The 72,089-nt window shown below is 41.8% G+C and overlaps 1 protein-coding gene across 2 annotated transcripts; it reads right to left on the reverse strand.

Annotated features, from left to right (window-relative positions):
• Positions 1 to 18,621: 18,621 nt before the first annotated feature.
• Positions 18,622 to 60,031, reverse strand: LOC141106387 (uncharacterized). 2 transcript variants are annotated; one of them, XM_073597132.1, is made up of 8 exons: positions 59,831 to 60,031; positions 59,013 to 59,036; positions 58,278 to 58,394; positions 54,596 to 54,703; positions 47,684 to 47,740; positions 33,079 to 33,219; positions 29,048 to 29,173; positions 18,622 to 25,411 (listed from the first exon to the last, which is right to left on the reverse strand). In XM_073597132.1, exons 3-8 carry the CDS (start codon positions 58,353 to 58,355, stop codon positions 25,268 to 25,270), a joined length of 654 nt encoding a protein of 217 aa, XP_073453233.1. In that variant the 5' UTR covers positions 58,356 to 58,394; positions 59,013 to 59,036; positions 59,831 to 60,031; the 3' UTR covers positions 18,622 to 25,267. The 2 variants fall into 2 exon arrangements, with proteins under 2 accessions (XP_073453233.1, XP_073453232.1); XM_073597131.1 differs by lacking the exon at positions 59,013 to 59,036 and having other exon boundaries at positions 59,831 to 60,028.
• Positions 60,032 to 72,089: the final 12,058 nt, after the last annotated feature.

Genomic DNA, 72,089 nt, shown 5'->3' on the forward strand with positions numbered 1-72,089 from the left:
TGTCGTCAATGTACCTGACCCAGAGGACCAACTCTGGCCTCTGGCAGGCATAGACGACATCCTCCTCCCACTGCGCCATAAAAAGGTTGGCCAGACTGGGGGCAAACTTAGCCCCCATGGCCACACCCTTTTGTTGTACATAAAACTGGTCCTGAAACCAGAAGTAATTGTGGCCGGTGGCGAACCGTAAGAGCTGCATAATAAAATTACGCTGCAATATTGGCAAAGTGTGGTTTCTGGATAAATATTTTTCCACCGCACTGAATCCAAGCAAGTGTGGTATGCACGTATATAGCGCAGCCACCTCGGCTGTTACCAAATACGTTCCCTCTTCAAGTTTGACCCTTTACAGACGTTGAATAACATCTCTAGTATCCTTGAGGTAAGAAGGAATGGATTGAACCAATGGTTGAAGAAAAAAATCAACATATCTCCCTATCCTGGAAGTGACCGAGTCAATCCCGCTGACAATAGGTCTGCCAGGGGGATTGACTGGGTCCTTGTGGACCTTAGGGAGATAATATATTGCGGGAATCCGTGGCACGAGAGGCACTAAATAGTTCTTCTCTTTTTTGTTGAGAATCCCCAAAGCATAACCTTCATTAACCAGTTCAACTAAGGCCTGTTTATATTTCTGGGTAGGATTAAAGTTTATAGGGGTATAAGTGTCACGATCTTGAAGGATCTTTGACATTTCTCCAATGTAGTCCTTTTTGTTAAGAACTACAATACCCCCACCTTTGTCTGAGGGTCTTATGATGAGATCTTTCCTATCACAAAGTTCTTTTAGCCCTATTTTAATTTGTGGATCAATATAAGTCTTTCTATTGGGTTTGGGGAGCTGGTCTAGATCTTGTAAGACCAGGTTCTTAAAAACCTGAAGAGACGGGGCTAGATTTCCAGGAGGATTGAATAATGAGGGATTGGCTAGTCCCGAATGTGTATATTCATTATTCCTGGAAATATTATTGGTTGTAGGAGAGACAGAAGGTTGGCTCAAAAAGTGTCTCTGTATGCTTAGTTTTCTGGTGAATTTCAACACATCAATAAATGTACAGAATTTGTTTAAGGGTCTAGGAGGTACGAATTTGAGTCCTTTGTCTAAAGCCGTTTTTTCGGCTTCAGTCAAATGGACAGTACTGAGATTGAAAATCCCCACTCCTCTCAAACTCTTTTTCTTTTTGCTTCTAGCCTTCCACCCCCCTCTGGTCCCTCTTTTCCTTCTTGGTAGTTGGAATGATGCTCTGAAAACCCGATGCATGTTCAAAGTTTAAATCTCTTTGGTTGTAATTGTATGGTGACCTGTTGTAAACGTCTTCCTCTCTATCATATTGAGGGTAAGATTCATGGTATGTATCTGATCTGATATCTGTAAAGGTAAATAACAATTTTGGGTATGTATCGGGGTCTCATAGGGGTAGTCACGACTATATGATCTAGGTCCTTGGTTACCTCCCCACTGTTGCCCTCTATATGGCGTAAACCCAGAGGTTTACCCAGAGATAAAATGCGTGACCAAATTTACAGCATGCAACTTTGCCTGGACTCCATGCAACAGGAAATGAAGAACATGATTGATGTTTTGGGCAGAATATAATAACATTTTTCCTAAAAACATCAATCATGTTCTTCATTTCCTTGTGAAGTTTGTTTTCTCTTGAAAATGTTTTATAATTTTTTTGGTGCTACCCAAATTTACATTACGATGCACACGGTGTGTCATCATGTGCTATCTTCCATCATGGGTTATCAATGTACTTGTTTTGTGTTTGCAACCCCTTCATCCTCCAAATTATTTTGTGGTGATAGGAACAAAAAGGGATTTCTCACACAAAACACGTACATTGCTCACCCATGATGGGAGATAGCACATGTTGACTTGACCCTTTTGTAATGCTCAATTTTGAGCATATTCAAAATGAACGATTTCCAAGGGTGACATCACATGCACCATTCTTTAAATGTTGAACTTTGTAAGTTCTTTAATGTTTTAGTATGTTTTTTAAAACACTGTTGTGAAAGTAAATATTTTTATCAAGGTCTATTTTTGCAAAAATATGCCTTTAATAACGTTAAAAAAAATATATATTTTTACACCAAAAAAATATAAAAAAAAAAAATGCACCTTTCAATGTGCACACAGTAAAAAGTTTTTACTAATACAATGTGTGTGGCTGATTATTTCAGAAATTTTTTTTTATATTTTTTTGGGTGGTTACAGTGACAAAGGGCCTGATTAACTAAAGGTAAATGCACTTGCCACTACTACAAGTGCACTAGGAGACAGACAAAACTAAATGCAAACAAGAATAAAAACAAGATATTTTTGATCATTTTTTTTTATTGTATTTTTTGGTAAAATTAAAGCTGTTGCTGAATAGCAATGGCCCCCCGACCATTAAAATAATTAACATAACGCTCACGCACTTGACTTGCGGTTCGGGGGGCCAAGCCAATACGGCCAATTTGTAGGCCTGTCATTGTTGTATCTTGTTCCAGTCCGGCCTCAGGCCCAACAGAAGAAATATATGTAGCTGAATGTCTCCTTAAAAAGTTATGTAGGATGCAGCAAGCTTGTATGATGTAATTTAGTTTATAGTCCGCCAGATTAATTAGCTGAAAGGAACAAATGAAACCGGCTAGCCAGAATCCCAAAGGCATTCTCCACAACTCTTCTTGCTCTGGCCAGCCGTTAATTAAATACCCTCCTCTCAGGGGTGAGTGTCCTTTGGGGGAACGGCCTCATCAAGTGCTCACCGAGAGCAAACGCTTCATCAGCGATAAAAACTGAGGGGAGTCCATCAACATTCTGGTCATCAGGAGGCAATACCAGGCCACCAGTCTGGAGACGCTGGCACAGCTCGGTCTGTGCAAAGACTCCTCCATCAGACATCCAGCCGTTCTTCCCCACATCCACAAACAGAAAGTCCAAATGTACCGAGACCACCGCCATCAAAACTACACTATGGAACCCCTTGTAGTTATAGAAATAAGACCCCGAATGCAGTGGTGGCACAATCCGGACATGCTTCCCGTCAATCGCCACGACACAGTTGGGAAAGTCCCAACGGTCAGCGAACTGGGAGGCCACAGTCTGCCATTCCTGTGTACTGGAAGGAAACTGTGGAGTGAAAAAATAAAAAAACATTAAGATAAGGACTTTTAAACATAACTTGTATATCAGATTACACAAAAACATTAGTGAACAACAGCAGTCAAACATTATTAATATGTGTGTTTGTAATTTAAAAAAAACATAAGGCCCACTTATAAGATTAATCACCCCCTCTGATGGCCCATTGATCCATTTGAATGTGGGGGGAGGGGTTCTAATTAGGTTAACAAACACACCTGACTGTTTACAACATTTGTGGGGTGGGGGAGGGGTTCTAATTAGGTTAACAAACACACCTGACTGTTTTAAACATTTGTGGGGTGGGGGAGGGGATCTAATTAGGGCCAAGGAACCGGACTTTAGGCTATTCATTTCCGCACGTTTGTAAGTGTTCATTTATGTACTTTATTTTAAAATAAACCTTACAGTTTTACACTATGTGAGCTCCCCTTTTGTATTTATGGTATATCCCCGCTACGAGTTCTGTTGGTGTGGCTGGCGCTGTGACGACCTCTAGTGGATGTCGATAGGAGCTCCCATGGTCTGTTTAAAGTTTTTCTGCTAGCTGTGACCCTCTGTGGTGGGGGGTCATGGCCATTTGGTAAGCATTAACCCCTTCCATTTTTCGGTGGTGGATCCTCCTTTGTAGTCACGGAATAAGTACCAATTAGCATCTGGACTTTTTCTACACTATCTGTGGGCTATCTGGAGTCATTATCATTCACATTGAATTTTCATTTTTGGATGGGACATTTTGGTGGATCACATTCAATTGATATTTGTTTTCACCTGTGCCTGCACGTATTATTATATTCTGTTTATTTTTGGTTATATATTTATGATTACACATGCACTAGCGCAACCCCCTTTTTTTTATATATCAAAAACACACCTGTTTAGTAGGAAGGTCAAAACCTTTCCTATCCCTAGGCAGCAAGACGCTTTCTATCCAGGCATCAGCTGCCTCAAGGACACCTCCTCCCTCCTCCTCCCCCCCTTCTGCTGCCAGGATCACACGGCTCTCCACTCCAAAGGATCTCTACAGTTTGCAGCTGTGTCTACACACTTCTCCTGAGACAGGCACATCTGACAGCCTAACAGCACCGCAAAAAGAAAATACAATCTATTTACATTCTAATTTCATCCATAGAACACCTGGACGTGGACTGGTATGGAACTTGGAATAATAAATTGTCCATCACAGGACACATCCTCCTACTAGCCACACGACCTCTCCCCATGTACACATGTCGGCCTACCGGCCCATACAGACTGTGCTCCAGTTCTCCTGGCTCTGATGAAGAGGTTCTCCTTGAAACGCGTCATCCTTTCTTAAATACCTGCCTCAATATGGGCACACCCCAATTTTAACTTCCTAGTACTCATTTTGTTACCTGTTGTTCCTTTTTTTATAATATTATATAGTATTTGTATGATTTTATATCTATATGACTATATGTCTGTATTCTTTTACATACATAAACCATACATTTCTTGATGTAAGTGTCTGATCACATGCCTTCCATCCACTTCCTACTAAACAGTCCTTTCCAGACCACCCCTGGTCAGCTAAGGCAGCGGGACACACTCCATCATCTCCCCCTACCACTGACTACAATACTACCTTTGTTTTACAGCAAACGATCTCACAAGCGCAGGAGTATTTTTCACCATATCTTGTTCACACTTTTGCATCAAAAACACACCTGACTGTTTAAAACATTTGTGGGGTGGGGGAGGGGTTCTAATTAGGTTAACAAACACACCTGACTGTTTTAAACATTTCTGGGGTGGGGGAGGGGTTCTAATTAGGGTCAAAAACACACCTGACTGTTTTAAACATTTGTGGGGTGGGGGAGGGTCAAACAAGACAATGGAGCAGACAATATACATTGTTCAATGGACTATAGGCTAGAGATATAAATGGACCCAGGATTGCATGGTGGGGAGGTTATTGAAGGTAAATATGCATGTAGGGCAATAAATGATTAATGTCCAAAAACAGGCATGCATGAAGATAAAGGGGACATTCACAGCATATTGAAAGCATGGCAATTAGGTAAGGAGGACATTTATACAATACATTAAAAAACATTTAATACATATCATGTAATGTTAAAGGATAAAACTTACCTTCATATAGTCCTTCTGCAGGACCTGAATGATGGCAGAACAAGTCTCTGGGATAATGATCCCCAGAGCCTGGGGGGAGATGCCTGTTGAGAACTTCAAGTCCTGAAGACTTCTCCCTGTCGCCAAGTAACGTAACGTGGCAACTAGCCTCTGCTCCGCACTGATGGTTTGCCTCATGCAGGTATCCTGCCTGCTGATATAGGGGGTCAGCATAGCCAACAGACGCTCAAAGACGGGGTCCGTCATCCGGAGAAAATTCCTGAAATCCTCAGGATTATTCTCACGGAGCTCACGGAGCAAAGGCATATGAGAGAATTGGTCACGCTGGCGCAACCAATTCTTCATCCATGAACTCCTCCTCGCCCTGTTCATGGACTGGACTCGGGTCAAAGTATTAACCCCAACACCAAGTCCCCACGCAGCACGAACTCAAGAACGAGTATGTCCACGCGACATGGCTTCAAAACGGTCGGCGAGTCAAACAAACAAACTTATAACAAACGCACTGAAGAACAGCAAGGCCTATGAAGAACGACCTGAAAATCAGGAACGAGCGGACCAGAACGGCCTGCAAGGCAGGTTATGAACTGACCAACACGCACTGAAAAGCAGATACAAACCTCACAAGCACAAACTGAACCGCAGAAAACGATCGAAATAAGCTGAAGTGTGAAAAGCGCGAATCGTCTCTAACCAAACTTCTACTAACACGAGATAAACACGAGATTAGCAGAAGGAGCCCAAAGGGTGCCGTAGTGGGGCTTGAACTTCCTTTTTATAGTCCCTTCGTACGTGCTATACGTCACCGCGTTCAAAACCAGCGGACTTTTGCAATGATCGTGTGTGGCCAAGTCCGTCCCTTTTTAAGTCCGGCGCAAGGAGCCGACAAAGTCCGGTGAAAAGTCCGCCGGGCAAAGTCTGCCGTAAAGTCAGCTCGTGTGTACGCGGCATTAGAGCTGTGAAAATGTTGAATAGACTCCCTCCAGAGGTGGTTCTGGCCAGCTCGGTAGATTGCTTTAAAAAAGGCCTGGATTCTTTCCTAAATGTACATAATATACTGGAGACTAATATTTATAGGTAAAGTTGATCCAGGGAATATCTGATTGCCTCTCTGGGGATCAGGAAGGAATTTTTTCCCATGCTGTAGCAAATTAGATCATGCTTTGCTGGGGTTTTTCATCTCCCTCTGGATCAACTGTGGGTATAGGATTGTGTACATGGGATTGTATAGTTGTTTGTTTGTTTTTCTTTTTTTATTGGTTGAACGGACTTGTGTCTTTTTTCAACCTGTCTAACTATGCATCTATAAAAACTCTCTCTTTAGTCATACTTTTTCTGGCAAGTTGTCACCAGTGACATCATCACTAATGGGACAAACCCCTAAACTAGAGAGGTTTACCAGACCTATAGAGCCTTGGCGTGCGTCATGCAATGCTTTACTTTTTGTGAAACAAAAGATGGCAACCCTACATGCAAAACTACATGGAACTTTCTTAAAGGTGGATTTTTTTGTCAAGCAAACCTTTCCTTAAAGAAATTCTAAACCAAAAATTCTAAACCCAAAAATTGTATATATTGCAAATTAACAGTCCTTAGATGGGGTGGCTGCATTGGTTTTCTTTTTTCGACTTTTTCACCTGGTTTTCCTGCAAATAATACACTTTTTGTTACTAAGTGGTGTGTCAGGGCTGCGCCTGGCCACAATGTCAGAACTGGTATATGTCACACAGGGATCTCACTGGTGCAGGTTGAGGGCCTCCAGGTTGTCTATTTTGAGTGGAGAAAATTGATTTTGCAGTTTTCTGTAGGACTGGTAACTCCTGGATTGGGTCCCTGAATTTGGAGGCTTTATAGAGTCTTTAGAGGAATTAAGTTGGTGGAAGTGCCAGACAGCACAGGCTTAAATGAAGCAATTGGGGTCATCAACCTAAATGTGGAATTATGTAATGATGATCAGGTGTCAGGACAGTTGCTGGCAGAGGGTCTTGTGCCAGTGGAGTTTGTGTACAGTGATGTTGGCGTGGGAGACAACCACTCTGCTGTGTAACGGTTCCTCCGCAGAAACTGGCTTATTAAATAATGAAAAGATAAAAAGTAGAACAATATTGTGGGACTTTGCATGAGGATAGTGGGGCCGTTCTAAACCCCTCCTCCATCCCGGTTCAGTAGTAAAATAGGGGGAGAACAAGTGCGGGACTTTGTACAAGGCACATGGGAGCAAAAGTGTAGATTGAATAAAAAATGCAATTTATTATTGGAAAATACAAAAATTCATTTCTACACACATGAGAAGGTAGGATACATGTATCTTCTGCGGGTCCCTCACCTCTGATCTATGACTAACACAAATCTCACACCCCAAACTCTCAAAATTATCACTCATAACACCCAGGGACTCAACTACCCCAACAAACGCAGGAAACTCTTCTAACTGTACCAGTCCATGCACGTGGATGTCATCTTACTACAAGAGACTAATTTCCGAGCTACATATAAACCTACGTTCCTACACAAGAGATACCCCCAATTTTTTAGAGCCTCCGCAGACAACAAAACGAAGGGGGTGGCTATCTGCTTTGCTAAACGTATCAACCTTTCTCAACCGGAAATTAGAGCTGGACACCAGAAGGTAGCAGCCTGAGGGGTCAGCTATATCGATTGGGAGACATATACTTTTGTTACATATTACACTCCCAACAAGTTCAAAAACACTTCTTTGAAACTCTGCTTCTTAAACTGCAAAAGCACTTTAAGGGGCTAGTATTCATTGGCAGAGACTCTAATGCCCCGTACACACGGTCGGACATTGATCGGACATTCCGACAACAAAATCCTAGGATTTTTTCCGACGGATGTTGGCTCAAACTTGTCTTGCATACACACGGTCACACAAAGTTGTCAGAAAATCCGATCATTCTGAACGCGGTGACGTAAAACACGTACATCGGGACTATAAACGAGGCAGTAGCCAATAGCTTTCATCTCTTTATTTATTCTGAGCATGCGTGGCACTTTGTGTGTCGGATTTGTGTACACACGATCAAGAATTTCCGACAACAGATTTTGTTGTCATAAAGTTTGAGAGCAGGCTATAAAATTTTCCGTGTCGGAAAATCCGATGGAAAATGTGTGATGGAGCCTACACACGGTCGGAATTTCCGACAACAAGGTCCTATCACACATTTTCCGTCGGAAAATCTGATCGTGTGTAGGGGGCATAACACCGCCTTTGATTTCTTCCTAGACAAATCTGCAGGCGGGAAACCGAAACCCAAATGCCCCTCTAAACAAAGCGCGAAGATTGCTCACTTGCTGCACTCGGCTGGGCTAGTGGATATCTGGAGAGAATTTAATCCCCATGTGAAAGATTACACCCACTTTTCAGCTCGACACTGCTCTTTTGCCAGGATAGACCACATCTTCACACACTCCACAACGATACCGTTAATCAGAGGATCCTCGATTGTAGATTCCCCCTTGTCAGATCACTCAATAGTAACCCTGATATCGCAAAGATCGTCGGGATTTAGGGGACCCTACCGTTGGCATCTGAATGAGGCCCTCCTGAGTGACCAGATATAATGCTTTTTACTAGAGCAAGCTATTAAAGAATACTTCCTTGACAATGATAACAATGAGGTCTCTCTACATTGACTGTTTGGGCGGCACACAAATCGGTACTCGGGGGGAAATTCATTCAGCTTGCATCTAAACTTAAAACAGAACACAGGGCGGATACCCAGAAACGTACGGAGGAATTCCGTCATTTAGCGAAGGCGCACAAACACAACCCTTCACCGGAGTCACTGGCGAAATTAGACACAGCTCGCACACTTCTCAATTTGTCCCTTACGACCGCGGCAGAGAAACACCTCAGATAGACTGGGGCTAAATACTATTCCCAAAAAGACAAGATTGGCTCCAGACTTGCTGTCAAGCTGAGCCCTAAACATCGCACACTAGCCTTTCCCAAAATTCGTTTTGCTTCGGGTGACTTAACACAAAACCTGACAAAACGAATGGACACATTTCTACAGTTTTACTCTGACCTGTACAAAACTATGCCAACTCCCCCCAACCACCTTAGGACACTTTCCTGGATATCCTCCCTTTGCCATCACTGACTAGGGTCCTCACCTGGACCGGACGGGTTCTCCACTGGATATTACAAATAATTTGGCCAAATCCTGGCGCCGCACCTGGCCCGGTTCTTCAATTCCCTCAGGGATGGAGCCCCTCTAGGAACTGATCTCAATTCTGCTTATATATCGGTCATCCCAAAACCGGGAAAGGACCCAAGTGAGGTTGGAAACTATCGTCCAATCTCGCTTATCAACGACGACATAAAAATAATGACCAAAATTCTTGCAAATAGAGTAGCAAGTTTTATATCTTTGTACATTCACAGAGATCAGGTGGGCTTCATCTCTGGGAGACAGGGACCGGACCAGATCCCGAGAGCAATAGATATTATCTCCTTACTCCAATCACATTGGGATGGGGGGCCCCCCAAAAGGGTTTTTTACTTTCAATAGACCTTCATAAGGCATTTGATTCAGTGGATTGGGCCTACATGTCTGGGATACTGAGTAGATGGGGCTTCGGCCCATACTTCCTAAACATAATACATTCGCTTTATTCAACCCCGCTCGCCCAAGTACGCCTTATGTGCAGATACTCAGAACCCTTCGCTATTGGCAGGGGTACCAGACAGGGTTGCCCGTTCTCCCCACTCCTCTTCGTGATAGCTATAGAAACCTTGGCCATAGCAATCAGATCGAGTCCTGATGTCAAGGGGGTACTCTGCGGAGACCAGGAACATAAGTGTGCACTGTATGCAGATGACCTTCTCCTTTTTCTCAACTCCCCACTGACATCTATGCCTACGGTCTATTAAATACGGCAAAACTTTCGCCAGATCTCCCGGTTTGCGGGTTAACATGTCTAAATCGATAGCACTAAATATGTTTATTCCCCCAGACCTGCTCAAACGGCTTACACACAAACAGGGGCATTGCTAGGTCTACAAAAGATCTGGGGCTAGAGCCCATAGCTGCGTAGTAAAGAAAGTCATAGGCTTGGGCGGGCATACACATATCTATACACACACACACGTATATTACTGTATATACATCTCCAGAGAGCCCCCCACTTACATCAGGGTCCCCAGAGAGCCCCCCTTACATCAGAGTCCCCAGAGAGCCCCCCTTATGTCAGGGTCCCCAGAAAGCCTCTTCCTTACATCAAGGTCCCCAAAAAGCCTCTTCCTTACATCAGAGTCCCCAGAGAGCCTCTCCCTTGCGTCAGAGTCCCCAGAGAGCCCCCCATTTACATCAGGATTCCCAGAGAGCCCCCCTTACATTAGGGTACCCAAAGAGCCTCCCCCTTAAAATCAGGGTCCCCAGAGAGCCCCCCACTTACATCAGGGTCCCCAGAGAGCCTCCCCTCCCCTTGGGGACCCCTGCAGAGACTCGGGGCTATGGGCCCCAGATTCGGGGCATTAGCCCCAAAAGCCACCCCCTAGCGACGCCACTGCACACAACTTTGCCTTCTCATGGGCACCTACCGCAATACCGTATCTTGGCGTCGGACTCACCCCTAATATCAACAATCTCTTCCAAGCAAATTATCCCCCCGATTATACAAAATGTATGGGGGACCTGGAGAGGTGGTCGAAGTGTGGTCTATCCTGGCTGGACAGAGTTCATGCGGTTAAGATGACTCTGTTCCCCCGATTACTGTATTTATTTTGCTCTCTCCTGATTACGATTAAGAAACAATTCCTTACTAAATACCAGACCTCTTTAGTGCGCTTCGTCTGGGGTAACAAAGGCTACAGGCTCCCCACAAGGATTCTAATTAGACAAAAATCTCAGGGTGGGGTGGGCCTGCCGAACCTATGGTGGTATTACCAAGCTGCTCAACTGTCCCAAATATCCACAGTTTTCTCTGGGTGTCCGAAGCCTGATTGGGTATCCATGGAAAGATGAGACATTCCCTTAAATACCATAGATTACCTCTTATGGTGTGAACCGAAATCCAGGCCTGCTATCATGTCACCTACCCTCTCCCACTCCATAGCTCTGTGCTCCACACTCTACACACAAAACTCGCTGATCTCGCCCTTGAAGCCAATATCACTCATCTTCCATAACACAAGATTTCCACTGGGTCTGAATATTAAAGCCTTCCAATGGTGGACAGACAAGGGCCTTTACCGAATAGGTCATTTTTTCTCCAAGGCTGGCCCTCTCACCTTAACTCACTGCAGGAAGAAATTGGAAATGCCCAATTCGGAACTATTCCAATCCTTCCAAATATCTCATTTACTACACTCCATTTGGCCCAATAAAACAGATCCCCCCACAATCACCCCATATGAACACTGGTGCTTAAAAACTTTGGATCAGAGAGGAGGGATCTTGCTGATTTACTCAGCCCTGGCGAAAAATGAGCACACTCCGTCATAAGCTTGGGCCTGGGAAGAGGACACAGGCTGCTCCTGGACCACCTCGGACTGGTTTTGCGCGTTTCAGCACTCACTTAAAGGTATTTCTCTTATAGAAGCCAGCCTCAAAGTACTGACGAGGTGGTATTATGTCCCATCCACACTGGAAAAGATCTACCCAGGGACCTCTCCCTTGTGCTTTAGGGCAGTGGTCATGAACCCTGTCCTCAGGGCCCACTAACAGGCCAGGTTTTATGTATAACCTTGGGGAGATGCAGTCTAGAATACTGCAATCACTGAGCAGCAAACAATATCACCTGTGATTTATTTCAATTATCTTACAAACCTGGCCTGTTAGTGGGCCCTGAGGACAGGGTTGATGACCACTGCTTTAGGGGATGCAAGATGGAGGGCTCAATGTTCCACATATGGTGGACATGTCCCCGCATCAGATCCTTCTGGAGGAAGGTATTCCACACCATTAGGGTCCTAACAAATACCACAGTCACTTCAGACCCCAACATAGCACTGCTTAACCACCTCATACTTGAGTTACCAAAACACCAGCAGGCACTGACCTACTATGTTTTACTAGGTGCTAAAATTACGCAAGCCAAAGCCTGTAAAAACTCCATGGTATCCTTCCAGGGGTTCAAGCGGAAAGTTTCTTGGATAATGGCACAAGAAAATATAGTAGCGAAACTTAATGATACAGTAGGGAAAATTAAAGCCATTTGGGAACCCTGGGCCTCCTATAGCAATATCTCGATCTGCCCAGGCATCCCACCTAGAGCCACGGCAGATTCTGGACAACTATGAATACACTTCCTCACACTTTCTTTTCTTTCCTCTCTCCCTCACACGTTTTCTCCTCTTCTCTGTCTGGGACACTCTGTTCTGTTCTTGCAACCCCTAAGTTTAAATATGAGCTATTTTGAGGCTAGCATTCTGAACGAAGTCTCCCCTGTTATCTGTAATCAGGGGATACTTGGGGTAGGAGTAAACCCACAACCTGGGCAATGATACACTAGTCACCCTTCCCTATAGAAAGGTGGCTGAACAAGGGAGGGGAGAGGCGTGGGACCCGAGGAGGACCTAGGCACCACCACATAGAGTTCCCAAAGGGGTGGGGTGCCTGGAGCTTCCTAGGGGGGACAGTTTACTCCTTCGAGTAAATACCGGTCTTTAACTCCGATTACCTCCGGGTTGCAGTATGACCAGCCTCGAATGCTGACCCTTTTGGGTAGTTAGGTTACTCTACGTTATGACCACAGGAATCAGGGTTGTCTACTGGCCAAAGCAATGCTTGAAGCGATTTACACCGATTCTTACATGATCAGAAAAAGTTTTTACTTGATGATTTAATTGTCACTGCTTTAATTCTTCTGTCTCAGAACCATATGGTTCTATGATATACTCAGCATTGTACTGTTTGGCACTTACTGTTTTGTCTGAAATTTTCAATAAATGTTTTAAACTTCAAAAGAAAAAACAGTGGGAGGCATAAGTATAGCCAAAATGGTAAAAAAAATAGTCCAAAGTTTATTCATAAATCAGTCAAGCATTAAACAAGCTGGATCCCATTGCAGATTATACTTGCATGCCCAGGTGAGGATAGGCAGGTGGTGGATGACCCACATCCCTGTCCCGAATGGAGAAGCCAAGGCTGATGTTGAAGTTACATAGTTACATACAGTAGTTACATAGTTAATCAGGTTGATAAAAGACACAAGTCCATCTAGTTCAACCATAAAAATAAATAAATAAGTAAATATCATACAATCCCATATACAAAATCCTATACCCACAGTTGATCCAGAGGAAGGGCGAAAAAACCCAGCAAAGCGTGATTAAATTTACTGTAGCAGGGGAAAAAATTCCTTCCTGATCCCAGAGAGGCATTTGGATTTTGCTGGATCAACTTTACCTATAATACCCAGTTATATTATGTACATTTAGGAAAGAATCGAGGTCTTTCTTAAAGCAATCTACTGAGTACTGAAGTGTCTGATCAATACCTCTAGCGGCCACACACAGCCAGCACATCAAAAAACTGGTTACCTGCAACATATCACATTTTTGTTTTTAGGGTTCACATATACTTTAGGAAAAAAAAGACAAAGTAAAAAATGCTGCGCTTAATAAATGATCATGTGTAAACATAAGAGCCTATATACAGGCATAAATGGTGCTTACATAAAAAAAAAAAAAAACAACGTAATAACAGTGTACATAAAAATGTGAAGTGCAATGTGCCACTGCAAATAATAAAACAAAAGTTCATAAGTCCTCTGAGTGTGACCCCAAATAGATGTCTCCAAACTGTAAAAGTGCGTTCTTCATGCGTGTCACCAGTGCCCATAACTTTACACACCCAAAGAAATCAAGTTGTGTTTTGTCACATCTGACTTAATCTGGGGTCGGGTCTATCCTTATTCTGGTCATTGCGTTTTGATGGTCATCTTTGGTGAAGTTTTATGTTGTACAGCGCTATTTGGTTTTGTTTCTACCTTGATGTAAGTGTTTTTAATCCTTTCTAAATAAATTGGTTATACCGATTTACACTATGTGTGGGCATCGATATATTTTTACATAGATCCACTGATTTGAAAGTCTGGTCTACGTGTATCGAGCTTGGCCTCAGAGGACAGCTTAGTGCACCTGCTCCATGTCCAGCTGTTGTGAGATCTCTTCAGTGATCTACTGTCACACAGGCCTGTTTTGACTCTCTGCCTAATAGGCACTTGAGTCCACTAGTTCTGGTAAGAGCAACCTGATTTCTCTGGGTGTGTGAAGTTTTGGGCACTGGTGACACCAATGAAGAATGCACTATTACTGTTTGGAGTCATCTATTTGGAGTAAAACTCAGAGGACTTATGAGCTTTTGTTATATTATTTGCAGTAGCACTTTGCACTTTACATTTTTATGTACACTGTTAATACATTCCTTTGTATGTAAGCACCATTTATGCCTGTATATAGGCTCTTATGTTTACATATGATCATTTAGTAGGCACAGCATTTGGGGGTTTTACACAATTTATATCAACTGTGATGCTAGCAGCTGGTATGCTACAGTTGGAGAGAAGTCTGTAAAGCCCATTTCATACTTGTGCAACTTGTCATGCGACTTTGCAGTCCAAAGTTACAGGACAAGTCATACCCCATGATTTCCAATGAGTACAGTTCATATCTGTGCAACTTCAAAGTAGTCCCTGCACTACTTTTGTCTGACTTTGATGCAATTTGAGGTCCATAACCTCAATATTACACAGGCATTGCCTCAAGTTGCAGCAAAATCATGCAACTTTCAGGTCGCACAAGTGTGAAATTGTTTCTTTATGGACTCCATCAGTTTCTGAAGGAAGATAGGTATCTGAATGAATGCTGAAATCTCTTGAGATCTCAGGCGTTCATCTTGACAAGGGACCTTATAAATAGGGTCTCCTGCATCATTGGGACATGCCTGAAGAGAGTGGTAGGTCAGGAATAGATACCTGCAGGTTAGGGAAAGACAATAGTGCAGGGAAACGTTCCTGACAAGTAGGGTGAGATTAACGACAACTCCTGCAGTGCGGGGTATTGCTCGGTTTCCAAAAAAAGAGTGTGAAGTCTCCTCATCCAGTAAATTCAATGCCACCTTGGTGCATCACCAACTGATAACACTGTGAGAACACGGTTCAGAAGACGCCAGTATAAGGTAATCCAAGAACTGTTTATATCTAATGCTGGTAACCTATACAGGTTTATACAAGAAAAATTGGTGCATTATAAGACTCTGTGTTATCCTTTCCTAATTGGGTAATCTGGTCGATGCCCCCCCTACCTTGATGAAAGGAAGCCCAAAGTACAACGTTGTTTCTGGAAGAGGAAATGTAAAGAGATAAAAAGATATGAGACTTAAATTGGTCTTTAACTTTGGCAATAATCTTTAGTATACTGTAAATGCTTGTTTTGCATAGACTTTGAATGTTCTGGAATTCTGGCGCATGAAAACGTGCACGTTTTGCTATAAGTCTATTGTCCTAAAAAGGTTTCTGTTTGCTTAGACAAAGAAGTCTACAATATCCTCGGTTCTGTGACTGGCTTTGAATGTCTTGAGAACCTTGATGTTGTGCATTGTAAATTTCAATGTGAGTATCACAAAATCTTGTTTTCAGCTTTCCTTAATCCCCTTTACATCCGCACTCAGGTTTAGAGATTGAGCGCTAGAAGCCATGTTGTTGCATGAATATACACCGATCAACCACAACTATAAGACCACTGACAGGTAAATGGATAACATTGATAATCTCATTACAATGGCATATGAAAGTCAGTGGAATATATTAGGCAGCAAGTAAACATGTTATCCCTGAAGGTGATATGTTGAAAGTAGAAAAAAATGAACATTGCAGTTTGTTGTTTATAGGGCTGTGAAGCCACAGACTGGTCAGAGTGCCCATGCTGACCCATTGTTAAGGATGCCATGGCCAGCTTCCCAGCCTGCTCCTTAACAACCAGCTATTCACTGTGCCCTGGTTGGGCAAAGCTTTGCCCAATCAGGGCTTAGAATGCACTGTGCAGCACGCAGTGCATTGTGGGGCGCTTGGCGGGCGAACATCCTGCTGAGCGCCCCGCAAATTTGTGTGTTCACCGAACTGGCGAACAGGCGATGTTCGGCCGAACTTTTGCTCAGCTCAAACTGTGCGCCCAACTCTAGCATTCAAGGCATTAATCAAAAAAAAAATCTCTGCTGCAGAATCCAACTGCCCCCCCCCCACTTATTTTTACCTGAGCCCAATCTGATCCAGCTACTGTATGTGCATGGGAGCAGCAGCTCTCACTGATGTCTCCCTCCTCATTGAGCAGACTGGTAGCAGTTCCTGTCAATCAACTCCAGTGACGAGGGAGTGGGGGGTTGAGTCAGCTCCCTATTGAGGGCACCAGCAAGAGAGGAGGAGCCAAGAGTGGCAGCAGGGGACCTGGGAAGTGGAGGATCGGGGCCACTCAGTGCAATTTTATTGCGCAGAGCAGGTATGTATAGATATAAATTGCGTTTACAAACACTTTAAGGGATAAGCTACCGATGGCTTGGTGACAGAGCATGGACGTCACTAGACCTCTGAAGGTATGCTGTGCTGACGGGTCAGAGTTGTTTTGACAGCAAAAGGGGGATCTACTCAATATTAGGTGGGTGGTCATAAAGCTATGGTTACAGAAAAATGCTGATGGGAAAAGAGAGCAAAGCAAATGGAATGGTGATCTCATCTCATACTTTTTGTTCTTTCTCCAATCACCGAGCAGTAAGAGTATTTTTTGGCTAAGCTATGCTGCTACAGAATGGTCCAAGACCTTGGCTCTGCTAATTGGCAGGGTTTCTGGATTACAAAGCTGGCTGCACTGTATGTATCTAAACAACATAAAAACAATTGTCTTAGGTATAGCTAGTGTAGGGCAGGGTCAAACATTTTGCTGACTTTTACTGCCATCTATGCTCCTATTGGTAAAGTTGTCTTTAAATAATTCCTCCCAATAACCTTTAATGCCAATTCCAATATCCTTTAATGCCAATCCAGTTATCTTACCACTGACAAGAATCTGGCTTACTCTTTTTCATTTTGCACATACAAACCATGATTTGTTCACTTCTTTGGGGAGAGACAAACTCTCCCCATGAGTTCAGCCACCCATTGAAATAAATAGTCCCCCCTTCAAGCATCCACCCCACCACACTAAATTAGCTTTTTTTTTTTTTATTTGTTTTGTTTCGTGATTTAAAAGAGATACAATAGAGGTATAGATTGTGTAATAGGTCTTGGACTGATGTTTGAGACACACATCTCCTCTGATAAAAATCAATTATCTTTCTTCTCTATGACCATCAAAACTTTTTGAATTAACCATTGCATTAACCTACAATTTTATACCCTAAAGCTTACCATAGATATATGGAAATTTGGTGGGTTTAGCAGGGACTGACCAAATTAAGATCGGTGTGTGGAAAACCTTGTTTCATCTACTTCTCTCGAACAAACCAGTTGGAGGACCTTTCTCAATTTTGAGAGCAGTGGATGGGGACGGGTGGTTCCAACTCTTTTTTTTTAATCTTTTTGTCCTGGCTGTCTGTGTCCTTGCTTGGGAAACTTACTCTTCTATTTCTACAAGTGACCATTGTCACTTAGACAGAAAGGCATGGGTAATACAACGTTTTACAGTTGTCATTAGAAAAGGAGAAAAACTTCCCAATCGGGTATCCCCCCTATAGATTTCTGCTCACTTTAAGGAGATCCCCTCAGATTTGCTGTTGTGTCTTTAAGATAGGAAGTGAAGAGAAATCTATCTAGAAGGGACACAGATGGCAATAAAAAAACAGCGCTTTCTCTATTATATTCAAAACTAGAAAATATACTTTTGACTTTTTATACACTTGAACGTGTTCACAAACAATGGTTTGTCATCCCATTGCCTTGGCTAACCAAACCCCCTTAATAACCAATGCCTAACGCTTAGGCTGTTTTTCAGGGTCCTTCTTACTCAACAGCATGTCCTTCTAACAACAGCTGGCATTACAGTCTTTTGGAAGCCTTGGACAAATCACATTGCTTTACTTCTACAATGACTCAGACAACTCTTACATATGTATTCTGAGATCGTAGATCAGCACGACTTTTGCCCTCATTTTATAAAAGATATTTTATTGTCATGAAATATATATATATATAATATCCATATAGAAACATATATTGTTGCCCAGTGCGCAACATATTCCCACAAGCCAGATGCATGTATACAGCGGAAGGGCAGTTGAACCTTAATGCCGAGCTGCATCACACAATGACCGAGCTGTCATGGACATCTCTACAGTATTGTTTTCCAACCAGGAGTTTCCGATCATATGACCACTTTGTCAGCCAACCACAATCCTTCATTTTGTGTGTATGTGTGTGTGTATATATATATATATATATATATATATATATATACATACATATATGTGTGTGTGTATGGTAGTTTTTTTTATTATTGGTTTTTTTTTGCACTTTTGCTGCTGTTTGCCTTTTTTATTATTATTTTTTTTTTTTTTTGGAGTGTTTCTTAGATTTTTGTTAGTTTTAGTGAGTAGTTTTATCTTTTTTTTCCATTGGGCCAAAAAAAAAAAAGAGAAAGAAATAAGGGTTTTAGGTGGATGTTTGAGGTTCTTTATTTATTTATTTTTTCATTCTTGTTAGGGCAGGTGGTATGCACATCTAGTTTAAAAACTGATAATAGAGATCTGCTAGAACAGTACAGACAGGGTTAATTATGGCAAACATACATTCCCAGCCCCTAAATATTACATAAAAGGGGAAAGCTAAGCAACATTTTTATAGGATTTTTCAGCAAATAAAAAGAGAAGCAATTTTTTTTTTGCTATGTGAATGTAACAAATACTGTATGAAGTAGACATTGTCCCAAAATGGCTGCAAAGGTGGAAATATAAACCAATCACCCATCTAATATTGAGTAGGTGCCCAAACAGCCCTGACCAATCAAGACATAGACTTCACTAGACCTCTGAAGGTATGCTGTGGTATCTGGCACCAAGCCATGAGTAGCAGATCACTGCTTCTGCTGGCTTGCCTTCTTCCTGTAGAGCATCCTAGTGCCATCTCCTATCCAGGTAAGCGATGCACATGCTTCCGGACATCCACATGAGAAAATGTGATTCATCAGACCAAACCACTTTTTCTAATGCTTTGTGGTCCAGTTCTGATGCTCACATGCCCATTGTAGTCACCTTTGGGTCAGCATAGGCACTCTGACCGGTCTGCGGCTACACAGCACCATACACAACAAACTGCGATGCATTGTGTGTTCTGACACCTTTCTATCAGAATCCGCATTCATTTTTTTTCAGTAATTTTACCTACAGTGGCTCTTCTTTTGGATTAGACTATATATGCCAGCCTTCACTCCCCACGTACATCAATGAGCCTTGGCTGCACATGACCCTGTCGCCAGTTCACTGGTTTTCCTTCCATGGATCACTTGTGGTAGGTCCTGACAACTGCAGGCCAGGAACATCCTAAAAGAGCTAAAGTTTTGGAGATGCTCTGACCCAGGTATATAGCCATTACGATTTGATCCTTGTCAAAGTCACTCAAATCCTTACGCTTTGCCCATTTTTTCTGCTTTGACCAGATAAACTTCAGGGTCAACAGGTTCCTATTATATCCCACCCACTTTCAGACACCATTGTAACAAGATAACCAGTGTTATTCACTTTACCTCCAGTTATGGCTAATCAGTGTATGAACTCAATAGTGGTGCCTGGCTATTATGCCTGATATGAGGGTTCAAGTATAGGGTAGAGGAAGAGCCATAAAGAATAATGCCATGGCAGAGGAAGAAGAAGAAAAGACCTCCACCATAACAGAATAGGAAGGGTCATGGGAATAATGGTGAGGGAAAGTTGGCAAATTTGATACCATCTCTGGTACAGGAAGTAAGAGAAATTACAGCAGTAGGGAATGATTAATAGGGGTATTTTGGTCACTACAGTTGAAGCTTCATGATAAATGAAAATGTTGGTGAAGCAACGGTAGTGTGATCTCCAGCTGAGTTGCTTAGCTGTACAGGGAAATGTGTCAGTGCATGTGTTGCGAGCCTTGCAGATGGTGTACCGTGATAGACATACGAGCATTCAAAGTTGATAAATAAAGCTGTGGCTAAATAGCTTTGGTATAAGGACAATGGGTGTAAAATAGTATAAAAATAGTGCCCCCTAAAACTGGGCACTTGCTCTGGTCTATGCAGGGTTTTACAGGCTGGGAGTTTGATTGCTTCCCCTGCCTCTGGAATAAGCTTCCAGTGCATAGGGTGGGAAATTCAAACAACTAGTTTGAATATTTATCATGCCCTGGCCAATCCCTGGGGAGGTGTGCCCAGAAGGTAGTCTGGAGGCTTGAGGAGATTGTTCTTTTTCCCAACAGGGAAGGTTCCCAGAGCTTCAGGGGGCTGCTTGCCCCTGGAGCCCCTTATGGGCTGAGTTGTTGTTCTGCAGAGTCTCAGCTGTGGCAACATTGGGAATAATCTGAAGCGGAATGTGGGATTTCTCTACAAGTGGATAGGGTCAAGTCTGGGAAAGGAGATTCTCACTCACTGGGCTGCCTGGAGTAAGCTGGAAGAAGGTAGCTGTCCTGGGGACTTGTGAGTAAAGACTGCATTGGCTACCAGTGGTTTGATGCTAAAGAGACTTAACGCATGATCCCCGGCTGTAAGGCCTTAGACTTTCCCTTAGCCACAAAGATAAATCCACAAAGAAATTAATGTTTCTGAGCATTTTGGAGTATCCCATGCCCCAAACCCATTTCTTGTTTGAAGTTCTGCAAGCAATTAATTCTACCCCTAGCCTGCTTTTTGGATTTGAAGTGATTGGATCATTGCTTGGGTGACTGGAGGTCTTTACACCATTGGGGAAGTACCTGTTAAAATCAACGGTTTCTATGGAGGTAACTCTACAAATAAAAACAGAGAATGATATGTTCTGTATATAATAAAAGTTGTATTTTGATTGACAACATATTGCATATTATAGTACATGTCTTGTGCATTTTACACATTGGGATTATATTTTGAAACTATGAATCAAGAAAAGAAGGTTGTGCCTGGTCCACAACATAAAGGAAGTTCATGCAAATAAGGGATTGAAGGGATTTAAGTGGTTGTAAACCCTCCCTCCTAACTTTTAACTATAGGTAAGCCTAGAATAAGGCTTACCTATAGGTAGTGGAAATATCTCCTAAACATGCGCCGTTTAGGAGATATTTCACTTGTAGTGTGCGGATGATGTAATCGGTGCATACGCTGTGAAGAAACAGACCTCTGTGCAGTTTGTTTCCCAGCATGTGCAGTTACTGACGGCTCCCACGCGTATGTGTGGGAGTGACATCACGTGGCTCCGGCCAGTCACAGAGCCAGAGTCCGCGAAGATGGACGCAGCCTGCACGGGGATGGCGATGGATTCGTTTGCAGGTAAGTTTCACATAATGGGCTAGTATGGCAATGCATACTAGCCCATTGTGCTGTTAATTTGTAGGCTTTGCAGGGAGAAAAAGAGGAAGTAAAACCCATCAGGGTTTACTTCCTCTTTAAATAATGTCTGACTCCCTGAGTGATTTTAGAGTGAGTTTAGGGCTGCCATTAGAAATCATGGGGCTTCATATAGACAATCTGACAGCCCCCCCCCCCCCCCACTACCTAGCGGAAAAGAGTGAGGTGGTGTGCACATTATAACATGAAAAAAACTTTGGTGTAGCAAAAGTGCACTAAGAGAGGGCTTAAAGAGTTAAAGAGGAAGTAAACCCTGATGGGTTTTACTTCCTCTTTTGCTCCCTGCAAACCCTGCAAATTAAAAGCATAATGGGCTAGTATGCAATGCATACTAGCCCATTATGTGCCACTTACCTGCACACAAAGCCTGCGCTGTCCCCTGTGCAGGTCGCGTCCATCTTCGCCCCTCTTCCTTCCGGGGCCACAGACTCCGGTTCTGTGGCTGGCCGAAGCCTCATGACGTCGCTCCCGCGCGGGAGCCGTCAGTCACGGCACATGCTGGAGAAGAAATGGCACGGAGGTCCGTTTCTTCACAGCGCATGCGCCAATGACGACATTGGTGCACTAAAAGTGAAATATCTCCTAAACGAGGCACGTTTAGGAGATATTTCCACTACCTATAGGTAAGTCTTATTCTATGCTTACCTAGAGGTAGAAGTCAAACAAAACAGTTTACAACCACTTTAAACTTGGGCCTATGTACAGAGCACAGGGGTAAAAAAATATGTAATATACAGAATGCAGATTTCAGGAATATGTATTTTACATACTCCTTAGCCCTGTATTCTGTACTTTACAATGTACAGAGGTCAAGAGTGTATAAATGTACATATTTGAGGGCTCAGAAGTACGTAATGTACATAGTGTAGCCTGCACTATTGCTATGGGTTAGAACATCTTGCATACTGTAATTTTTTTCATTGCCACACTGAATAAGGCAGTTCAGTCATTCAGAATTAATCTATCATCTGCCATGTCATGAAATGATGCTGCACATTATCATCATTATTTCCCCATAAAATAACCCCAGCAGCGCCTCATGCATCCCACTAATCTTTAGCATGGGGCCCAGTGAGCTTTCTTTGGATGCAGGGGGAGTAACTATGTGGTCCCCAGCAATGAGAGGTGCTTAAGGGCCCCCCTCTGCTTTTGGGGCCCCTGCTGATCTGATGGGACCAGGGCCTGGTACAGGAGAGCTGGTTCCACCCCCCCCACTGGTGGCCCTGGCCCCAGACAGAGTTCTGTCCCTTCTGAGCTTCACTCTTAAGCCTCGTACACATGCTTAGATTTTCTGATGACGGAATGTCCGTTTGTGGCATACTAGTCTCATGTCGAAAGCGAAGATGTTACTCACAATAGGAACATTTTCGTACGGCAGAATACAACGTCAGAAGTGCAATACGAAACAATTCAACACACGTGTTCTTTCGTTTCTGAGCATGCGTAGTCTCGCTCTTACGATTTTTTCCATACGAAAACCGTAATAATGAAACGAAAATTGGACGTTGAGTTCACACCCTACAAAAATTTTATAGTCTTCACACCCAGCTTTTGTCTGACCAAAAAGCGAAATCAAAAGCAACGTACTAACGATCCGAAAAATCGTCAGACAGCTTGTCGTACAAATTTTTCCATCTGATTTCCGTAAAACGTGTACGGGCCTTTTGACTTCTGTTCCCTCTCCTTCCACATCTGTCTTGCGCAAGGACATGGGCCTGCCAAAAAGTGGCCAAAGGTGCTGGGTGCAGACACTTTTAGCACATTATGCTTCTGGTAGCTTCTCCTTGAGTGATGGTGGCAAGAATCTTTCCAAGAGCCAACACCAGAGGCTCTGTTTGGTAAATATTTTTCAATAATAACATACCCTATATAAGTAATGTTTTCATTTTGGGCTCAGCTCTATTATTTTTAGTTAAAACTGTTCTTTTTGGATTAATATGCCATATTTTATTGGTATGATGAGATGTACATACTTTGTTTCTCTCTCTGCTTAATGTGGAACTTCATTCAAAAAGTACTGCTAATTCTTTTCCTCCCTATAGGCTGTAACTAGATTCCATGTGTTTTTGGGGGACAACACTACTATTTTTTTGTTGATACCCATTCCCACTTCCTCAATCCTCATCTTGGTGAGGATGGCATCACTTGTCCCTTCCCTCTCCTTGCCTGCAGCTTTCTGGGACAGATCACACATCCAAGGAGGTTGTAGGACCACTCTTCCCCAACATTGTAGCTGCTGACTTTAAATTTTTGAAAAATGTAGGCTCCTCTATAAAGCGGCAGCCCGAGCAGTATAAACAGCCCTGTTGCAATATATTACAATAAAATTTTGAATCTGGGGATTCTGTAGTGTTTACTATAGAAACCACAGGTCCCAATGTTCAGTTTTGGACAGTTCAGTCCAAAACTGAACTGTAGAATGAACAGTGTTCCTTTTTTTGGCTATTTTGCATGGTGTTTAACCAGTGTGGGGGCTATTTGTAGCATTTGTTCAAAGTGACCCTTTTTCTGTATTGGACAAGTGAGATAAGCAAATAATGGAAAGTCAACAAGCATTTTCTGACTCACGTCAGAGTCAACAACTCAAAAAGCAATGACTTTCAAGTGTCCCAGTGAAAGAATTCTGATAGAGGTGTTGGATCATTTCCTTCCCCTGTGATTTAATTGCATCAAAAGCGTAGTCTACTTCATTTCACCATCTTATTCCAGTGTCTAATTTTTTAATGCTATACAGTACAAAACAGCAGTGTTGTGGTACAGTTTTATAAGTATACAAAGATGCATCCAACAAAAAAATATACAAATATAGATAATATCCTTTAAAGTGGAAGTAAACCCTTCTATTGTTTTCAGCCAAGAAAGCTGCCATTTTGGCCTCTGTTTAATCTTCAACTGCCATGAATCTGCACATGTGATCTGTTATGACACCAGTCATTGGATGGTTTACAGTTTGGTTGAGAGCACAACCAATGGTGCCGGAAATGTAACTGTTTTTTGAAACTGTTAAATCGATGGGTTTATTTCTGCTTTAAGGCTGGCTTTACACTTTTTCTTTGCAGTACTGAAGTATGCATGTGTAAGTGCATTGCAATGCCATTCATTTGAATGCACTATGGTAACTGACCTGAGGTGCAGGACACAATAAACTACAGTAAGTTTGTGTGTGTCGCCTCTCTAAAAAAAAAGTCAGGTCCAATTTTTGAGGTGCTGGTATGCCCAATCCAAATAAACATGCATGCCTTAACATAAGATGCATATGGTGATGCACTACTGTACATCGCAAAGGTGTGAAGGGGCCCATAGTGTTCAGCAAACAGACAGCAAAAATGTTTTTCTATATTGCATATGGAAGTTCCTCAATATAACTTGGTGCATTAAAAGAAGAGACATCATCTGCAGGGTACAGTCAGAAGATATATTCACCCATATCACTGCTTGTCATATCATTCCCACCAATAGATTCCCACAAAAACATATCAGGCAATTCCACTATTAACCTAATGTCGCACAGCAGATTTTTCTGTTTCATAATTTACAGTGTAACTTGGTGGTGCTGATGGTGGCTGTGCATAGGGTGGATAATATATGGGAATTGCTCCTTGAGCTTCTGGTACCATTGTCGTATTGTGTATCACAAACACCTATAGTGAAAAATAGAAAATGTAATCATCATGATTATTATTATCATGCACTGGGTATCATCAATAAACCATTACCAATCATCTTTCACCATGAAACATCACAATCCATATTCATCCTCATCATACATCATTACCATTATCACAATGCATCATACATCCCCACCCATAACTATTTTCATCAACAATATGGTCATCACCATTCACTATATTCCGTAAGTGACGTTCCAACGGAGTCGATTTCGGTTTTGGTGAGACAACGCTTATCACACACTGGGTTCGCAGTGACCGCAATATGCCAGTAAAGTGCCACTGCATGAGTTACATGCATTTTATTCTATGCATAGTGTGAGTGCAATATTTGTATTTTTTTCATTTGTTTTAAATAAACGTTTGGTCAAACGGTACTGTACTATTGGAGTATTTTTGTTTTTGCACATATGGATTGCCTGTGAGATTACCACTGAAGATCGGAGACCGATGTGAATGACCTTTAACCTTTAATGGGTTGATGCCTCATATGCCGAGCATGAGACTGTGAGGAAATTATTTCTTGTGAGGTAACACCTATAGGGGAGCAGTGTCACAACCTTCACGTGATGTGGTGGAAAAGCTCTTAAGCAGGATTACCCTTTACAATTATCCTCATTGAACATTTTGTTTTATCTAATTGAGAACATCTAATTGAGAACATTAAAAGTCCAAAAAGTACATAATCTTTTGAACTTTATTCACTTAGTCACTAGGTGATGTTTATGTCTATGACACATGCTAATTGCTAATAGCGCCACTATTTACTGTGTTTACTTTTATTTGTTTATTACGGTAGATGTGTTATTATTCACTATATTCCACTGTTGTTCCTAAATTGCTTGTAAAGCCAAAACATTTTTTTGTTTTTTTGGGGTTGGGGGTATCAGAGTAGGGAAGAGGTAGATGACAAACAAGGTTTTGGTTTTAGATACATTTTAACCCATCAGGATACTCCCAACATTATATTTCCATAATCAAGTTAAAAATAAAAACACATGTCCATCAAGAATAATGTTGAAAATAAAGGGCCCAGTGATGAATTTGTAATGGGATTCCTTGAACTATCATTGTGGGAAGTTCAGTGTTGTTTGAGAGCTCACCATTTTATGGACATCTGATGCCCCGTACACACGGTCGGATTTTCCGATGGAAAATGTCCGATTGGAGCGTGTTGTCGGCAATTCCGACCGTGTGTGGGCTCCATCGGACATTTTCCATCGGATTTTCCGACACACAAAGTTGGAGAGCAGGAGATAAAATTTTCCGACAACAAAATCTGTTGTCGGAAATTCCGATCGTGTGTACACAAATCCGACGGACAAAGTGCCAGGCATGCTCAGAATAAATAAGGAGATGAAAGCTATTGGCCACTGCCCCGTTTATAGTCCCGACGTACGTGTTTTACGTCACCGCGTTCAGAACGATCGGATTTTCCGACAACTTTGTGTGACCATGTGTATGCAAGACAAGTTTGAGCCAACATCCGTCTGAAAAAATCCTAGGATTTTGTTGTCGGAATGTCCGAACAAAGTCCGACCGTGTGTACGGGGCATTACAGTTCTTTTTTACAAATTATCTTTTGGGTTGCTTTTGTCAGCCATATGGAGGTAAGCGCCTGAGAACCCTGGGTGGAAGTCCTACATTTATAGGATAAAACTGTTCATAGGTGGCTGATACACACACACATGTCAAATCAGCTTGGACAGCTATTTCTTTAGATTTCAGTTGGCTACTGAGGTTAGAGAGCTCCTGTAGACATTAGTTGTTACACAATTTGGTATAAAATTGTCAGGGTGTTGAAGTCTGTGCCACACATGATGGGAAAAGTAATGTGAGAAAGTAGTCACACGCTTATAGCAATTACCTGCAAGAAGATTTTTGCGGTCTTAAATTCAGCTCAGCTCACATGAGCTGCCTGTTTAAGGAAGTCAGGTGGAATGTCTGACAACTAAATTCTCTAAACTAAAGTCACAGAAGTGTCTGCACAGTGGTGGCAGAAGTCAGCACTGCTTGCCCTTTAAAAGGGACATTACTAATCTTATGGTGGAAACCCACAGCAAACCTAGATGGTTGACATTACAGCCTCTGTTAGGGCTTCAAGAAGCTGAGCATGTGCACATGGACTGTCATATTCTCAACCTACTGTTTATAGGAAAATGCCTGTGGGGAAGACTGACACTGTGAACTACCTTAGTCAAGGCAAGTTGAGTGGCCAGACTTCATAAAGACCACAGACTAGGAATGGTACTGCTCTGTAAAATGACTGAGGGAACCAACCTTTAAAGATAACCTTCAAAAATTGGGGGGTTGTAATCCAGCTTGTCCACTATTGTGCTATGATTAACTTTTCCGAGGAGCATTACAGCATAACTCCAGGTATATAAACTAAATACCAATTGCTGCATATGTATTTTATGGATTATTAAGTGCAGATTGTGAAAAGTATATCAGCCCTGGCATCAGCCCTTTGTAATTCACTGTAACAGCAGTTAGCACAGCTTTAAAAGCTGCGCCAATAATGAACATGCAGATGGAACTTGTTTGAAAAGTTAAAACTTGTCAGTTATTTGAACAGCAGAGACATCCAATTGGGATGTGTGGTGTGCTATGGACTATCTTATTTGATGAAAATCAAGTTGCTTTATTGAAATCTGATGTTTGTCAAATATGATGGTTTGGATCCATCTCTAGACATGCCACACAACGCATCTAAATTGGTACCTTTGCCACCTGATGGCCCCTTCAAGGACCTAGGATCACAACCTCTGAGGCATAAATAGAAACCAAGTCTATCCTGCATGGAGACAGGAGTATTCTTGACTTGCACCCTCAGAAGGTCTCAACCAGTAGGGTTACAGCAACCTCACCAAATAACTAAGTTACTGTAAGGTTGAAAGCAAAGCTGGAGAGTGCAAAATTTGGAGCAGCTGTTCAGCTTCTAATTTCAGCTTGTTCAATAAATCTTTGACAAAAAACTTGGAAGCCATTGGCCCCCGCTGTTGTCAATCAAATCCAATGACTTGGGAGTCCTGCTGTCTGTGTCAATTGACGCAGCAGCAGGACACGGAAGCGTGCCCGCATGAGTGCCCCCATGGAAAGTGGCTCTCCAACGGGGAAAGCTCCTCCTGGCTCCTCCTCGAGAAGAGGAGGAGCCAGGAGCGCAGCTGAGGGACCCCAGAAGAGGAGGATCGGGACCACTCTGTGCAAAACCAACTGCACAGAGGAGGTAAGTACGACATGTTTTTTTTTTTTTTTTTAAACACAAACCTTTACTTATCCTTTAAATGTCTATATATTTATTACACTATAAGGGCTCTCCTCTTACTTTTTCGCTGGACACACTGGGTGTTTCCTTGGGTCCCTACCCTCCTCTATTGGTTATACCCTGTTTGACCCCTGAGGACCACAACCACAGGTGAAATGCAGATGGCAGGAGACAGCAGATTGATAACTTATAGTTCTCATAACTGTATGTCAACTATTGCGTGAAGATTATTGCCTAAATTTTAACTTTACTTCTGTCATCATTTTAACTGTTCTCTTGTTCAGTATTCTTGCACTAGTCTTTGTTAATCAGGAATTGTTATTTTAGCAATCTTTTCTTACCTGGTGTGAACTTTGTGTTGCTGCTTGATGTAAAGCTCGGCTGGCAAACACCGAGATGGTAATGGATAAGCCAAATAACAGTGCATTAGTAAACAGAAATATGGCAAAAAAGACAAGTTCGACAATCTGCAAGTAGAATAGAAAACAACTGAGAGGCTGCGTGTTCCAAAACCAAAGTGAAAATGTATGTGCACTGAAGTGCAGATCAGCAAAACTTGTGTTAGCTGCTAAGGGGCCTGATTCATTTCTAGTGAGTGCAGAGTAATCATTTGTTGATGCTATCATTTTTTCTGTATGTGATAATTATAGGATGGAGCAAAATAGCAACGCAGATCGAAAACAATAAAACATAAAAATACTAATGCAGGCGGACCCCGAGTTACAAACAGATTCAACTTAAGAACAAACCTACAGACCCTATCTTGTTTGTAAGTCAGAACTGGTACATTTTTTAAGTGTAGCTCCAGCCAAAAAACTATTTATAAGCTTTTTGGATAGCATAGTGAAGGCTTAACACCACTGTAATGTTTGTTTTGCTGTCTGTGCCTCTGTTAAGAAGATTTCACCTCACTTTCTGTCCCAATGATAATTGGATTTTGAAAATTTAGGGTTGTTGTGGAAACAAGGATTGGTGATAAAGCATCAGTGGAGGTACCTTTTTCCCATAATAACTCTTACAGGAGAGAATTTCCTTTCCTAGGGGTAGATTTCCTCTCTCTTCCTGTTATCTCCCTCTGTTTGTAAGTAGGAGTCGTTTGTAAGTCGGATGTTTGTAACCCAGGAACCACCTGTAATGTTAATAAGGCTGTATGCTAGCATGGTGATGGGGAAGAGGTGGCTGTTTCCAGCATGGTGATGGGAAAGAGGTGGTGTTGTCCAGCATGGTAATGAGAAAAACATTGGTGTGATCCAGTATGGTGAGAGGAAGAGGTGGTTCTGTCTCTTTGCCAGCAAAACAAAGCTGCTGTCTTGATTCCCAAGAGCCTGCCTACCAAGTGTAGGCAAAATGCTCTTGGGAGATATAATTGTGGGGTCATGCCATGATTAGAAAGAACTGAGTTTCCAGCAGCTGTCCTAATGTTATAATCCTGTGTATTATGTCACAGGGCATTATAAAATCTGTTTCACACTGAAGGAACAAGGATTTTGGGGAGATATTTGGGTAATGCCTGGACATTATACTTTCTGAGAGTAAAGGGATGCAGCTATGAATATGGTGGTAGGAGTGATGATTAAGAGAGTCATAGAACTAATGCGCATACACATATTTTCTTCCTGCACTACTTTAAAGAGACTCTGTCACTTCGCTTATTCTTTGTAGAGTTAAAGATTCTCTTGAGCCTAGGTTCACATTGATGCGATTTGGCATGGCATTTGACATGTCAAATGGCATGCAAAATCGGCGGCTGTTGCTGGCTGTTTCTGTACTACTTTTGGCGACTTCAGGGTGCGATTTTATAGACTGTGCAGCAATCCACACAGATGTCTCTGAAATCGCCCCCGAAGTCGGACTGGCATGCGGGTATGAAATCGTGCGACATGGTAATTGAATGCTCAGGCCTAAGCACTGTATTTGGAGAGAGGTCACATGCTCCACATACTTGCGGTGAAGATGAGTATAAATAAATGGGCAATCGTGCTTTAAAGAAAACTGTTAAACTAGTCACTTTGGCCTTAGAGGATGAACAGTTAGGCAAGATGGGGTAAGGCTAAACTAATATTTTTTTGAAGACTCCACTAAGTATCCATTGTAGGTCGAGGGACGTAGATTCACATCAATCACAATGCCCACCGACCAAAGGAAAGATAAAAAAAGGCTGCTGCTGAGACACAGCTAGTCTTTTACCTGGCCTTCAACCTATTAAAAAGGTGAGCAGAGGACTGCTGTTATATACAAGTGGGCGGGGTCTTCCCGAGTGACATTATTGACCATATATGGACATGATACGGATGAGATACCTTGCTCTTTTGTACTGTATATAACAGCTGTCTTCCACTAGCTCTGTTGAACAATGTGCTTAGGGGACTCCCCTAACAAGGTATCCCCCTATGTTGAGGGCATGTGGCTTTTATTATACAGGAGGAGGGCCACACGCTTGTCCCCCGCCTTTTCTGGCCAGCCAGGCTACATGATCAGAAAAAGTGTCTGGTACGGATTTTTAGGGGGATCTCACCTCACCCTTTTTTTTTTTTATTGACGTCCCCCTTTGTACCAGACCAAGAGGGCTTTGTTTTGATCTTCTGGGGGACCTCACACATTTTTTTTCCCTTAAAATCCATACCAGAGTTAGAAAAAACAGACCCCTCCAAAGATCCCCAAGTTACATAGCAGATCCATGTAGAGGTCTGTGCACTGCTTTTTAAGAAAAAAATTAAAAGAAGCTGGCAATGAAATGTGTTTTGTAAATGTGAGTTCTGCTACAGCACTTTCTGTACAGAGATGCAACAATTCATAGGCAGAATTAGGACAACCCCATGCATGTTATTTAAGGGATTTGGCCATTTTTAATGGTTTCCCTTTAGGAATAAAAAGAAAAAACTTTTGCATTGGCACATGTTGTTGTTCATGGCAGTACCCATCCCCATGCTATTTTTTAACAACCGCTTGCCTATTAGCCCAACATATTGACATATGTATTTTGACAGATTAGGCTCCCATTGATTTCAGTCGGGTTCTGATTTGGCATCTGAACTATGAAGTCAGTTGAACCCTACTCTAACCAAACCCTGCTCATCCCTAGTGGTAATGTTACCTCAGTGGGAAAAAACAACAACAATAACTCAGCGCCAGTGAATGGACACCTGGGAAGCTCAACCAAAAACATGTGGTGTTTTAACATATGATGTACAAATAGTATGTATTGACTCGGGGGGGGGGGGGGGGATGAAACCAGTGCGGCTAGACCAACCGTAACTGATAGATATAGTTCAAAAGCAAAAAAAATTGTCCAGCGCTCTGGATATCACAAAGTCAAACTGCAACAGCCCAAAGTGAAAAACTGGATGATTTAATAAAAACAGTTTATAAAAACAGTCCCATAGTAACACAGCGCTAGAATGAAATTATAATAGGAGCGTGATATATGACAGATAGTCCATCGAGCAACCAGAAACCAAAACAGGAGATCCATCCGACTGCACAGTCCCAAACTGTGATGAGTAGAGAAGGGGGAAGGAAAGGAGAGGAGGGAGCCCAGGTAGGGATACACTGAGGACTCGCAGGATCCCCGCTGGATGTGAGGCCTGATCCCTGAAGGGATGACTCACCGGCTTCGGATGGCTGTGCAGTTGGTGTGGCGTGGAGGGAGACAACTGCTCTGCGGTGAGGAGAGAAAGCTTGCCGAGGCTCCGTGACAATGGGCGATGACGTCAGCCCAGCTGGGAGGCTGTTCCGAAGGGGGAAGGGCTCGGCTTCTCACAGGAAAGCCGCCAGGAGTGTCAGCTGGTAAACACTGAGCCGCTGACTTGCCGGTCTGTGTATCTCAGAGATGAAGTGCCTCTGTGTTGGATGGTGTCACTCAGGGGATCCAACAATGTGAGGTAGAAGAAAAAAAACGGGAAAGGGAATAAAGGAGCCAGCAATAGACTATGACAAAGTGCTGATGCGCGAAACGCGTAGCCAAGGCAACTTTTTTTACAGTGGTCCAATCCAGTACCATGCCATGGTGACCATCCATCCATCCACTCTCGGGACCTCTACATTGCCCAACAGTAGCAACCTTTATCATTATTGCTGGCTCCTTTATTAAATTAAATTGTTTTTATTAAATTGTCCAGTTTTTCACTTTGGGCTGTTGCAGTTTGACTTTGTCATATCCAGAGCGCTGTACAATTTTTGTTTTTTACTTTGGTGGGAAGAAGCCATGACCTAGCATCTTCTTATCAAATCAGTGGTCAATGAGCTACAGTCAGAAGAAGGCTTTTACAAGTATACAGATATGTGGATTTTTTCCCCTTGCAAAATACAATATATGCATGTAAATACTTTGAGACAGCTGCTCTACTAGAGAAAAAAAAAAAAACACACTTACATCTATCCAGCAGTATTTTTCTTCAAGGTTGCACAAACGTTGTATATCAAACGAAACTATTGTGGTACTAGCAATTGATAGTATTAAAGCAATACCACTGAAGATGGAGGTAATGATATTAAAGGCCATGGCAGCTTTCACCTGAGCAGACAAAAAGTAATGTTAGAAGTAGAACAAGCAGATGTAGAAAATTGCAATTGATTGCACTTGTGTAATACTTTAAAGCCCTGCTGCTATTTAATTTATCCATGTAGGGTGCCCTTTACCCACACTCCATGGGTTAAATCCTTGATTGATTATGGGGGAAAGAAATACATTGAAATCCTTATCTTATTCCTCACTCTGTCAGACTACCTCTGTGGAACTGGTCCCCTGAAGCTACTTTTCTTTGCGGTTCAGCTGGTCTTTGCTCTCTCATGTAATCACGTACAATGCAGGAACAGCAGTCCTGCATTTTACCAGAGGAAGGCAAGGGTCTGCACACATTCTAGGAGATTTGGACAGTGGAGGAATATTGCTACTTCTTGTGTACAATTAACAGTAGCCCGGAGTGGGCTTTTTAAATATAATTGTAGGTGTTTTTGAATACATCTAGCATAAACACCTGAATCTGTGTTGATGTCATTCTGCAGCCCCAGTCTGCATAGCCGACAGCAGACTAGAAAATATAAACCGTGATAAGAATTGCGCCAACAAACATCCAAAATCAACATGTATACATTCAAAACCAAAAATGTGCAGCTGCCCCCTTAAGTGGTGTAACCACTCTCGTAAGTGCAAAATGGTCAAAAGTAAGGCGCTAACATGTGCTCAATATTAAATGAAAACTAAATTTAAAATAAACCATAAGAAGCCCATCAAATTATATCAAAAAGTCCTTCAAAATAAATCCAATCACCAGGTTGAAAGATGTTTTTTATAGATTCTTTAGATTATATCAACTCCTGCTTCTCCAACAATGGACTGTGACTAATGCCGTGTACACACGAGCGGACTTTCGACGGACTGAACTCCGAAGGACTTTTTGATAGACTTTCGACAGAGTTCCGATGGAGTTCCGACGCAACGGATTTGCCTACACACGATCACACCAAAGTCCGACTGATTCGAACGTGATGACGTACGACCGGACTAGTATAAGGATGTTCATAGCCAGTAGCCAATAGCTGCCCTTGCGTACCTTTTTGTCCATCGGACTAGCATAAAGACGAACAGATTTTTCGACCGGACTCGAGTCCCTCAGAAAGATTTGAAACATGTTCTATTTCTAAAGTCCGTCTGATTTTTCGACAGCAAAGGTCCTATGAAGCCCACAAACGATCAAATTGTCCAGCGGATTAGTTCCATCGGACCTTTGCTGTCGAAAAGTTCGCTCGTGTGTTCACGGCATTAGAGATCTGTTAGTGGCACAAAAGGGTTCACCAACCCTGTCTCTCCAGATAGCTCACTCTCATAATATCACAGAAGAACACCCAGAGAAGATGAAAAGTATCATAGTGTAATAATTTGATAAAACTTTGTGAATTGTGCTACCTATTGTAACAAGCCACTTACATTTATTGGTGCTTCAGTCAGCATCAACACAGACAGCCTTCAGTGAAACCCCTGACGCTCACTTTGAGCTGGCGTGCATTTCAAATGGACCGGAAACTATGCCCATGGACAAACCGGATGTGACATCAAGTGATGGCGAGTGCGCAACCTCAATGCATTTCGCAATTCTGTGCCATCACCTTTTGTGCGAGATCTCTTACTCCCAGTCCATTGTTGGAGAAGCAGGAGTTGAGGTTTTACATGGATGGTTGGGGAGTGCGCATTCTATACACATGGTTGGTGGAGCACTATAAGAAGGAGCTGATATATAGCGCACGAAAATTTTCATCAAGGTGATTGGATTTCTTTTGAAGAACTTTTTGATATAATTTTGATGGACTTCTTATGGTTTATTTTAATTTTTGTTTTCATGTTAGCGCCTTACTTTGGACAGCAGACTAGGAAATGAAGGACTGGGAGTCAGTCAGCATGGAACTTTCCGGAAATGACCCGGCAATGTCTGAATTTTGATCCGGTTGCTCTGTCATCACCAGAATCTTCGGGAGATGTAAAATGTAAACAAAGTGAAGCATGAGAGATGTAACTATGCACTGCACTGTGAGTACATGACACTACAGAGAGAAGAAGAGGAGTCCATAATTATGTCCAGACGTTATGCCTGCAGTGTTTGTTCACATGTAGGCAGTGTGCCTGATGTCATTCTTGTCAAAAATCTTGATGAAAAGCCTAGAGAGAAGTTGGGAGGAAAAGGATGCTGTTCAGGAGCAAAACAGTCCAGCAAAGGACAGGGACAGCTAGAGATCTCTACAGCAATTTCTGATTGGGTTGATAGAGAGCACCACCAGCAACAGACTTGGGAGGCCCACTGTAGTCCGTGGGTTGTTCTGTCACTGGAATGGTGTAACACTGTTAGCGACAGTGGAATTTATATATGCAATTATTGCTGCAGCAGATTCTAGACATAGTCTACCTGTAAAGTAGCAGGTCTGTACCAAGGGGACCCCCCAGGCACTATATTGGAAGGAATTTTTCATTTTTATGCTTTCGCTTTAACTACTTCCCACCCGGCCAATGTACATAAACGGCCTGGGTGGGCGCTCTCTCCTTCTGAGTGGACGTTCAGGAACGTCCCTCAGAAGGAGCGGGATCGCGCACGCGCGTGCCCGCGCAGCGGCGCTATCCCGATGCGCTCGTGTCACCGGGACACGGCGCATCTCGGATCGGCAGGAGGGCTCTGTGTTTGGCCCTCCTCATCACATGTCCAATCACAGCCGTCATGTGATGTAAACACAGTCGGTTGCTAGGCGATCAGCTCTCCTCTCCTCACACGGAAGTTGTCGCTGAGGAGAGGAGAGGGGATCGCTGCAGCCGGCTGATGATCAGTGAGTATGAACTGTTTTTTACAGCTTTTTACTCACTGATCACCAACCTAGTGTCAACACACAATGTCCCCATACAATGTAAAACACACATGTCCCCACAACGCATGTCCCCAAATAATAAAAAAGCTGTCCCACTAAAATCACATATCCCAATGGTAATCTGCACACATATGTACGTGATCACCTGCGCACATCTGTACATGATCATTTGCGTACATATGTCTGTGATCACACAAACCAATTATTATACACTTAACATTATTTTTTTTATCAAAAACATGTAGCAGAATACATTTTGGCTTAAATTTATGACAAAATTCGATTTTATTGGATTTCTTTTAAAACAGAAAGAAGAAAATATTGTTTTTTTACCAAATTTCCGCTATTTTTGTGCTTATATCGCAAAAAAAAAATGGAGTCGTGAATAAATACCACCAAAAGAAAGCTCTATTTGTGCGAACAAAATGATAAAAATTTAATTTGGGTACAGCATAGCGTGACTGAGTAATTGTCATTAAAATTGCGAGAGCGCTGAAAGCTGAAAATTGGTCTGGGAAGGAAGGGGGCGAAAGTGCCCAGTGGTTAAAAATTTAAAAAAACTGCTCATTTAAAAATGATGTTTTTCACAAACTTTTTTTTATTGATACATGTCCCCCGGGGCAGGACCCAGACCCCTATAACCATTGTATGCCCAATTACTTGCATTTACGCCTTTAAAATGGGCACTTTTGATTTTTGACGTTCGGGTCCCATTGACCTTAAAGCGGAGCGGCACCGAAAAAAAAATTTTTTAAAAGTCAGCAGCTACAAATACTGCAGCTGCTGACTTTTAAAACATGGACACTTACCTGTCCAGGGCGCCCGCGATGTCGGCACCCGAGGCCGAAGCGTCTCTCCGTCCTCGGGTGCTGCCGCCTCCATCTTCGGTAAGGGAATCAGGAAGTGAAGCCGTGCGGCTTCACTTCCAGGTTCCCTACTGCGCATGCGCGAGTCGCGCAGCGCAATACGAATGGTCCCTGCTGCCTCTGGGACCCGTGTGTTTCCCAGCAGGCAGCGGGGGGGGGGAACAGGATGTGGCGTAAATACCCGCAGATTCTGCGGCTATCTACGCCGGAAGTGGGTACAGATACCTGTAATATACAGGTATCTGTACCCCCCTCCCCCCTGAAAGGTGCCAACTGTGTCACCGGAGGGGGGGAGGAATCTAATGAGTGGAAGTTCCACTTTTGGGTGGAACTCCACTTTAAGGGGGTTCGTTATTCGGGTCCGAACTTTCGTGGTGTTCGAAAGTTCTGGTGCGAACCATCCCTACTGACCACTAATCAGTGTGATCCTGCTTCCTACTAGGATCAAATATAAAGAAGTAGAGGACTTATTTAATACCCCTGAAAATACTTGATATATGTCTAAACACCTGTAGCGTATCACTAATGCCCCGTACACACGGTCGGACTTTGTTCGGACATTCCGACAACAAAATCCTAGGATTTTTTCCGACGGATGTTGGCTCAAACTTGTCTTGCATACACACGGTCACACAAAGTTGTCGGAAAATCCAATCGTTCCGGACTATAAACGGGGCAGTGGCCAATAGCTTTCATCTCTTTATTTATTCTGAACATGCATGGCACTTTATCCGTCGGATTTGTGTACACACGATCGGAATTTCCGACAACGGATTTTGTTGTCGGAAAATTTTATATCCTGCTCTCAAACTTGTGTCGGAAAATCCGATGGAAAATGTCCGATGGAGCCCACACACGGTCGGAATTTCCGACAACGCGCTCCGATCTGACATTTTCCATCGGAAAATCCGACCGTGTGTACGGGGCATAAGAGTCGCAAGTGGAATGGGATCCCCCAACCTGCCCAGCCAGGCACACCACATTTTCACAGTCACATCAGAGAACAGTCCAGTGCTTTGTATTTTTGTTTTTATTGAGTGATTAGAACTGGGATAGGGATTGGAAATTATGGGATGCCCACTTGACTTCAAACAACTTCAGGGACAACTTCTCCAATATACAGTCTATTTACACTCCTCTACTTCCTCCAGCACACTTGCTTGCAGAACTAGAGCTGGCACACTGTTTATGGATCTGACAAAAGTACTCAGTCAGATCTGAGCAAAAGCCTGTTACAGGCAGGAACCTGAGGCCCCTTTAGGAGTGTAGTAAAATTCAGTGTTCAGCATACATCCCTGTGGCTACAGATCCCAGCACCTCCTCTTCAGGCACTGCCAACCCGCCTGGCTGAAGCTGCCTCTTTCACTAACCCTCCTGGCTAAATTCTCTACAGTCCTCTCTAGATTAAAACACTCACCAGTCAACCCGGCGGACTCTTTAAGAGATCTCCCAGACATGCTGACTCTCTGCCGCTGTCCTCTTCTTGCTCCTGTGCCTCCAGGAAGGCGTTCCACTATGTGTTGTAGGGGATCTTTCCAGCACCCGAGGCTCAGGCCTGAGGTCACCCCCCAGACTAGGGGGCACCCTCAAGGACCCCCAACAGCCTCCTCAGTAGGGATGAGCTTCGAGTTCGAGTCGAACTCATGTTCGACTCGAACATTGGCTGTTCGCAAGTTCACCGAACAGCGAACAATTTGGGGTGTTCGCGGCAAATTCGAATGCCGCGGAACACCCTTTAAAAGTCTATGGGAGAAATCAAAAGTGCTAATTTTAAAGGCTAATATGCAAGTTATTGTCATAAAAAGTGTTTGGGGACCTGGGTCCTGCCCCAGGGGACATGGATCAATGCAAAAAAAAGTTTTAAAAACGGCCGTTTTTTCAGGAGCAGTGATTTTAATAATGCTTAAAGTCAATCAATAAAAGTGTAATATCCCTTTAAATTTCGTACCTGGGGGGTGTCTATAGTGTGCTTGTAAAGGGGCGCATGTTTCCTGTGTTTAGAACAGTCTGACAGCAAAATGACATTTTGAAGGAAAAAACTCATTTAAAACTACTCGCGGCTATTGCATTGCCGACAATACACATAGAAGTTCATTGATAAAAACGGCATGGGAATTCCCCAAAGGGGAACCCCGAACCAAAATTTAAAAAAAAAAATGACGTGGGAGTCCCCCTAAATTCCATACCAGGCCCTTCAGGTCTGGTATGGATATTAAGGGGAACCCCGGCCAAAATTTTAAAAAAAAAATGACGTGGGGTTCCCCCTAAATTCCATACCAGACCCTTCAGGTCTGGTATGGATTTTAAGGGGAACCCCGCGCCAAAAAAAAAAAAAAAAACGGCGTGGGGTCCCCCCAAAAATCCATACCAGACCCTTATCCGAGCACGCAACCTGGCAGGCCACAGGAAAAGAGGGGGGGACGAGATTGCGGCCCCCCCTCCCTCCTGAACCGTACCAGGCCACATGCCCTCAACATTGGGAGGGTGCTTTGGGGTAGCCCCCCAAAACACCTTGTCCCCATGTTGATGAGGACAAGGGCCTCATCCCCACAACCCTGGCCGGTGGTTGTGGGGGTCTGCGGGCGGAGGGCTTATCGGAATCTGGAAGCCCCCTTTAACAAGGTGACCCCCAGATCCCGGCCCCCCCCTGTGTGAAATGGTAAGGGGGTACATAAGTACCCCTACCATTTCACGAAAAAAGTGTCAAAAATGTTAAAAATGACAAGAGACAGTTTTTGACAATTCCTTTATTTAAATGCTTCTTCTTTCTTCTATCTTCCTTCATCTTCTGGTTCTTCTGGTTCTTCTGGCTCTTCTGGTTCTTCCTCCGGCGTTCTCGTCCAGCATCTCCTCCGCGGCGTCTTCTATCTTCTTCTCCTCGGGCCGCTCCGCACCCATGGCATGGGGGGGAGGCTCCCGCTCTTCTCTTCTTCTTTTCTTCTCTTCTTCTCTTCTTCTTTTCTTCTCCGGGCCGCTCCGCAATCCATGCTGGCATGGAGGGAGGCTCCCGCTGTGTGACGGCGCTCCTCGTCTGACAGTTCTTAAATAACGGGGGGGGGCAGGGCCACCCGGTGACCCCTCCCCCCTTTGACGCACGGTGACTTGACGGGACTTCCCTGTGACGTCACGGGGAATGCCACAGGGAAGTCCCGTCAAGTCACCGTGCGTCAGAGGGGGGCGGGGTCACCGGGTGGCCCCGCCCCCCCCCGTTATTTAAGAACTGTCAGACGAGGAGCGCCGTCACACAGCGGGAGCCTTCCTCCATGCCAGCATGGATTGCGGAGCGGCCCGGAGAAGAAAATGAAGAAGAGAAGAAGAGAAGAAAAGAAGAAGAGAAGAGCGGGAGCCTCCCCCCCATGCCATGGGTGCGGAGCGGCCCGAGGAGAAGAAGACAGAAGACGCCGCGGAGGAGATGCTGGACGAGAACGCCGGAGGAAGAACCAGAAGAGCCAGAAGAACCAGAAGAACCAGAAGAACCAGAAGATGAAGGAAGATAGAAGAAAGAAGAAGCATTTAAATAAAGGAATTGTCAAAAACTGTCTCTTGTCATTTTTAACATTTTTGACACTTTCTTCGTGAAATGGTAGGGGTACTTATGTACCCCCTTACCATTTCACACAGGGGGGGGGCCGGGATCTGGGGGTCACCTTGTTAAAGGGGGCTTCCAGATTCCGATAAGCCCCCCGCCCGCAGACCCCCACAACCACCGGCCAGGGTTGTGGGGATGAGGCCCTTGTCCTCATCAACATGGGGACAAGGTGTTTTGGGGGGCTACCCCAAAGCACCCTCCCAATGTTGAGGGCATGTGGCCTGGTACGGTTCAGGAGGGAGGGGGGGCCGCACTCTCGTCCCCCCCTCTTTTCCTGCGGCCTGCCAGGTTGCGTGCTTGGATAAGGGTCTGGTATGGATTTTTGGGGGGACCCCACGCCGTTTTTTTTTTTTTGGCGCGGGGTTCCCCTTAAAATCCATACCAGACCTGAAGGGTCTGGTATGGAATTTAGGGGGAACCCCACGTCATTTTTTTTTTTTTTAATTTTGGCCGGGGTTCCCCTTAATATCCATACCAGACCTGAAGGGCCTGGTATGGAATTTAGGAGGACTCCCACGTCATTTTTTTTTTTTAATTTTGGTTCGGGGTTCCCCTTTGGGGAATTCCCATGCCGTTTTTATCAATGAACTTCTATGTGTATTGTCGGCAATGCAATAGCCGCGAGTAGTTTTAAATGAGTTTTTTCCTTCAAAATGTCATTTTGCTGTCAGACTGTTCTAAACACAGGAAACATGCGCCCCTTTACAGGCATACTATAGACACCCCCCAGCTACGAAATTTAAAGGGATATTACACTTTTATTGTTTGACTTTAAGCATTATTAAAATCACTGCTCCTGAAAAAACGGCCGTTTTTAAAACTTTTTTTTGCATTGATCCATGTCCCCTGGGGCAGGACCCAGGTCCCCAAACACTTTTTATGACAATAACTTTCATATAAGCCTTTAAAATTAGCACTTTTGATTATTCATGTTCGTGTCCCATAGACTTTAACGGTGTTCGCATGTTCGAACGAACTTTTTTCCTGTTCGCATGTTCTGGTGCGAACCGAACAGGGGGGTGTTCGGCTCATCCCTACTCCTCAGCACTCCATCTCTATCTTCCACCCAACTGTCCCTGCTGGCCTGACTCATGCCTATTTATGAGGTAAACAGGGCCCTGACAGCCCTTTTCTGCTGGGGATTGGCCAAGGACCTTTATAAATATGCCAAACAAGTCCTCCTGGCTTCCACCCACTACATCTGGAAGCTTCTCCAAGGTTCCAGAAACAGGGGGAGGCACCAGAAGAGCTACTTGCTGAGTCATCCAGCCTCCCTGAGTCACTCAACCCTGACCCAGATTCAACCCAGGCCTGGCTCTCAGCCAAACCAATTTGTTTACACTACAACTAACTCTGTACACTAGCACACACTAGCTAGAGAGTGCTACACATCTTAAAATTATATACATTATATGCATCCACAAAACAATTTAATAAGTACACTATAGTGATACTGGGTAGGGCCTGGGGAGTGCCTTTGCTCTCAAAGAAGCCTCAATTCTCCATGGTATGTGTAGCACTCCCTGAGTCCTGGAAGCATGGTGGCACCTCCAGAGAAAGGGTAGGTTGACATTTCACCTCAAAGGTAGATAATTTCACTCCAGGGGTAGATCACCTAAGCATAGTGGAACATTTAGACACATAGGCGCCAGTCACCTTTAGGTGAAAACACAAATTTACAGTCACAGTCCATGGGAGAGAGGGTTAGGATTGCAGATGATCAGGACTAAAGCAGCAATCCTTCACTTCACTTGTCACAGCACAGGAAAAAGTTCCTTTAAGGTCCATTAAGACAAATCTGATAGACCTATGTTTTAGCATCCTTCTTTGAACAATATGATCAGCAATCATCTATCTCCAAACATGAGGTTCTAATGTAAAAGCCCTACAGATACCTCCAGTAGGATCCTGCTTTGAGTCTCCATCCTGTTACTATCCTTCTGCAGGAGCGTCAACCAACATCTATGCCTCCAGTGACGATCAGCAACACAAGGTCTCAGCTCCAGGCCTAATCGCATCCCAGGCCCTTTCAGGCATGACAGGCCTAAAAAGCAGCTCCATCATATGCACCCTCCCCAGGCCAGGCCTGGGGGAAGAGAGCTTACATCAGCCAGCTCCAAATATTTATACCCTTTCCTATAATGCACCACTGGCACAGGAACCTCCTTATGGTGGGCTGGAAAAGATATGAATATTCCTTGGTCGGACCATGCATTGGTTACGATCACCATTTTGATCAACCGGTCTCATAAACAGTCCACCATCTGGCGCATGAACACCTCCCTTTTATCCCATTATCAGTGTCAGGAAAAGAGCAAGTAGGGGTTGGAGACTTACTTTACGTGCAATATGAACTCTGTATCAAATGACATAAAGGCTTTATGTGAGTTCTAAAGCAGTTTAAGAGGTGCTTTCATTAAGCTTGGGGCCCACGAAAAAACGCGTGCAAAATACGTTGATCAGATATGCAAACTTGAAGTAACAAACAAAACCTCCCCTAACGATGCAGACACCTCACTCTCACATACACTCAGAGAGGAATTTCGCTCCTTCATACATGCCTCTTTTGATCACCACATCAATTTGCTATGCTTCGAGCAATAGACCAGGTGCCCTCTTAGCCAGACAAATGAAATGTAAAACTGCCGCCTCCAAAATCCCATACATGCAAACACCCCAGGGCCATAGAGTCAGCAACCCCATAGACATTGCTAATTGCTTTCGGGACTTCTAGGCATCCTTATACAAACTAAATACCTCCACACAAAACCCTAGTCCAGAAACCACCCGTATTTCCCAGTTCCTGGATCCTTAGCAACTGTCTACCTACACGACCGACCAATTAGAAAATCTTAACGTTCTCTCTAACAGAAATTCTAAAAGTGATCCGCTCACTATCCTTACATAAGGCCCCTGGGGCCTGATGGCTTTTGTAATGAGTACTTTAAAACATATGCAGATATTCTGTCACCACACCTCTGCAATGCCTTTAATCATACTATGCAGACAGGCAATATCCCAAAGGAATCCTTAGAGGCTCTCATTGTCAGAAATCCAAAGCCCGGTAAACACCATGACAACCCAGCTAATTAGAGACCTATCTCACTGCTAAACACTGACCTTCAAATGTATGCAAATATACTAGCCTCCCGTATCTCATTACATATCCCCTCACTAATACATGCAAACCAGGTCGGCTTTATCCCAAGGCGCCAAACATCTGACGGCACTGGGAGAATCTTGGACCTCATACAATTGGCTGAATTCCACAAAACGACCTTCTCTACTCCTTTCTTTGGATGCAGAGAAGGCGTTTAAAAGAATCCATTGGTCCTACCCTAACTTAGTCCTCCAAAAATGTGGATTTGTGGGCAACATCAACACAGCGATACTAGCTTTATACTCACATGTGTCAATCTCCAATGGCACAAGATAGGAATGCCCCTCTCCCTGTTAATAATCGCTGTAGTAATGGAACCCCTTGCGGCAGCCATAAGAGGCCACCAAATAATCTCAGGGCTACAACTCGGGGATACTACCCACAAATTAGGATTATATGCTGATGATGTCATTGTAGTTCTGACTAATCCTCTTCAGTCCCTACCAACACTGCATGACCTTTTGGTACAGTTTCGCTAGCGATCCTCATACAAAATCAACTGTTCCAAATCCAATTTGATGGGCATATGTCAAGATCAGGGGTCTCAAACTGATGGCCCTCCAGCTGTTGTGAAACTACATGTCCCATGAGGCATTGCAAGACTGACAGTTACAAGCATGAATCCCACAGGCAGAGGCATGATGGGACTTGTAGTTTTGCAACAGCTGGAGGGCTGCCAGTTTGAGACCCCTGGTCTAGATCAAGGTACAAAAGCAACTGTCACTCGTCTATCCCCATTTCCATGGGTCCCAGCCTCAATGCTTACTTACCTAGGGATACAGTTAACTGTCCCCTTCTGCAACACTCTCTGCATAAATTATGAATCAGTTCTTAAGAAACTGCTGGATATATGCACCTCCCTCAGAACCACCCAGGCTTCCTGGGCTGTGAGGATAGCGCTATCCAAAATGTTTCTTTTGCCTCATCTGTTATATCTGTTTGGAACTCTCCCATTTCCACTACTCTCCTCTCAACTGGACATGCTCCAACACACCATCAACAACTTTAACTCTGGGGCGTTTGCCTTCCCAGATAAACACTCTATCAGGTGTACTGCAACATCCAAGGCAGAGATTGATTTCCCAATCTAAGAATTATTCCTTAATCAAACCCAACATTAGTGGTCATCCACACCTCGCCCTCTGTGGGCACAGATAGAAGAAACCACTCTCCACTACCCCACCGAATCCTTGCTAGCTGCTACAGTATATGGCTACAACACTGGCCAACGCCGTCATTCTTAAGCACAGTAAACGCAGCTCTCAAAGTCTGGAGTTCAATGTATCAACAAACTAAAAGACTCTCAAAAAAACAAGGGAATCTTTTCCTTTGTCTGCGCTAGAAATCATATGCTCTGATATGTCACTGACAAAAGCATACTTCTGGTGGTGTACACAGTATCTATTAGCAACTGTACTATGGCAGTGAACTGTATTTTATACTGTGTACACCACCAGAAGTGTAGAAGAAACTGTAGAAACTGTATTAGATAGTGTGTACACCACCAGAAAAGTAATAGAAACTGTAATACGGCTGCACTGTATTGTGTACTGTGTACACCACCAGAAGTGTAGTATAAACTGTACACACTGTATTAGATACTGTGTATACCGCCTGCACTGTATTAGCAACTGTACTACGGCTGCACTGTATTTTATACCGTGTACACCACCAGAAGTGTGGTAGAAACTGTACACCCTGTATTAGATGCTAATACAGTGCATGCAGTGTACACAGTAACTGTATTAGATACTGTGTACACCACCAGAAAAGTAATACAGTGTGTACAGTTTTTACTACACATCTGGTGGTGTACACAATACAGTGCAGGCGTAGTACAGTTGCTAATACAGTGCAGGTGTACACAGTATCTAATACAGTGTGTACAGTTTCTTCTACACTTCTGGTGGTGTACACAGTACACAATACAGTGCAGCCATATTACAGTTTCTGCTACTTTTCTTGTGGTGTGCACAGTATCTAATACAGTGTGTACAGTTTCTACTACACTTCTGGTAGTGTACACAGTATAAAATAAAGTGCAGCCATAGTACAGTTGCAGGCTGTGTACACTGTATCTGTATACACTGTATTAGTTTATACTACACTTCTGGTGGTGTACACAGTATCTAATACAGTGTATAAAGAATGTAGGGGATGGGGAGGAGGACACAAGGCAAGTCTTGTATACAAATTGGTCAGTCAAGTGACTGATCAAGGTCTGACCAAACACCTAGTGTAGTGTTATTGCTGTAACCAAGGAACCAGTACATAAACCCAGTGGACAAGGGGAGGGCGAGGGGAGAGGGAATTCTCGGTATGAAGAATACCGAGTGGAAAAGCAGTTACTTCAGCAATTATAGATCAGAAAGTGATAATATGAAAATTAACAATTTATTGGGTATATATTAAAATCAAAGGGACATATTGAGGCATTCAAAATCAGGGCAGACACAATATGAATAATGCAATAAACATCAATATCAAAGTGGTGATGCTAAAAACGAAACAACATGTAGGACAAAAAACACACACGACAGCACTGACACGGTCCGGACTGAGTATGTTGTTCAACAGCAATGGTAATCCAATTAAATCAGGGCAATCACACAATGGTGTTGCAACCATTAATTTGGTAGTGTAATAGTTAATGTGATATGCTGCTGAGCATCATATAGTGTGGTAACAGGGAGGGGGGAGAGGCTGTTAACATGATATTGATGTTTATTGCATTATTCATATTGTGTCTGTCCTGATTTTGAATGCCTCAATATGTCCCGTTGATTTCAATATATACCCAATAAATTGTTAATTTTCATATTATCACTTTCTGATCCATAATTGCTGAAGTAACCGCTTTTCCACTCGGTATTCTTCATACTGAGAATTCCCTCTCCCCTCCCCCTCCCCCTCCCCTTGTCCACTGGGTTTATGTTCTAATACAGTGTAGTGTGGTGTTACAAAGCAAAATATGCATCATGTCCAGAAGGCCACCGAGGAGAGGCAGACGCTCACAGGCCACTAAAAGAGGGCAAGCAGCCTCTCTGTCTACAATTAACAGTGCTGGTCATGGACATGATGCATCCTCTGCAGGTGGCCATGGGGCACGATTGTCCTTTTTTTCTGCTGCTGATTTTAGCAGGCAAATTTCCCTACCCCAGTTGCTGAACCGTAAAAAGAAATTCAGTCCCAGCCATCCATATGCTCAGTGTCTAAATGCTAGTTTGGCCAAATTGCTAGCACTGTGACTGCTACCTTTTCAGCTGGTAGACTCTGCCCCCTTTTGTGAATTTGTGGAATGTGCTGTACCTCAGTGGCAGGTTCCAAAACGCCATTTCTTTTCACGGAAGGCCATTCCGGCTCTCTACCGGCATGTGGAAGGCAATGTTTTGGCCACATTGGACAGGGCGGTCAGCAGTAAGGTGCATATTACCGCTGACTCATGGTCCAGCAGGCATGGGCAGGGATGTTACCTTTCCTTCACTGCGCACTGGGGAGCTTGGCCTCCCATAGACTTTAACGGTGTTCCCATGTCCAAACAAACTTTTTGCCTGTTCGCATGTTCTGCTGTGGGGGGGGTGTTCGACTCATCCCTAACCACAAGCAATATATATGGGTACAATCAGCCTGTATATATATATATATATATATATATATATATATATATATATATAATATATATTGCTCAGAGCTTCCAGGGTTCATCTTCCACTTAAACTTTTTATGTCACTTTATTTTATTGTCTATCTTTTGTATACAAAAAGAAAAAAACAAAGTAGTAAGGCAAATGAAGGTCAATTTTTTTGGCATAAGAAGATATCCAGGATAGGTAGAAGGAGCTTCTGTAATGCTCAACAGAAATTTAAACCCAGTGCCCCGTTTAGGGTTACGCTAATATTGCTGTCCTCACTAGCCCCAATGCATTTGGCTGGAATCTCACAATTTTCACCAAAATTTTGAGGAATTGAAAACTCTTAATTTTGCTCATGCCTACTTAAAATAAGATCTTACTTACCAGACCAATATTTTGTGTATTGCTGCCAGCAATTGACAGTGATCCTGCGATAATGTACTAAAAATAGAAACGATAATTATTCTATTATGCATTGTCAATAGCATTTCATACACAAAGGAGACAGTTTATGAGGAACGGTTTAGAAATACATTTCAAGGGACTTCTATGGCTACCCAACAGCACATAACAAAAGACTGAAAAGTGGCTAGTATTTTACGCCAAATCGTAGAAACCCACAGACTCCACAGATGATGCTCTCTGGCCAGAATAATCTGGTACATAGGCCAGCTTAAAGGGAAGCCATAATGGTTTTGGGTCACCTTTTTGTTTTTTACATTTCAAAACTGTTGTTTTATACCTATTTCTTATTTGCGAAACAAATGTTGTTATACAGTACATTTAAACATTAAAACAGAATGAAAGACTAAACCATAAACTAACTCTAAAATGTTGCCTCAGCAGTCCTCCCCATTGCTCAGCATACATTTTATCGCTTTTAATTTTTTTTTATGCTAGTTTATTAGGAAATGTATGAGGGGCAATAAGGAACACTGCAGAAGCAACATTGACTCGACCACAAAAAATTATTTATGGTAGAATGAAAGGCTAAACTTTAAACCAAATTACAAAGGATATTAGAGCCCAATGTATTATCTAAGAAGACAGCACATAGGGGAAGGCGGTATTTCTAATAACATGACTTTGCAATTGCAGCAATTTCTTTTTAATTTTTTTACTAGGGGAAAATGTAGACTGTAGATTATAGATCTAGAATGTAGAATGATAGTAGAATGTAGATCTAGGAAATTATATAATATTATTTCCATGTGAGGGAAAGACCCTTTTAGACAGTTGTCAAAGGACCAAATGTCCCCATTGGAAGATTTCACCTCTATTTCTGTTTTGGTAGCAACTCAAAATTTTGGATTTGCCCATCTCTTACCATTCCCAGTAACATTGGTGATTGGGACAATTGGAGGTTTTTGCTTTTAGTTATACTTTAAGGATAGCTGGGAAACCATGTGGAATATTTCATATTGACCTGACTAGGAGGTATTCATATGTCTCATTCCATTACTTATCCCAAAACTAGGGATAAGCCGAACACCCATCGGTTCGGTTCGCAGCAGAACATGCGAACAGGCAAAAAATTTTTTTGAACACCGTTAAAATCTATGGGACACGAATGTGAAAAATCAAAAGTGCTAATTTTAAAGGCTTATATATATACAAAGTGTTTGGGGACCCGGGTCCTGCCCCAGGGGACATGTATTAATGCAAAAAAAAAGTTTTAAAAACGTCTGTTTTTTCTGGAGCAGTGAGTTTAATAATGCTTAAAGTGAAACAATAAAAATGAAATATTCCTCTAAATATCGTGCCTGGGGGGTATTTTTAGTATGCCTATAAAGTAGCACATCTTTCCCATGTTTATAACAGTGCCACAGCAAAATGACATTTCTAAAGGAAAAAATGTCATTCAAAACTGCTCGTGGCTGTAATGTATTGTCGGATCCCAGCAATATAGATAAAAATACCAAAAATACCACAAAAAAGGGTGTGGATGTCACCCCCAAAATCCATACCAGGACCTTCATGTCTGGTATGGATATTAAGGGCAACCCCGCACCCAATTTTTTTTTTTAAATGGCGTGGGGGACCCCCAGGCCCCCAGGCACGATATACTCTGAACAGCAGTATATATACAATACAGCCTGCCCTATATACTCTGCAGAAAATTGGGCCTTAGGTGTTGGTGGTACCAGAACACTGTAAGCCCCCACAGTTACTCTTGTTGGGCGCAGGAACGGGCCCTGCTGTGAAATTCTATATCAAAAATGGTAATTATATGCCCCAGTTAAACAGGGGCAGGAAAAATTGGGCCTTGGGTGGTGGTGCCACAACACTGTAACCCCTCACAGATACTCTTGTTGGGCACAGGAATGGGCCTTGCTGTGAAATATAATTTCAAAAATTGTAATTACATGTCCCTGTTAAACAGGGGCAGAAAAATTGGGCCTTGGGTGGTGGTGGTGCTCTAAACCAAAAATATTGTTGGTAGCTAGCATCATCAAGATTGAGGAGGAATAAGATAGTCAGCATAGGCAGTCTTCAAGGGATCCCACATCAATAGCAAATTCAATCAGTTACATCAGCATCAGGTGCTTGATAGCTACTGATCCAAGGCTGATTCATTTTTATGAATGTGAACCTATGAACGGAGTCTGTAGACAGGTGCACTCTTTGATTCATTACAAACCCTCCAGCAGCACTGAATGTGCATTCAGAAAGAACGCTGGATGCAGGACAGGCCAGTAGCTCAATTGCATATTGAGCTAGTTCTGGCCAGTGGTCCATCCTCAAGACCCAGTAACCCAGTGGATGCTCTGTTGGAAAGGTCTCCAAGTCTGCTCTTGCCCCTAGATATTCTTGCGTCATGTAATGCAGATGCTGGCGATGGTTGCTTGAACCGATCAGACCTTGGCGCTGAGGACTGAAAACTTGTTTAAAGGCATCGGTCAGCTGGCCACCTTCTCCACAGCTCTTCCTCTGACTGAACGAAGCCTCAGCAACATGGTGTCCAGCACCAGAAAATTGTAACCTCCCAGGGCACAAACCTTTCTTCAAATTTATATATATATATATATATATATATAAATACACTGCCTGCACTGACTGAATATATAGTCTATGCTAAATGCAGAGTATACATATATATATTTTCTCATATATATATATATATATATATATATATATATTACAGTGTATTAAAATATATATATATATATACACATTAGCCTGACTATATATATATATATATATATATATATAATCAAATACACTGCCACTAACTGAATAACCTGCCTGCTGAATCTAAATCAAGCTATCTCTCTGTCCATGCCAACAACACTACACACGGCCGCCGTGTAAGCAGCATTATATAGTGTGGGGCATGGACTTAGTCCCCTGAGCCATGATTGGCCAAAGGCACCCTGCCTTTGGCCAGTTATGGCTCTCTTACCATAGTGCGCTGTGATTGGCCAAAGCATGCAGGTCAGGTGCATACTTTGACCAATCATCATACAGCATTGCACTGCGATCTCACAGTACATTATGGGGCGTTCCACAACGCTCAAACTTTCCGCGAACGCCCTATAATGTTCGCTGTTCGATGAACACCCTATGTTCGACCTGAACATTGAGCTCATCTCTACCCAAAACAATGAGTATTCCTTATTTCAGGACAGTGGGCAAAACCATGCCAATAGTAAAGTTACATTTGTTCGGCTAGATGCATCCAGAGATGCTGACCCTCTAACTTTTTTGATTCCTTTAGGTCCCATCTCCCATAACCTATCTTCTATACTGTCATATTTACCAGACTGAAAAGTTTTTTTAAAAGTAATGTATAGGGGTTTGTAAATATTTTGTTTAGTATTTATGTATTTATATCCAAAACTGTTTTTGGTTATGGAAGGTTTGGAAAGTCTGTAATTTTTTTTACTATGCCCACACTAATGCCCTGTACGCACGGTCGGATTTTCCGACGGAAAATGTGTGATAGGACCTTGTTGTCGGAAATTCCGACCGTGTGTGGGCTCCATCACACATTTTCCATTGGAATTTCCGACACGCAAAGTTTGAGAGCAGGCTATAAAATTTTCCGACAACAAAATCCGTTGTCGGAAATTCCGATCGTGTGTATACAAATCCGACGCACAAAGTGCCACTCATGCTCAGAATAAATTAAGAGACGAAAGCTATTGGCTACAGCCCCGTTTATAGTCCCCACGTACGTGTTTTACGTCACCGCATTCAGAACGATCAGATTTTCCGACAACTTTGTGTGGCCATGTGTATGCAAGACAAGTTTGACCCAATCTGTCGGAAAAAATCCATGGATTTTGCTGTCGTAATGTCCGATCAATGTCCGACCGTGTGTACAGGGCATTAGAGTGAGTGCATCTACCTATTTTTACTGGTTTTTCCTCTGTCACAGAGAGAGAAGGTTATGGAAAATCCAAAATTTTACAATTTTCACCTGAAAAAGAGATGAGGGTAAATCTTCCAACTGGGATTTCAGTTCTAGTGACAACTATCCCAAGAGAGACATTACTGTATTTCCAGGAAGTAACAGATCAATCAATATGCTAAACCCTTTCCATTTTCACTAGATATCTTATTTAAGACCCAGTGACTAGATAGCTGGGTCTCTGTGCTTCTCTGTGCAATGCTGCATTTTTAGGGATGAATTACAGTATGTGCACTTTAAAGTTTTAGAGGAAATGAGAAAGAAGAACTCCTGCTGTGGGTGCCTGTATTTAATTTCCACAAAATAGTGTTTTATACTGTATAACTTATTTTTAACGTTTATAGGTAATAACACAATAGGTAATATCCGACTGCCTTCTGGGGGATCAGGAAGGAATTTATTATTCCCCTGCTGGAGTAAAATGGACCATGCTTTATATAGGATTTCTGAATTTTTCATAATTGTTTATTTATTGGGTTTTTATTTTTTTCGAACTGAGACAAAAAAGAACAAAAGTGTAAAGAACAAAAAATAATTATATAGCATCTAATGAAACTGAAAACACGTAGGACATACTTACTATGTATGACTTATACATTATTCTTAAGTAGTCACAAATAGAGCAGGCTCAATAAACAGGTATAGAATTTCACATAGGACTAATGCAGCTCATATAGGACCATGTGTATGAATCTCAATACTGCATCAGGAAAAGGTACAAAGGAATGGGAAAGGGACACACTATGAAGCACATGTGCAAAATGAGTATGCAAGGGCAACTTATATATTAGGAAAAGGGAGGTAGCTAAACAGGGACTTGGGGTGACAATTCTAGGCCAAACTCAGTTATCTCTAAAATCCCAGGTTTTAGCAACTTGATGTAAAGAGTCATCTGCTACAGCAGTAAGGTATTCCATTATACATATATCAGCTATAACATGTAATAATTGTGAGTGTGTAGGGGGAGCAGAAGAAGCCTAGAGGTATAATCTGTTTAGCAGCTAGCAAGACAAATGCAACCAGTTTATTAGCATGCTTGGAAATGCCTGGGAAAGGTGCACCTAATAAACAGTGAACCGGATCCAGGGGTAAAACAGTCCCAAGAATATGTTGAAGGAGGGACTGAACCGAAGCCCAGAAGGGTTGGATACCTGGACAGTCCCAAAATATATGGTAATGAGTGCCTACATTACTGCAGGCTCTCCAACACAGCTGTGAGATTGAAGGGTTCCGGTTGTGAGGAACCTCCAGAGTTTTGTACCAGAAAAGTTAAATTTTCTCTCTGCGCCACACATCTCGAAGCTTTAGAGATAAAGTCCCATATTTTCTCCCATTGCGGAAGAGAAAAGAGGTGTTGGGGGATATGTGCCACTTACACATATACAGTAGGAATGGATAGATTCAGTAAGTAGGGTAGCTTCATGAATAATTTTATAGATAGAAGATATTCCATGTGTCCAAGGCCAGCCACATCTAAGTTCAAATGTTGTAGGTTTGTTCAAAGTTAATAAAGGAGACTTAGAGGAGAAAAAGTATGTAATTTGAAGAAATGAAAAGAATAATTATTTAGGGGCCTGAAATTTTCTTTGTATGTCAGCAAAAGAGTACATTTTACGAGACATGTACCAAGTGGCGGAAGCTGAAAAACACCTGCTTGTGACCAAGGATGCATTCGACTATATGATAAATTTCAGGGACATCTGGATTAAAAAGCACATTTAGTAGTGGCGGGCATGGGTAAGAGAGAGAGTACTTCTTAAAACATTTTTTTCCAAATGGAAAGGGTGAACAACCTCAGAGCCAGGCATAAACCCTTTAGCTGAGTAATATATGTACAGAGATTTGACCATATCATAGAACAAGGATATATACGGGGCAAGTAATTACCATTTTGGTTTCTGACCATTTATTGGGGACATATTAATTTGAGATGACCATGAGGTAATAGCCCTAAGGTGTGTAGCGTAATAATATTTGATCATATCTGGAGCCCCAAACTTCCTCAGGATCGTAGGGCAACTACCACAGAACTAGCAATCCAATGTGATTCATTATGCCACATAAAGTTAAGAAAGGATTTCTGGAGGGATTTAAGCTACGCTAATGGGATAGGGACTGGCAGAGTTTCAAAAAGGTACAAAAGTTTTGGAAATAATGACATCTTGAGAACATTGATCATCCCTAAGAGTGAGGGGAGTAATTATCTCCCTGTTTCAGAAGGCAACTGATTTCCTGGAACACAGAGGGATAGTTTGCTTGATAGAGGGTGGAATAAGAGGAAGTTGTGTATACGTAATTATTAAAGGGAGTAGGGACACCAATTGTAGGGTTGCAAGTAGGGAGGGGGATTTATGGAGTGGTAGGGCCTCTGTTGTGGTTGTATTGACCTTGTAACCCTAAAGTGAACCAAAAATGCCAATAAACCATGGAGATTGGGGAGGGAGATGTGTGGATTAGTCAGTGTCAGGAGGATGTCATTGATAAAGAGGGATACTTTGTATTCCCTCTGTTGCAAAATACTCTATGAATATCATAACAGAAGGCTTTGGCAAGGGGTTCTAACAAAATTCGGATCTTTAAAATCAGAGTTCTGGATTTAAAAGCCAAAATAATGAGTTTCAAAGTCAGAAGTCAAAGCTTTGGTCAATGTACCATGCAGGTGGTACTACATTGTTGCTCATTGGTCCTAAAATCTTACAAATCAAGAATTACAACCCTCCGAATAGAGGTTACTGCATGTATAGACTAAGAATTCTGACTTTAAAAGTCAGAATTTTGTTTAATACATTTTTGAATGGCCCCAGGGCTTTTCTGTATGTCACTGAGCACACTGACACTAAAATCACAGGAAACATTTGTGACATTATTTTTTTTTTACTTACAAAGGCTGGTACCCAAAATGAGATATAAATTTGCAACGTGTAGCTTTCAATAACTATTAATACAATTTCCAGAACAACCTGCAAGATGGCTGCAAGTATTATCACAACCTGAAGAAAAAAAAAAAAACTATTATCAGTTATCCACAAAGCAGCATCCTAATTCATTCATGTGCACTTTTGTTTCAACTCCAAATCTTCTTTAAAGTCCAACTTCATTTTATTACAGATAGAGTAGATAACGGTTAGAGACTCTGTGGGTTTTTATTGCTGTCTTTGCCCTCGTTGCGGAGGTTTCCCTTAATTCATCTCAGTGGAAATCTTTGCAGCAAAGACATGGACAAGGCATACCATAAAAAACTCTGAGTTTGCTTTAAAAGCAACTTCAGTACTGGAGAGGAGCCTGTACAACTGTGCAAGACTGAAAGTAAGACTAGAGTTAAGCTTTAGCCATCTCATGTTAATAATAAGAGATACTACACTATTTAAATCTATAATTTGTTCTTATTTTAATAGGATCTAATAAAGGATTTTAAAGGATTATAAAGGTTTTTCATCTATTTTGCTGAATCCCAAATTTAATCCTTACAAAAATGACCCAATTTTTCATAAATAAAAAACTGTTATGCCGCGTACACACGAGCAGACTTTTCGACCGGACTGGTCCGACGGACTTTCTCAACGAACAGACTTGCCTACACACGATCACACCAAAGTCCGACGGATTCATACGTGATGACGTATGACCGGACAAAAATAAGGAAGTTGCCAGTAGCCAATAGCTGCCCTAGCATCGGTTTTCCTCCGTCGGACTAGCATACAGATGAGCGGACTTTTCGATAGGAACTGGGTCTGGCAGAGTTCCGACGTAAAGATTTGAAACATGTTAAAAATCTAAAGTCGGTCAGATTTTCGACCGAAAAAGTCCGCTGCAGGTCCGATGACCCCCACACACGGTCGAATTGTCCGTCGGACCTGTCCGGTCGAAAAGTCCGCTGGTGTGTACGCGGCATAAGAATATCTAACCTTTAACAACTATGCTAAATATGTTGGCGCTATATAAAACCTGTATAATAATAATAGTAAATAAGAAAAAAAATGAAATTTTATCAAAAACGTATGATTTTTTTCATTACCTGGCAATCATTCCATGGCATCTGGCACTTCAACTTCTGCCCATAGGACCAGTGAAAAGCTATAAAGTTTTGACACCCAAACAGCCTATTCCCTGTAAAATGCTAGGCGCGAACTGGATGGGTTTAATATGCTGCCATGGGTTGCATGGAATGGAAAACTTTGGTAAGTATTTAATACAGTTTTCCATTTTGCTGGCGCCAACATGGCAGCATACATGTGGTAGACCAATAACTAGCTACTAGAGTTAAAAGCTTAAACAAATCCTATCTTAAAAGAAAGTGAATAGGCCTCCACCTTCCTGCCAAAGTCAGCTGTAGTGAGGACCACTGAGCAAATCAGTAGTGCTGAAGGAATGCTCTAATGCATCCCAAAGGTGTTCTATCAGGTTGAGGTCAGGACTCTGTGCAGGCCAGTCAAGTTCCTCCACCCCAAACTTGCTCATCCACACGATTTATATATACAAAAATGTGAGAGGTGTACTCACGTTTGTGAGATACTGTGTATATACGCAGTATCTCACAAACGTGAGTACACCTCTCACAATTTTGTAAATATTTTATTATATCTTTTCATGTGACAACACTGAAGAAATGACACTTTGGTACAATGAGTGTACAGCTTGTATAACAGTGTAAATTTGCTGTCCCCTCAAAAAAACACACAGCCATTAATGTCTAAACTGCTAGCAACAAAAGTGAGACCACCCCCACTCTCTTATACTGGTCACTGGAAGTTCAACATGGCACCTCATGACAAAGAACTCTCTGGGGATCTGAAAAAAAGAATTGTTGCTCTACATAAAGATGGCCTAGGCTATAAGAAGATTGCCAAGACCCTGAAACTGAGCTGCAGCATGGTGTTCAAGACCATACAGCAGTTTAACACTCAGAACAGGCCTCGCCATGGTCGACCAAAGACGTCGAGTGCACGTGCTCAGCGTCATATGCAGATGTTGTCTTTGGGAAATAGACGTATGAGTGCTGCCAGCATTGCTGCAGAGGTTGAAGGGGTGGGGGGGATCATCCTGTCAGTGCTCAGACCATACACTGCACACTGCATCAAATTGGTCTGCATGGCTGTTGTCCCAGAAGGAAGCCTCTTCTAAAGATGATGCAAGAGAAAGCCTGCAAACAGTTTTCCAAAGACAAGCAGACTAACGACATAGATTACTGGAATCACGTCCTGTGGTCTGATGAGACCAAGATAAACGTATTTGGTTCAGATGGTGTCAAGCATGTGTGGCGGCAACCAGGCATGGAATACAAAGACAAGTGTGTCTTGCCTACAGTCAAGCATGGTGGTGAAGTGTCATGGTCTGGGGCTGCATGAGTGCTGCCATCACTGGGGAACTACAGTTTATTGAGGCAACCATGAATGCCAACATGTACTGTGACATACTGAAGCAGAGCATGATCCCCTCCCTTCAGAGACTGGGCTGCTGGGCAGTATTAAAACATGATAACTACCCCAAACACACCTCCAAGACGACCACTGCCTTGCTAAAGAAGGTGAGGGTAAAGGTGATGGACTGACGAAGCATGGCTCCAGACCTAAACCCTATTGAACATCTGTGGGGCATCCTAAAATGAAAGGTGGAGGAGCGCAAGGTCTCTAATATCCACCAGTTCCGTGATGTCATCATGGAGGAGTGGAAGAGGACTCCAGTGGCAACCTGTGAAGCTCTGGTGAACTCCATGCCCAAGAGGGTTAAGGCAGTGCTGGAAAATAATGGTGGCCACACAAAATATTGACACCTAGGTCCTAATTTGGACATTTTCACTTAGGGGTGTACTCATTTTTGTTGCCAGCGGTTTAGACATTAATGGCTGTGTGTTGAGTTATTTTGAGGGGACAGCAAATTGTTATGCAAGCTGTACTCTCACTACTTTACATTGTAGCAAAGTGTCTTTTCTTCAGTGTTGTCACATGAAAACATATAATAAAATATTTCTCACTTTTGTGAGATACTGTGTATATATATATAAAACTTTAATATGATAGTTAAATGGCCATGGAGATCACAATGACAGAGGGCCCCGTAAGGTGTAAAGGCAAACATTTTTTGTATTTCTGGATGAAATGGGGACTGGTTAGCAAAAGTAGATTCAACCGCTCTTTTTGTCCTGGTGACCATTATCAGTGGGACAGAAAGTGATGGATATTGTCACCAGGACAACAGTTGAGAGTAAATCTTCCATTAGGTGCCAACTGTCCACAAGGGCACTTCCCCTAACCTTTGTAATATTGTTTCCACTTCCTTGTGCATCCCAGGGACATGGACTGTAAATAAATCCCCCCAATGGGACAGACAGCATAAAATAAACTGACAGGAGCTTTACCATCCCCTATTCTAAACAAAATGTAATAAACGTGTTTTTGCTATACATATGCTTTAAGTGTTTAGCAGTGGGGCACAATTGCACATTGGTATGACCCCAGTGAAATTGTTTACAGACATCATTCATAATGGGCTTCCTTTGAGATGATTCCTAGCCTCAAAATAAATTATAACCTTTAGCAGGTACATTTTAATTGGTCAGGTTCTCACCCCATGTGTTTTTGGTTTCCCTTTGGTAAATTCTTCTTTTAAACTTGCTGGATGAACTTGCGGCATTACAGTAGTCATTGCGAGGGATAGAAGCACGGCCTATAAGTCAATGTATCCCTAGAGAGAAAAGCAAATCTATAAGGTGGAAAGATATATTTTTCCTAAAATATTGTAACATCAACATAGCACCTAGCATATCTGATCCATCGTGGGTGCCAATTTCCCCCTCCATGCTGACTTCTCCATTGGTTCCAATATAATCTCTCTGCAAGTTTCTCATTTGTACTCACATTTTGCAGAAATAAAAAAAATCAGCTTCCTTAATCCCTAGTTACAATATCACTACAGCTCATGGAGTCTTTACTTCTTGCACAAAATCAGCCTTTCAGCAAGTTCAAAAACTCTGTAAAGTCATGAGAGATTTCTCCGTTGAGCTCCAGTTTATATAATCATCAATTCTGAGAGAGAGGCATATGTTACTTTTATTAAGAGACAAGTGACAATTAAATGCCATTTCAGCCCCAAAAAAGTAATGTTTTATTGAAATTTTCCCATTTAGCAAAATGCATAGGAGTCAACAGAATAGGTGAAATTAAGGTATTTTGCAATGCAAAATGGATGCAATAAGCTTTTAATGGCACCTAAAAATTATAGAAGCTCCATTAACTATCTTAGACCTCTTCTTGTGCCACGAATATGGCCTCCAATTAGCCTCATTATTTTTTTTTCAATTACCTTTTTTTCTGTCTGTACTTTTTTCTGTGAATATATTTAATGTGACAAGACACAAATAATTATTAAATACACAATAAAGGAAACAAATACAAGGAACAAATATAAAACCTAAACACCCCCCAAAAAAAGAAAAAAAAACTATTTAACTAGATACATTTTCCGTAAAAAAAAAAACAAATATACAATGATATATGATATATATTTCTATACTGCAAATAAACAAATACTGTACATGAATTAAATATTATATTTTTATAAACATATTTCTACAAATACAAAGAACAGATAAATACCCTAAATAGTCCCTGTTCCAAAAAAAAAAAGATAACACACCTTCTTAATAAAGAAAAATAGAAACTCTATCTAGCAGAAAATGTATTTTTATAAAATGTAATAAAACCCCAACTACTATTTAATTGCTTTAATTACTGCAAACAAACAAATACATGATACAAATATTAAAATGTATAATTCATGTATGTAACAATTAAATTAATTCCAGAACAAATACACACAAAACAGAAAAACAGAACGCAAGAACAAAAAAAACCCCCAAATATGCACCTCTCTGCTCCCCACCCCACCCCAAAAAAATGGAAAAAAAGAAAGAAAAAATCACACTTTTTTTTTAAAAGAAAATCTATCTATAGTAAAATAATAATAATAGTAAAATATATTGTAACCCCAGTTATTATCTAATAGATCAAATTGCTATACTACAAATACATTCATTAAATGTTTTAATATTCGTAGCATGTAACAATAAATTATTTCCAGATTTGCTGATGTGGTGAATTGGAAGCAGTAAATATCCTTACCTTGTGGAGTCTGTCACTGACCACTTACTATTTTTTCCTGCAGTATCACCTTCCTTCCAAATACAGTCATAGAACACTCATGCAGGAGCATATAAAGATGCTACTATGCTAATCACCCAGGGAATTTTAAAGATATTTTAATAATTGAAAGGAATACTGTGAAATATATTTCCTTGTACGCTGTAATCTTTACGTCAACACCAGCTCTCTTGCCTTCTTTTTGATATGCTTGAAATGAATAAATAGAGATTTCTTGGCTGTGTTTATTTAAGATAGTAACATATTCAAAGCAGCTTTGCTGCAACATTTGAAACAAAAGGTTTCAGTAAAAAGTTCTAAGGATCAACGTGTTGTCTTCCAAACGTATTCTTTTTTTTTTTTTTTTTTTTAATTTACATAATTTTTACTCATATAAAAAGACAAAGAACAAATATACATTTTTACATCTCACATTTACACTTTGCACACACCCCACCAACATTTAACAAACACCCCCTTAAATTTACATAATACACTTCAGTTCACCCTTCACCTTTATCTCAAAATTAGCATAGTATATCCATTTATCACATTTCAGACAGCAAAAAAGAAAGGAAGAAAAAAAAAAACACAAAAAAACAAATCTTGGTATCCGCAGGAGAGGGAACCACTTTACCCTTAATTCTGTGACATTTCTTTCCCTTATCCTCTCATCCAACTTTCCCATATTTTCTTAAACATTTTGGCATTCCCCCTTTTATTATAGACATGTCTTTCCATTCTTATTGGTTTATTAACCTCCCCCTCTCATTCTACTCGGGTTGGTGGGCTCACCGCCAGCCATCTTCTTGCTATCAGTTTCCGTGTAAGAAAAAGAGATCTAATTATGCTTATTTGCTTCCCCCCATGCTCCTATTTTTCTCCATACAGCTCAACAAACTTATTTTAGGGTCCAAACTGAGAGATAATCTAAATATCTTGTTTATTTTATTCACTACCTCTCTCCAGTATCTATTCAATTTGGGGCACCTACACATCATGTGGGCTAGATCTCCCGCATCTTGGACACTTAGTATCTATGCTCCACCCAAAAAGAAATAGTTTCTGAGGTGTTTTATATGCTCTATGTAATAACATCAGGTAAGACACTGATTGTGATGGTGATAGGGTGCTTAAGGGATCCATCTCCAACATATGTTTCCATTGATCATTGGATATATCCCCAGGTCTTCCTCCCAACCCCTCTTACAAGGGAGCTCCTCATTTCCCTTTATCACTCTGTCACAAATACTGTCATATATAAATGAAATCAAACCTCTAGATACATCAGCATCAATTATTTTCCAAAGGAAATTTGCTTCATTCCACTCTGGTGGTTTCTCTTTAAATTAAATCCTCAAGGCGTGTCTAACTTGTAAATATTTAAAAAAAGACTTATTTGATATACCATAGTCCTCCTTTAATTCCAAAAATGACTTAATTACACCCACCACGCTGGATAATTCCTGCAAATGCTCATTATTCCATAATGGTGAAAAATCTGTAAATCCCTGGTACTCTAATATTCCTTTAACTACCTTCCATAGTTTCTTTAAAATTAACAATGTAGGACATTTAATTGAAAAAAAACAGCCTCCAAAGCCTCTATCAAACTGTCATGACACATACCCAGTAGCAACATATCCCTAGTTGGATTATATTCAGACAAATTGTTACATCCTTCCAAATGCTGCAACTGTGATGCCAAAAAATAACACCATGGATGCGGAACTGCCAATCCCCCCCTCCCCCTATCCTTTGGCAACTATAAAGTACATAGCTGTATCCTTGACTGTTTTTTTCCAGATCAGTTCTCTAAATATAATATCAATCTTCTGAAACCATTGTCTATTTATTCAAACAAACGTATTCTTAATAATGTTTATGAACCTATTTTAAAAAATTCTCCTTCCAAAAACTTTATAGGTGTAGTACTTACTCACGAATGAGTTGCTAATGTTTGGGTCCCCTTACTCCACATGTCAACAACTTTCCCAGCAATACCACACCCTCTGACACACCAAGGCTGAAGGGACCATTTTTTTTTGTGCAACACACAGTAGAACAATAGCCAATGGATGGAAAAGCAGTAATAAACACTTTCAGAAGTACTTGAAAACAGTTGAAAAATAATGTGTGCATAAAGGTAAATTGTGAACACACCATCAGTGGGTTACCCAAAATCCCTTATGAAGAAAGAATAATGGGAATTTGAGTGAGCCTTAGGGACCGTATTGACAAAAATACTATCAATAAAATCAAAATGTATTACATAAATGTTGAATTTTGTTTTTATTGAAAGTATTGTTATATATTGTGTGGCTCAATAAATAGCAAGAGGGCAAGTAATTTTAGCATTAATTTCTACACTAAGGTTGTTCCTGACTAAGGGGCAATGCAGAAAAAGTGGTCTGACAGTCTCTGGCAAACTCTCTCCCATTGGCCAGTGCATTGGGGCCCAGATCCAGCATTAGAACACTCAAATGTGAGTTCCACATACCAGAAGATGCCAGCAACTCTGCCTTTCTGACACTGCAGCAAATCGTCCCATAAGCAGCCTGATGTATTGTGTGAGCTCTACAATGTCCTCCCACTAACTGCCTCAAGCCCAGGAACAGTCATCTTCATTTCCTCCTCTGCAGAAATTTAGTAATGCTGAGATCTGTAATTCCAAAACACTCTGTAGCACCAGGTACAGTCTTTTTGGGGAGCACATCTCCCATAAGTCATTGCTCCTTCCAGCAGGCTTGGTCCTTTTTCAGGCTGTACAGCAACAGCATTACTGCTTCTTTTGTTTTTTTTTTCCTGGTGGTTGACAGTGCCCCCCCCCCCCATGCCCTTTAAGGAGAGGTGGGCTCCCTCCAAGCTTACCTGCCCTCTATCTATTATTATGCATGTGCTTCCACTGTGTAAGCTCTCAAACTGCAGATAATAATGGGGTGCTGTATAGTGGCTCTACAGCTTATGCATGTATTTGCAAATGTGTGCAAACTAGACCCCTGTTTTAACACAATCTGTTAGACAGGATAATTTGGTTGTTTTTAGGCTGGTTGGTGAGTTGAGCTGGGAATTTTCTTTGGTTTTGTTTGACATAAGGGGACACATTGGACACCTTTTTTGCCATTGTGCTATACGCTGGGTGTCCAGTGCGCCCCTGTGCCTTTAAGGAGGGGTGGGCTCCCTCCAGGCTTACCTGCCCTCTATCTATTATTATAATTTAAGATTTATATAGTGCCAACGGTTTGCCCATAGCTTTACAACATGAGAGCAGACAGTACAGTTTCAATACATAAGGAATCAGATCTATCCATTATTATGCATGTGTTTCCACTGTGGGGGGTCTCAAAAATGTATAGAGTTAGGACTGTAGATAATGCTGGGGTGCTGTGAAGTGGCTCTGCAGCATACTCATGTACTGTATATGCAAATGTGTGCAAACTAGACTCCTGTTTTTAACACAAACTGTTGGATGGGATAATTTGGTTGTTTGCAGTCTAGTTGGTGAGTAGAGCTGGGAATTTTCTTTAATTTTGTATGGATTGACAGTGCTTTCCTCTTCTTCAGGGCACACAGCCCTAGAAATGCTCAGTGTTTGCTGGCAGCCCAGGAGAGGTAGAACAGCTGCAGCAATGGCTATGTGTGAGCTGCAGCAGTATATGTGATAGTGTCAGTGACAGCCTGATCCATGTAGCTCTAGTCCAAGGAGTGCCTCAGACTGGGGCAACACCCCCACCAAAAGTCTTTGGTCCCCAAAGAAGCAAAAGGGGAACCAGTGAAAGAAATAAAGTATCAAACCTGACATAGGATCACATAACAGTGTAACAGCAAGCTGAATATTAAATTAAAACTGACAAGGAGCCAAGTGACATTTGCCTCCATGAAAGAAATAGCAATAAACAGTTGGCATTGGGCAGGGAGAACAACTGCAGCACTGCCTATGTGTGAGCTGCAGCTGCATGTGCGAGAATGTCAGTGACACACTCTAAAGCAGAGGCCTGCAAGGGTCTGGTTCCACAGACACAACTGCTATATTCAAAATCCTACCCCAAATTTTTGCCCAATAAAGAGAAAATATTAGAGACCGTGCCATACATAAAAATTGTTCTAGACTATTGCATGCAGAGAAATTGCCAGAGACTGCTTGAGATTAAGCTATACTCTCTGGTAGTTTCTGTATAGTGCAGTTTCCACCACTTTCCCGAGGTATCTAAGCAGTCTCTGAGATGTCATTTTCCCATATAAAGAAAGACCGCCAGAGACTGAATGCAGCAGTATTCTTTTGAAGCAGAGAGGCTTTCAAGGATTGCTCCATAACAAAGAACTGCCAGAGAATGCCTGCAGCACAGAATAATTGTCAGAGACTTCACCATATAGAGGTATAATGATAAACTGCTAGAGTAGAGACTATGCCAGAGAGACTGTTATACATAGAAACTGGTGAAGACTGCACATTTTAGAGTGATTGCCAGGGATGGCAAAATACAGAGGGACCATTCAGAAGGACTGTGCTGTAAAGGAAGACTGTTGGAAACAGCTCTACACAAAGTAGGAAGGGATAGAGAACGGAGATTATAATGGTGCCTAAGAACACATAAATTACAAATGATACGTAAAAAATATATATTTTTATTACAAAAATTTGGACATATAATACATACAAAAATTTGGACATACAATACATACATGCGCACCTGTGTATGTATTATATGTCCAAATTTTTGTAATAAAAATATATATTTTTTACGTATCATTTGTAATTTATATGTTCTTAGGCACCGTTATAATCCCCGTTCTCTATCCCTTCCTACTTTGTTAAATAAAATTTGGGATGAGGTGCCATATATCTTGAGGACTTTCCAGCCATATTCCATTTTTTTCAGCTCTATACAAAGAAACTGCTAGAGACCGCACGTCACAAAAAGTGTCACTTATAGAGCAAAATTACTATTCTGACTATTTAGAGAGCGAGGCAATGACATGGAGATGTATAATGTAGAAATGATTACCATAAAAAACTCACCAGGAAATCTACATCGGTTTTTATTTTAATATTTTATTACAGAGTGAATGAGACCCAAACATTGTATAATCATGTGCTACTACAATCTAATAAGCTTGTTTCTTCAATCAGAGATTACATGCATGTATATATGCATCAGAGTTCACTTCGCTGTGAACAGCTATTCACATGACCTGAGATAAAAAAAGAATTCACAATTGTATAAAGCACAGCAGAGAAATCTGATCGTGAAAAGGGTGCAATACATGGAGCAGAAGGCCCAAAATGAGTGAGGTATACAGACCAACCATTCTGGGTCCCAATCAATTTCATCAAAATCTGGAGTCAAATGCAGGGGAGGACTACAGTGCGGAAATTCTGGATGCCCTTCAAAGAAGTAGGTATAAATGCCAATATCCTGATGGGAATTAGAGATATTTTGTGCCCAGTATTTAATCATTTGGAATAGGCCCAAAATCTACAAATCAACACTGTATGGCGTTATATTCACACAAAAAAAATTGACCTAAGTATTTTCATGCCCACATAGTATTTAATATTTTGTGCTACGTCCCAAGATAAATGTCATTTTAAAATCCAAATCTCAACATTACATTGCAAGCTATGTGAGCAGCTTTTCTAGGCCGCATTATCAAAGATGGAGAGCAAGTAGAATTTAACGAGAAATAAAACTTTGTGTACTGTGCCCGCTATGACCAGACCAGACACTCAATAGTCTGAAGGATCCTGGTACTCAGTTTAAATAAATGTGTCTAAACCATGTGACTCACTCTTCAATTTGCAGATACAAAACCTCCTCAGCTTTTACTAGCTGCAGGTGCATAACTTCTATGTCATACAAAGTACTGTATGTATACAGTATTAAATCTGGGGTTACGACCTGTCTGAGATTCACTAGGACAGCCCGGGTTTTTAATCATGTGAACGGTTTTCTGTCCACCTGAAAACCAGACACATTATTCAGACTGGGCTGTGGCTCCCTAAGGAAAGACACAAGTGGAGAGGCGCCTCTGGGTGCAGTCGTTTTTATAAAATAACACTTTATTGAATCAAATAAACTCACATAAGCAGGAAGAATACAGGCATGGTATCAGATGTCAAAATGGTGACGCTCCCGGATCTGTGCCATAAGCAGTCTGTGCTATAGATGTAGTCAGGTCTCTTCCAGATGATGTGAAAGCCGGCTAAGGAAGGCGGCCTCAGAACGAGGCTTGACACACAGAGGACGGCTGGCTGTAGAGGGATGGCGTCATCGATGGTGGACGCGTTTCCTGGGCATGCGCACTTGGGTGTATTGCAAGCCGCGCCCCTTTCTCAACAGACATGGTCTGATAACCATAGGGGGTGGTTTAAGAAGGAGGAGGGGGAGGGAACAGGGGCTGGGGAAACGGAAAAAATGACAATGAAAAAAAGGCTATGTGCACACACTGCTCTGGACGCTGTAATGAATGGAGACGAGGGGCATATAAAAAAAATGGAAACATATGAAAAAGAGGGACATGCGAAAAAAACGGGGACATACAAGAAAAACCCCCCACTTGCAGGAGGGGAGTATAGGGAAACAATATACATTAACCCGTAATGTAATGTATACATTTATAGCCATTTAGATGAAGTATAATATACGGTTGTTTAAATAAAATATACAGGGGATATAACATTAAAAATGTGAGGGAAAAGGCCGGGCTTACAAACCACCAATGCGCATGCATGGAAGAGAGCCCTCATGTAAATGGATGACCTCTAAGAACTAACCAAAAAAATAATAATAAAATATATAATATTTTACAATATATATATATACATACTGGAATACCAGAACAAAAATAAAAATAAAACACCTATATGGACAACAAATGATGAGACATGATAATGAAAGAAAGAAAAAATAATAAATAAAAAATGAAAATTAATAATAGGAAGATAAATATATAATACATGGAATACACTGGCACATTGAGTGCAATATAGGTATCATAAGGGATGGTGAACAATGGTAAGTACATGTATATATATATATAAGTTGGGGGTCTATGAAAGTGGCATCCAATAAGCCTTAATCAATGTTATAGAACAATTAAAACGGTAACGTGTCGGAACTGGTAACGGAGGTGAATGATAAGCCGTTACATCGACGACATTATTATCATTTGGGATGGTCCCGTCGATGTGATTGATAATTTTGTTAATTACTGTAACAGTAACCCTTATGGTTTATCATTCACCTCCGTTACCAGTTCCGACACGTTACCGTTTCTCCACTTGGTAGAAGTGGCTGCATCTGAGCCCAACTCCATCATTTCCAAAAAGTATATCAAACCCACTGCGGGTAATTCATATCTGCATTATAATAGCTGTCACTTCCCGCAATGGATTGACAAACAAAGTATCCTGCTTAAAAATAAGTTCAGGGACAAAGATTATCCCCCAGCTCTTGTTGATCAAGCCTTTAAATATTACCTAAAAGGAAAACCTCCGAAACTATCATGTGAGCCAGACCATCACACTGTCCAGTTCACTACCACCTTCCACCATCAATATAAGAAAATGGAGAAAATCCTGACAGATCACTGGAGCAATCTACTACAAGATCCACTTCTAAAACCTTTAATTCCGGAAAGACCCAAGGTTACATACCATAGAGTGCCCAATCCTAAAATGAAAATAGCCCCCAGCAAAATTCGATCCAGATGTATCTCTCCTGATAAGCCCGTACTCGTTCCACTAGTTGGAATGTTCCAGTGTCGCAAATCATTATGCAAAACATGCAAATTTGTTTGACGCGGCCAAAAGTCATTTACCACCAAGGGGGTCACTCATATGTTGAGGGACTTTTATAACTGTTCATCAGATTTTGTCATCTATGGACTCACCTGCCCTTGCGGCCTTGTGTACGTGGGCCGTATGATACGAGCCCTCGGGACAAGGTTCGGTGAACATTGGTAGGATCAATACCGCCCTCAATGGATCTCCAAAGTGGCACATAGTGTGCCAAAACATTTTTTTCAAGCTCACCAACAATCCACCGAAGGCCTGCAAGTTTGGGTGATCGAACAAATTTCGAAATCTTTACCAGCTGCAGAACGTTTCAAAAAACTTTGTGCCAGAGAAACGTTCTGGATTTATAATTTAGACGTTCTTTCAACCGGCGGTATGAATGAAGGAATAGAGATTTCCACATTTTATAACATCTTGTCTGGTTCCATATATATATGATTTTGTGTGATTTTATATATTTATATACATATGAATTTATGTGTATCTATATGCATTATTCACATTCTTCTTTATCCATTTCATTCCTATATCCCCTATTTATTTTGGTATTTTTTATGCTATTCGTATTTAATATTTTTATTCATTCATATACATTTTTGTAGATATAAAAATATATAATAAAAATATATATACATTTTAATTCTTCTATAACATTGATTTAGACTTATTGGATGCCACTTTCATAGACCCCCAACTTATATATATATATATATATATATATATATATATATATATTCATTATGTACTTACCATTGTTCACCATCCCTTATGATACCTATACTGCACTCAATGTGCCAGTGTATTCCATTTATTATATTTTTTATCTTCCTATTATTAATTTTCATTTTTTATTTATTATTTTTTCTTTCTTTCATTATCATGCCTCATCATTTGTTGTCCATATAGGTATTTTATTTTTATTTTTATTTTTGTTCTGGTATTCCAGTATGTATACATATATATTGTAAAATATTATATATATTATTATTTTTTTGGTTAGTTCTTAGAGCTCATCCATTTACATGAGGGCTCTCTTCCATGCATGCGCATTGGTGGTTTGTAAGCCCGGCCTTTTCCCTCACATTTTTAATGTTATACGGTTGTTGAAGTATAATATATCCCCTTTATATTTTATTTAAACTAAATGACTATATATATATATATATATATATATATACATACATTACGTTATGGGTTAAAGTATATTGTTTCCCTATACTCCCCCCCTGCAAGTGGGGGGTTTTCTTGTATGTCCCCGTTTTTTTCGCATGTCCCTCTTTTTCATATGTTCCCATTTTTTTCATATGCCCCTCGTCTCCATTCATTACAGCGTCCAAAGCAGTGTGTGCACATAGCCTTTTTTTCATTGTCATTTTTTCCGTTTCCTCCGCCCCTGTTCCCTCCCCCTCCCCCTTCTTAAACCACCCCCTATGGTTATCAGACCATGTCTGTTGAGAAAGGGGCGCGGCTTGCAATACTCCCAAGTGCGCATGCCCAGGAAACGCGTCCACCATCGATTACGCCATCCCTCTGCAGCCAGCCGTCCTCTGTGTGTCAAGCCTCGTTCTGAGGCCGCCTTCCTTAGCTGGCTTTCATATCATCTGGAAGAGCCTTGACTACATCTATAGCACAGACTGCTTATGGCACAGATCCGGGAGCGTCACCATTTTGACATCTGATACCATGCCTGTATTCTTCCTGCTTATGTGAGTTTATTTGATTAAATAAAGTGTTATTTTATAAAAACGACTGCACCCAGAAGCGCCTCTCCACTTGTGTTTTGCAGCCCCAGGATTATGGTTTCTCTCCTACTATGATGGCAGCCCTGTTTGCTTCCTTTGGACGTTTTTATCCCCTCACTAGCAGTTTTTCATAGACTTATTGGCCTGTGTCTGCTATATGGACTATTGAACATTCCAGTTCCCGCTTATGACTGATATTCAGATATATTTTTATCAGCAGACGTAGATTTTTATTTCATGTGATTTCTGAGCTGTTGCGCATATACTTGTTATTTCCCTAAGGAAAGATGATTGGGTGTTCTCCTCCCTCCAGCCTGCAGGGGGCAATAAGAGCTGGCATAGCTCAGTGTCAGACTATCTTCACTCCCCTGCAGTGCTGAGCTGTCTGGAGACTAGAGAGGAAGGAGGAAGAAGCAGCCTTGTTTGTAATTTTTGATCTGTGAGTAAGAGGGGAAGAGAAAGGGGAACAACACTGATGTGTGGAGGGACACCTGGGGCACCTTATGTAACAGGGGACTCTGATGTAAGGGGCACTCTGATGGGAGCACCTGATGTAAGGGGGAATCTGATGTAAAGGGGACACAATATGAAAGGGGGACTCTGAAGGGGGCACCTGATGTAAGGGGGAATCTTATGCGGCAGAAAGGAAAGAAGAAGAAAAAGAGGGTGCACCAGCCTTGTGCATTATCCTTAAACTTCTTTTTATTAAAAATGAAATAAAAAACTACTCACAAACTTGTGGGAAAAAGTTTGCAATACAAACGATCTCCAGATGACAGCAATTAGTTGACTGACAAACAGACTCCAGGTGGTAACAAGGGAGATATCAAGGGCCACTGCCGGCTGACGCGTTTCAAAGGGGTACTTTCTTCCTCAGAGCTTATGGGGCACCTGATGTAAGGAGGAATCAGTTGGGGGCACCTGATGTAAGGAGGAAGAAGCAGCCTTATTTGTAATTTTTGATCTGTGAGTACAGGGGGACGAGAAAGGGGAACAACGTTGATGCGCGGAGGGACACCTGGGGCACCTGATGTAACGGGGGACTGTAATGTGTAGAGGAACGCTGATGGTGGCACCTGATGTAAGGGGGACTCTCATGAGGGCACCCTAATAGTACTGAATCAGTTGTAGTAGGCCCCATTTCCAAAATAAACCCCAACAATCATTTTAAAATCTTGAAAACAGCCTTGCAATGTAATTTATTTGCAGAAGTAAGCCCACAAAATAATGTAGTCCCTAAATCACTCTTCACAGACATTTTAAAATCTAGAAATCAATATTAGTGTGTCATTCACAGAAAAAACAGCCCAAGAAATTGTTGTACCTACAGTATGTCTACAGTATAAAATTATTTTAGAGATCAACATCAAAGTGTCATTTATTCCCAGAAAAAAAAGACCACAAAATATTTTTTTTTCTTACATTCACAGTATTAAAATATTTGCACTGGGCTCCAACAGAAACCCCAACTGACATTTTTATTTTTATTTTTTTTTAATTGTTTATTAAAATTTTCAAAGCATACAAAAGCAAATTTACATTTCAAAGGTATTAGCCAAAAAGGAAGGCACAACAATGTGCATAATTGCAATAGGTGAAGGATGAAGTATAAGGAAACATAATGATAAAACATCATGGTACGTAATATGACTGTGAATGTGAAATCAAGGGGAAACTTTTTTTTTTTTTTAATACTCTTTATTTTATTTCACAAATATATATATATTTATATATATATATATTTTTTTTTAACAACATCTATTATTCTAAAAATGTCAAACAAACTTCTTTCACGTTGTCAACATCTATATAGATAGTCTATATAATACATACCTCTAACAACCTTCTATACACTCTCACTACTATCATATCCCAATCGTACTTATTCCTTTGGCTGCTGCCAGTCACCTATTTATCTTTCATTCCTATCCACAGGTGCATGTGCATTATTCCATACGTCCCATATCTTATGATATTTTTGTACCCCCCCCCCCTCTTTATGCTCATGCATTCTTTTCTTGTAGGGTATCACTTGATTAACACTAACATATGTTCCCAAGAGCTGGCTACACTGGGTACATGCACAGACCACAGCTTTTGCATTGCTCCAAGCAATGGAGGATTTAAATCAGTGGTCTCCAAACTGCAGTCTGGGGGCCAGATATTAACAATGGGGCTTAATCCCCCCCCCCACTGACACCAATGAAGGGGGCATAAGTTCTCCCACTGACAGCAACAATGGGGCACATCTCCTCCTGATGACAGCAGAAATGGTGCCCAATGACATTAGTAATGGGGAACAATTTCTCCCAATGACACCAATGATGGGGCACCATTCCTCTCACTTACACCAATAATGTGGTGCAATTACTCTCACTGAAACAAACAATGGGGCTTTATTTTTTCCCTCTAAAATCAGAACCTTTTCTACTCTCACTGACCACAGTCCAGCGCTCCTAAAGTCTGAAGGACAGTAAACTGGCCCTTTGTTTTGAAAGTCAATAGATCTCTGATTTAGATCATTGGAACAGGCGTAATAACTTGTGGATCAGAAGAGTCCTGGAAACCATCATTGAATTGACCCCAGCCATGTTTTCCTTTCTGAAGAACCGAGGGATGGGGTAAATGGCGCTACCTACTGGTGATTGATAACAAGACAAAGGTAAAGGGAAGAGGGGGGGAACATAAATGCTGCACCACA

The sequence above is a fragment of the Aquarana catesbeiana genome, linkage group LG08 (genome assembly GCF_042186555.1).
Source record: "Aquarana catesbeiana isolate 2022-GZ linkage group LG08, ASM4218655v1, whole genome shotgun sequence".
Lineage (NCBI taxonomy): Eukaryota > Metazoa > Chordata > Amphibia > Anura > Ranidae > Aquarana > Aquarana catesbeiana.

What these genes read in the sequence shown, in the direction of transcription:
- LOC141106387 (XM_073597132.1), bottom strand. Translation starts at nt 58,355, where the DNA reads ATGACTACTGTAATGCCGCAAGTTCATCCAGCAAGTTTAAAAGAAGAA. An exon ending in ATACACAAAATATTGGTCTG is followed by an intron (nt 33,220 to 47,683) that starts GTAAGTAAGATC and finishes TTGTCTGCTCAG; the next exon opens with GTGAAAGCTGCCATGGCCTT. An exon ending in AAAAATACTGCTGGATAGAT is followed by an intron (nt 29,174 to 33,078) that starts GTAAGTGTGTTT and finishes TTCTACTTGCAG; the next exon opens with ATTGTCGAACTTGTCTTTTT.